This window comes from Diachasmimorpha longicaudata, chromosome 20 (assembly GCF_034640455.1).
Source record: "Diachasmimorpha longicaudata isolate KC_UGA_2023 chromosome 20, iyDiaLong2, whole genome shotgun sequence".
In the NCBI taxonomy this organism is placed as follows: Eukaryota; Metazoa; Arthropoda; class Insecta; order Hymenoptera; family Braconidae; genus Diachasmimorpha; species Diachasmimorpha longicaudata.
Genome location: NC_087244.1, coordinates 661,263 through 733,351, shown reverse-complemented (window position 1 = coordinate 733,351; position 72,089 = coordinate 661,263).

Sequence of the window (72,089 nt, the reverse complement as noted above, 5' to 3'; positions counted from 1 at the left end):
TTGGCTGGCGCCATTGGATTCGTGAGACGATTTCCGATTTTTCTAGGGGGCCGGGAATTTTCCAAAGTCGATTTTTTCGTTTTTCGCGTTTTTCTCGGCTCCTGGGCCTCCTAGGGCATAACGGGCCCGGATTTGGGATCACACCGTTTTTCGCCCATATCTTTGGAAATATCATAGCTAGGACAATTTGGCTGGCGCCATTGGATTCGTGAAACGATTTCCGATTTTTCTAGGGGGCCGGGAATTTTCTAAAGTCGATTTTTTCGTTTTTCGCGTTTTTCTCGGCTCCTGGGCCTCCTAGAGCAAAACGGGCCCGGATTTGGGATCACACCGTTTTTCGCCCATATCCTTGGAAATATCATAGCTAGGACCATTTGGCTGGCGCCATTGGATTCGTGAGACGATTTCCGATTTTTCTAGGGGTCCGGGACTTTTCTAAAGTCGATTTTTTCGTTTTTCGCGTTTTTCTCGACTCCTGGGCCTCCGAGAGCAAAACGGGCCCGGATTTGGTATCAACCATTTTTTTGCCCATATCTTTGGAAATATCATAGCTAGGACAATTTGGCCGGCGCCATTGGATTCGTGAGACGATTTCCGATTTTTCTAGGGGGCCGGGAATTTTCTAAAGTCGATTTTTTCGTTTTTCGCGTTTTTCTCGGCTCCTGGGCCTCCTAGGGCATAACGGGCCCGGATTTGGGATCACACCGTTTTTCGCCCATATCTTTGGAAATATCATAGCTAGGACAATTTGGCTGGCGCCATTGGATTCGTGAGACGATTTCCGATTTTTCTAGGGGGCCGGGAATTTTCCAAAGTCGATTTTTTCGTTTTTCGCGTTTTTCTCGGCTCCTGGGCCTCCTAGGGCATAACGGGCCCGGATTTGGGATCACACCGTTTTTCGCCCATATCTTTGGAAATATCATAGCTAGGACAATTTGGCCGGCGCCATTGGATTCGTGAGACGATTTCCGATTTTTCTAGGGGTCCGGGACTTTTCTAAAGTCGATTTTTTCGTTTTTCGCGTTTTTCTCGACTCCTGGGCCTCCGAGAGCAAAACGGGCCCGGATTTGGTATCAACCATTTTTTTGCCCATATCTTTGGAAATATCATAGCTAGGACAATTTGGCCGGCGCCATTGGATTCGTGAGACGATTTCCGATTTTTCTAGGGGGCCGGGAATTTTCTAAAGTCGATTTTTTCGTTTTTCGCGTTTTTCTCGGCTCCTGGGCCTCCTAGGGCATAACGGGCCCGGATTTGGGATCACACCGTTTTTCGCCCATATCTTTGGAAATATCATAGCTAGGACAATTTGGCTGGCGCCATTGGATTCGTGAGACGATTTCCGATTTTTCTAGGGGGCCGGGAATTTTCCAAAGTCGATTTTTTCGTTTTTCGCGTTTTTCTCGGCTCCTGGGCCTCCTAGGGCATAACGGGCCCGGATTTGGGATCACACCGTTTTTCGCCCATATCTTTGGAAATATCATAGCTAGGACAATTTGGCTGGCGCCATTGGATCCGTGAAACGATTTCCGATTTTTCTAGGGGGCCGGGAATTTTCTAAAGTCGATTTTTTCGTTTTTCGCGTTTTTCTCGGCTCCTGGGCCTCCTAGAGCAAAACGGGCCCGGATTTGGGATCACACCGTTTTTCGCCCATATCTTTGGAAATATCATAGCTAGGACAATTTGGCTGGCGCCATTGGATTCGTGAGACGATTTCCGATTTTTCTAGGGGGCCGGGAATTTTCTAAAGTCGATTTTTTCGTTTTTCGCGTTTTTCTCGGCTCCTGGGCCTCCTAGGGCATAACGGGCCCGGATTTGGGATCACACCGTTTTTCGCCCATATCTTTGGAAATATCATAGCTAGGACAATTTGGCTGGCGCCATTGGATTCGTGAGACGATTTCCGATTTTTCTAGGGGGCCGGGAATTTTCCAAAGTCGATTTTTTCGTTTTTCGCGTTTTTCTCGGCTCCTGGGCCTCCTAGGGCATAACGGGCCCGGATTTGGGATCACACCGTTTTTCGCCCATATCTTTGGAAATATCATAGCTAGGACAATTTGGCCGGCGCCATTGGATTCGTGAGACGATTTCCGATTTTTCTAGGGGTCCGGGACTTTTCTAAAGTCGATTTTTTCGTTTTTCGCGTTTTTCTCGGCTCCTGGGCCTCCTAGAGCAAAACGGGCCCGGATTTGGGATCCCACAGTCTTTTGTCCATATCTTTGGAAATATCATAGCTAGGACAATTTGGCTGGCGCCATTGGATTCGTGAGACGATTTCCGATTTTTCTAGGGGTCCGGGAGTCCGGGAATGGTCCACAGTCGATTTTTTCGTTTTTTGCGTTTTGCTCGGCTCCTGGGCCTCCTAGAGCAAAACGGGCCCGGATTTGGGATCGCACCGTTTTTCGCCCATATCTTTGGAAATATCAGAGCTAGGACAATTTGGCTGGCGCCATTGGATTCGTGAGACGATTTCCGATTTTTCTAGGGGGCCGGGAATTTTCCAAAGTCGATTTTTTCGTTTTTCGCGTTTTTCTCGGCTCCTGGGCCTCCTAGGGCATAACGGGCCCGGATTTGGGATCACACCGTTTTTCGCCCATATCTTTGGAAATATCATAGCTATGACAATTTGGCTGGCGCCATTGGATACGTGAGACGATTTCCGATTTTTCTAGGGGTCCGGGAGTCCGGGAATGGTCCACAGTCGATTTTTTCGTTTTTTGCGTTTTGCTCGGCTCCTGGGCCTCCTAGAGCAAAACGGGCCCGGATTTGGGATCGCACCGTTTTTCGCCCATATCTTTGGAAATATCAGAGCTAGGACAATTTGGCTGGCGCCATTGGATTCGTGAGACGATTTCCGATTTTTCTAGGGGGCCGGGAATTTTCCAAAGTCGATTTTTTCGTTTTTCGCGTTTTTCTCGGCTCCTGGGCCTCCTAGGGCATAACGGGCCCGGATTTGGGATCACACCGTTTTTCGCCCATATCTTTGGAAATATCATAGCTATGACAATTTGACTGGCGCCATTGGATACGTGAGACGATTTCCGATTTTTCTAGGGGGCCGGGAATTTTCTAAAGACGATTTTTTCGGTTTTCGCGTTTTTCTCGGCTCCTGGGTCTCCTAGAGCAGAACGGGCCCGGATTTGGGATCACACCGTTTTTCGCCCATATCTTTGGAAATATCATAGCTAGGACAATTTGGCTGGCGCCATTGGATTCGTGAGACGATTTCCGATTTTTCTAGGGGTCCGGGACTTTTCTAAAGTCGATTTTTTCGTTTTTCGCGTTTTTCTCGACTCCTGGGCCTCCGAGAGCAATACGGGCCCGGATTTGGTATCACACCGTTTTTCGCCCATATCTTTGGAAATATCATAGCTAGGACAATTTGGCTGGCGCCATTGGATTCGTGAAACGATTTCCGATTTTTCTAGGGGGCCGGGAATTTTCTAAAGTCGATTTTTTCGTTTTTCGCGTTTTTCTCGGCTCCTGGGCCTCCTAGAGCAAAACGGGCCCGGATTTGGGATCACACCGTTTTTCGCCCATATCCTTGGAAATATCATAGCTAGGACCATTTGGCTGGCGCCATTGGATTCGTGAGACGATTTCCGATTTTTCTAGGGGTCCGGGACTTTTCTAAAGTCGATTTTTTCGTTTTTCGCGTTTTTCTCGACTCCTGGGCCTCCGAGAGCAAAACGGGCCCGGATTTGGTATCAACCATTTTTTTGCCCATATCTTTGGAAATATCATAGCTAGGACAATTTGGCCGGCGCCATTGGATTCGTGAGACGATTTCCGATTTTTCTAGGGGGCCGGGAATTTTCTAAAGTCGATTTTTTCGTTTTTCGCGTTTTGCTCGGCTCCTGGGCCTCCTAGAGCAAAACGGGCCCGGATTTGGGATCACACCGTTTTTCGCCCATATCCTTGGAAATATCATAGCTAGGACCATTTGGCTGGCGCCATTGGATTCGTGAGACGATTTCCGATTTTTCTAGGGGTCCGGGACTTTTCTAAAGTCGATTTTTTCGTTTTTCGCGTTTTTCTCGACTCCTGGGCCTCCGAGAGCAAAACGGGCCCGGATTTGGTATCAACCATTTTTTTGCCCATATCTTTGGAAATATCATAGCTAGGACAATTTGGCCGGCGCCATTGGATTCGTGAGACGATTTCCGATTTTTCTAGGGGGCCGGGAATTTTCTAAAGTCGATTTTTTCGTTTTTCGCGTTTTTCTCGGCTCCTGGGCCTCCTAGGGCATAACGGGCCCGGATTTGGGATCACACCGTTTTTCGCCCATATCTTTGGAAATATCATAGCTAGGACAATTTGGCTGGCGCCATTGGATTCGTGAGACGATTTCCGATTTTTCTAGGGGGCCGGGAATTTTCCAAAGTCGATTTTTTCGTTTTTCGCGTTTTTCTCGGCTCCTGGGCCTCCTAGGGCATAACGGGCCCGGATTTGGGATCACACCGTTTTTCGCCCATATCTTTGGAAATATCATAGCTAGGACAATTTGGCCGGCGCCATTGGATTCGTGAGACGATTTCCGATTTTTCTAGGGGTCCGGGACTTTTCTAAAGTCGATTTTTTCGTTTTTCGCGTTTTTCTCGGCTCCTGGGCCTCCTAGAGCAAAACGGGCCCGGATTTGGGATCCCACAGTCTTTTGTCCATATCTTTGGAAATATCATAGCTAGGACAATTTGGCTGGCGCCATTGGATTCGTGAGACGATTTCCGATTTTTCTAGGGGTCCGGGAGTCCGGGAATGGTCCACAGTCGATTTTTTCGTTTTTTGCGTTTTGCTCGGCTCCTGGGCCTCCTAGAGCAAAACGGGCCCGGATTTGGGATCGCACCGTTTTTCGCCCATATCTTTGGAAATATCAGAGCTAGGACAATTTGGCTGGCGCCATTGGATTCGTGAGACGATTTCCGATTTTTCTAGGGGGCCGGGAATTTTCCAAAGTCGATTTTTTCGTTTTTCGCGTTTTTCTCGGCTCCTGGGCCTCCTAGGGCATAACGGGCCCGGATTTGGGATCACACCGTTTTTCGCCCATATCTTTGGAAATATCATAGCTATGACAATTTGGCTGGCGCCATTGGATACGTGAGACGATTTCCGATTTTTCTAGGGGTCCGGGAGTCCGGGAATGGTCCACAGTCGATTTTTTCGTTTTTTGCGTTTTGCTCGGCTCCTGGGCCTCCTAGAGCAAAACGGGCCCGGATTTGGGATCGCACCGTTTTTCGCCCATATCTTTGGAAATATCAGAGCTAGGACAATTTGGCTGGCGCCATTGGATTCGTGAGACGATTTCCGATTTTTCTAGGGGGCCGGGAATTTTCCAAAGTCGATTTTTTCGTTTTTCGCGTTTTTCTCGGCTCCTGGGCCTCCTAGGGCATAACGGGCCCGGATTTGGGATCACACCGTTTTTCGCCCATATCTTTGGAAATATCATAGCTATGACAATTTGGCTGGCGCCATTGGATACGTGAGACGATTTCCGATTTTTCTAGGGGGCCGGGAATTTTCTAAAGACGATTTTTTCGGTTTTCGCGTTTTTCTCGGCTCCTGGGTCTCCTAGAGCAGAACGGGCCCGGATTTGGGATCACACCGTTTTTCGCCCATATCTTTGGAAATATCATAGCTAGGACAATTTGGCTGGCGCCATTGGATTCGTGAGACGATTTCCGATTTTTCTAGGGGTCCGGGACTTTTCTAAAGTCGATTTTTTCGTTTTTCGCGTTTTTCTCGACTCCTGGGCCTCCGAGAGCAATACGGGCCCGGATTTGGTATCACACCGTTTTTCGCCCATATCTTTGGAAATATCATAGCTAGGACAATTTGGCTGGCGCCATTGGATTCGTGAAACGATTTCCGATTTTTCTAGGGGGCCGGGAATTTTCTAAAGTCGATTTTTTCGTTTTTCGCGTTTTTCTCGGCTCCTGGGCCTCCTAGAGCAAAACGGGCCCGGATTTGGGATCACACCGTTTTTCGCCCATATCCTTGGAAATATCATAGCTAGGACCATTTGGCTGGCGCCATTGGATTCGTGAGACGATTTCCGATTTTTCTAGGGGTCCGGGACTTTTCTAAAGTCGATTTTTTCGTTTTTCGCGTTTTTCTCGACTCCTGGGCCTCCGAGAGCAAAACGGGCCCGGATTTGGTATCAACCATTTTTTTGCCCATATCTTTGGAAATATCATAGCTAGGACAATTTGGCCGGCGCCATTGGATTCGTGAGACGATTTCCGATTTTTCTAGGGGGCCGGGAATTTTCTAAAGTCGATTTTTTCGTTTTTCGCGTTTTGCTCGGCTCCTGGGCCTCCTAGAGCAAAACGGGCCCGGATTTGGGATCACACCGTTTTTCGCCCATATCTTTGGAAATATCATAGCTAGGACAATTTGGCTGACGCCATTGGATTCGTGAGACGATTTCCGATTTTTCTAGGGGGCCGGGAATTTTCTAAAGTCGATTTTTTCGTTTTTCGCGTTTTTCTCGGCTCCTGGGCCTCCTAGGGCATAACGGGCCCGGATTTGGGATCACACCGTTTTTCGCCCATATCTTTGGAAATATCATAGCTAGGACAATTTGGCTGGCGCCATTGGATTCGTGAGACGATTTCCGATTTTTCTAGGGGGCCGGGAATTTTCCAAAGTCGATTTTTTCGTTTTTCGCGTTTTTCTCGGCTCCTGGGCCTCCTAGGGCATAACGGGCCCGGATTTGGGATCACACCGTTTTTCGCCCATATCTTTGGAAATATCATAGCTAGGACAATTTGGCTGGCGCCATTGGATTCGTGAGACGATTTCCGATTTTTCTAGGGGTCCGGGACTTTTCTAAAGTCGATTTTTTCGTTTTTCGCGTTTTTCTCGACTCCTGGGCCTCCGAGAGCAATACGGGCCCGGATTTGGTATCACACCGTTTTTCGCCCATATCTTTGGAAATATCATAGCTAGGACAATTTGGCTGGCGCCATTGGATTCGTGAAACGATTTCCGATTTTTCTAGGGGGCCGGGAATTTTCTAAAGTCGATTTTTTCGTTTTTCGCGTTTTTCTCGGCTCCTGGGCCTCCTAGAGCAAAACGGGCCCGGATTTGGGATCACACCGTTTTTCGCCCATATCCTTGGAAATATCATAGCTAGGACCATTTGGCTGGCGCCATTGGATTCGTGAGACGATTTCCGATTTTTCTAGGGGTCCGGGACTTTTCTAAAGTCGATTTTTTCGTTTTTCGCGTTTTTCTCGACTCCTGGGCCTCCGAGAGCAAAACGGGCCCGGATTTGGTATCAACCATTTTTTTGCCCATATCTTTGGAAATATCATAGCTAGGACAATTTGGCCGGCGCCATTGGATTCGTGAGACGATTTCCGATTTTTCTAGGGGGCCGGGAATTTTCTAAAGACGATTTTTTCGGTTTTCGCGTTTTTCTCGGCTCCTGGGTCTCCTAGAGCAGAACGGGCCCGGATTTGGGATCACACCGTTTTTCGCCCATATCCTTGGAAATATCATAGCTAGGACCATTTGGCTGGCGCCATTGGATTCGTGAGACGATTTCCGATTTTTCTAGGGGTCCGGGACTTTTCTAAAGTCGATTTTTTCGTTTTTCGCGTTTTTCTCGACTCCTGGGCCTCCGAGAGCAAAACGGGCCCGGATTTGGTATCAACCATTTTTTTGCCCATATCTTTGGAAATATCATAGCTAGGACAATTTGGCCGGCGCCATTGGATTCGTGAGACGATTTCCGATTTTTCTAGGGGGCCGGGAATTTTCTAAAGTCGATTTTTTCGTTTTTCGCGTTTTGCTCGGCTCCTGGGCCTCCTAGAGCAAAACGGGCCCGGATTTGGGATCACACCGTTTTTCGCCCATATCTTTGGAAATATCATAGCTAGGACAATTTGGCTGGCGCCATTGGATTCGTGAGACGATTTCCGATTTTTCTAGGGGGCCGGGAATTTTCTAAAGTCGATTTTTTCGTTTTTCGCGTTTTTCTCGGCTCCTGGGCCTCCTAGGGCATAACGGGCCCGGATTTGGGATCACACCGTTTTTCGCCCATATCTTTGGAAATATCATAGCTAGGACAATTTGGCTGGCGCCATTGGATTCGTGAGACGATTTCCGATTTTTTTAGGGGGCCGGGAATTTTCTAAAGTCGATTTTTTCGTTTTTCGCGTTTTTCTCGGCTCCTGGGCCTCCTAGAGCAAAACGGGCCCGGATTTGGGATCCCACAGTCTTTTGTCCATATCTTTGGAAATATCATAGCTAGGACAATTTGGCTGGCGCCATTGGATTCGTGAGACGATTTCCGATTTTTCTAGGGGTCCGGGAGTCCGGGAATGGTCCACAGTCGATTTTTTCGTTTTTTGCGTTTTGCTCGGCTCCTGGGCCTCCTAGAGCAGAACGGGCCCGGATTTGGGATCACACCGTTTTTCGCCCATATCTTTGGAAATATCATAGCTAGGACAATTTGGCTGGCGCCATTGGATTCGTGAGACGATTTCCGATTTTTCTAGGGGTCCGGGACTTTTCTAAAGTCGATTTTTTCGTTTTTCGCGTTTTTCTCGACTCCTGGGCCTCCGAGAGCAATACGGGCCCGGATTTGGTATCACACCGTTTTTCGCCCATATCTTTGGAAATATCATAGCTAGGACAATTTGGCTGGCGCCATTGGATTCGTGAAACGATTTCCGATTTTTCTAGGGGGCCGGGAATTTTCTAAAGTCGATTTTTTCGTTTTTCGCGTTTTTCTCGGCTCCTGGGCCTCCTAGAGCAAAACGGGCCCGGATTTGGGATCACACCGTTTTTCGCCCATATCCTTGGAAATATCATAGCTAGGACCATTTGGCTGGCGCCATTGGATTCGTGAGACGATTTCCGATTTTTCTAGGGGTCCGGGACTTTTCTAAAGTCGATTTTTTCGTTTTTCGCGTTTTTCTCGACTCCTGGGCCTCCGAGAGCAAAACGGGCCCGGATTTGGTATCAACCATTTTTTTGCCCATATCTTTGGAAATATCATAGCTAGGACAATTTGGCCGGCGCCATTGGATTCGTGAGACGATTTCCGATTTTTCTAGGGGGCCGGGAATTTTCTAAAGTCGATTTTTTCGTTTTTCGCGTTTTGCTCGGCTCCTGGGCCTCCTAGAGCAAAACGGGCCCGGATTTGGGATCACACCGTTTTTCGCCCATATCTTTGGAAATATCATAGCTAGGACAATTTGGCTGGCGCCATTGGATTCGTGAGACGATTTCCGATTTTTCTAGGGGGCCGGGAATTTTCTAAAGTCGATTTTTTCGTTTTTCGCGTTTTTCTCGGCTCCTGGGCCTCCTAGGGCATAACGGGCCCGGATTTGGGATCACACCGTTTTTCGCCCATATCTTTGGAAATATCATAGCTAGGACAATTTGGCTGGCGCCATTGGATTCGTGAGACGATTTCCGATTTTTTTAGGGGGCCGGGAATTTTCTAAAGTCGATTTTTTCGTTTTTCGCGTTTTTCTCGGCTCCTGGGCCTCCTAGAGCAAAACGGGCCCGGATTTGGGATCCCACAGTCTTTTGTCCATATCTTTGGAAATATCATAGCTAGGACAATTTGGCAGGCGCCATTGGATTCGTGAGACGATTTCCGATTTTTCTAGGGGTCCGGGAGTCCGGGAATGGTCCACAGTCGATTTTTTCGTTTTTTGCGTTTTGCTCGGCTCCTGGGCCTCCTAGAGCAAAACGGGCCCGGATTTGGGATCGCACCGTTTTTCGCCCATATCTTTGGAAATATCAGAGCTAGGACAATTTGGCTGGCGCCATTGGATTCGTGAGACGATTTCCGATTTTTCTAGGGGGCCGGGAATTTTCCAAAGTCGATTTTTTCGTTTTTCGCGTTTTTCTCGGCTCCTGGGCCTCCTAGGGCATAACGGGCCCGGATTTGGGATCACACCGTTTTTCGCCCATATCTTTGGAAATATCATAGCTATGACAATTTGGCTGGCGCCATTGGATACGTGAGACGATTTCCGATTTTTCTAGGGGGCCGGGAATTTTCTAAAGACGATTTTTTCGGTTTTCGCGTTTTTCTCGGCTCCTGGGTCTCCTAGAGCAGAACGGGCCCGGATTTGGGATCACACCGTTTTTCGCCCATATCTTTGGAAATATCATAGCTAGGACAATTTGGCTGGCGCCATTGGATTCGTGAGACGATTTCCGATTTTTCTAGGGGTCCGGGACTTTTCTAAAGTCGATTTTTTCGTTTTTCGCGTTTTTCTCGACTCCTGGGCCTCCGAGAGCAATACGGGCCCGGATTTGGTATCACACCGTTTTTCGCCCATATCTTTGGAAATATCATAGCTAGGACAATTTGGCTGGCGCCATTGGATTCGTGAAACGATTTCCGATTTTTCTAGGGGGCCGGGAATTTTCTAAAGTCGATTTTTTCGTTTTTCGCGTTTTTCTCGGCTCCTGGGCCTCCTAGAGCAAAACGGGCCCGGATTTGGGATCACACCGTTTTTCGCCCATATCCTTGGAAATATCATAGCTAGGACCATTTGGCTGGCGCCATTGGATTCGTGAGACGATTTCCGATTTTTCTAGGGGTCCGGGACTTTTCTAAAGTCGATTTTTTCGTTTTTCGCGTTTTTCTCGACTCCTGGGCCTCCGAGAGCAAAACGGGCCCGGATTTGGTATCAACCATTTTTTTGCCCATATCTTTGGAAATATCATAGCTAGGACAATTTGGCCGGCGCCATTGGATTCGTGAGACGATTTCCGATTTTTCTAGGGGGCCGGGAATTTTTCAAAGTCGATTTTTTCGTTTTTCGCGTTTTTCTCGGCTCCTGGGCCTCCTAGGGCATAACGGGCCCGGATTTGGGATCACACCGTTTTTCGCCCATATCTTTGGAAATATCATAGCTATGACAATTTGGCTGGCGCCATTGGATACGTGAGACGATTTCCGATTTTTCTAGGGGGCCGGGAATTTTCTAAAGACGATTTTTTCGGTTTTCGCGTTTTTCTCGGCTCCTGGGTCTCCTAGAGCAGAACGGGCCCGGATTTGGGATCACACCGTTTTTCGCCCATATCCTTGGAAATATCATAGCTAGGACCATTTGGCTGGCGCCATTGGATTCGTGAGACGATTTCCGATTTTTCTAGGGGTCCGGGACTTTTCTAAAGTCGATTTTTTCGTTTTTCGCGTTTTTCTCGACTCCTGGGCCTCCGAGAGCAAAACGGGCCCGGATTTGGTATCAACCATTTTTTTGCCCATATCTTTGGAAATATCATAGCTAGGACAATTTGGCCGGCGCCATTGGATTCGTGAGACGATTTCCGATTTTTCTAGGGGGCCGGGAATTTTCTAAAGTCGATTTTTTCGTTTTTCGCGTTTTGCTCGGCTCCTGGGCCTCCTAGAGCAAAACGGGCCCGGATTTGGGATCACACCGTTTTTCGCCCATATCTTTGGAAATATCATAGCTAGGACAATTTGGCTGGCGCCATTGGATTCGTGAGACGATTTCCGATTTTTCTAGGGGGCCGGGAATTTTCTAAAGTCGATTTTTTCGTTTTTCGCGTTTTTCTCGGCTCCTGGGCCTCCTAGGGCATAACGGGCCCGGATTTGGGATCACACCGTTTTTCGCCCATATCTTTGGAAATATCATAGCTAGGACAATTTGGCTGGCGCCATTGGATTCGTGAGACGATTTCCGATTTTTTTAGGGGGCCGGGAATTTTCTAAAGTCGATTTTTTCGTTTTTCGCGTTTTTCTCGGCTCCTGGGCCTCCTAGAGCAAAACGGGCCCGGATTTGGGATCCCACAGTCTTTTGTCCATATCTTTGGAAATATCATAGCTAGGACAATTTGGCTGGCGCCATTGGATTCGTGAGACGATTTCCGATTTTTCTAGGGGTCCGGGAGTCCGGGAATGGTCCACAGTCGATTTTTTCGTTTTTTGCGTTTTGCTCGTCTCCTGGGCCTCCTAGAGCAAAACGGGCCCGGATTTGGGATCGCACCGTTTTTCGCCCATATCTTTGGAAATATCAGAGCTAGGACAATTTGGCTGGCGCCATTGGATTCGTGAGACGATTTCCGATTTTTCTAGGGGGCCGGGAATTTTCTAAAGTCGATTTTTTCGTTTTTCGCGTTTTTCTCGGCTCCTGGGCCTCCTAGGGCATAACGGGCCCGGATTTCGGATCACACCGTTTTTCGCCCATATCTTTGGAAATATCATAGCTAGGACAATTTGGCTGGCGCCATTGGATTCGTGAGACGATTTCCGATTTTTCTAGGGGGCCGGGAATTTTCCAAAGTCGATTTTTTCGTTTTTCGCGTTTTTCTCGGCTCCTGGGCCTCCTAGGGCATAACGGGCCCGGATTTAGGATCACACCGTTTTTCGCCCATATCTTTGGAAATATCATAGCTATGACAATTTGGCTGGCGCCATTGGATACGTGAGACGATTTCCGATTTTTCTACGGGGCCGGGAATTTTCTAAAGACGATTTTTTCGGTTTTCGCGTTTTTCTCGGCTCCTGGGTCTCCTAGAGCAGAACGGGCCCGGATTTGGGATCACACCGTTTTTCGCCCATATCCTTGGAAATATCATAGCTAGGACCATTTGGCTGGCGCCATTGGATTCGTGAGACGATTTCCGATTTTTCTAGGGGTCCGGGACTTTTCTAAAGTCGATTTTTTCGTTTTTCGCGTTTTTCTCGACTCCTGGGCCTCCGAGAGCAAAACGGGCCCGGATTTGGTATCAACCATTTTTTTGCCCATATCTTTGGAAATATCATAGCTAGGACAATTTGGCCGGCGCCATTGGATTCGTGAGACGATTTCCGATTTTTCGAGGGGGCCGGGAATTTTCTAAAGTCGATTTTTTCGTTTTTCGCGTTTTGCTCGGCTCCTGGGCCTCCTAGAGCAAAACGGGCCCGGATTTGGGATCACACCGTTTTTCGCCCATATCTTTGGAAATATCATAGCTAGGACAATTTGGCTGGCGCCATTGGATTCGTGAGACGATTTCCGATTTTTCTAGGGGGCCGGGAATTTTCTAAAGTCGATTTTTTCGTTTTTCGCGTTTTTCTCGGCTCCTGGGCCTCCTAGGGCATAACGGGCCCGGATTTGGGATCACACCGTTTTTCGCCCATATCTTTGGAAATATCATAGCTAGGACAATTTGGCTGGCGCCATTGGATTCGTGAGACGATTTCCGATTTTTTAGGGGGCCGGGAATTTTCTAAAGTCGATTTTTTCGTTTTTCGCGTTTTTCTCGGCTCCTGGGCCTCCTAGAGCAAAACGGGCCCGGATTTGGGATCCCACAGTCTTTTGTCCATATCTTTGGAAATATCATAGCTAGGACAATTTGGCTGGCGCCATTGGATTCGTGAGACGATTTCCGATTTTTCTAGGGGTCCGGGAGTCCGGGAATGGTCCACAGTCGATTTTTTCGTTTTTTGCGTTTTGCTCGGCTCCTGGGCCTCCTAGAGCAAAACGGGCCCGGATTTGGGATCGCACCGTTTTTCGCCCATATCTTTGGAAATATCAGAGCTAGGACAATTTGGCTGGCGCCATTGGATTCGTGAGACGATTTCCGATTTTTCTAGGGGGCCGGGAATTTTCCAAAGTCGATTTTTTCGTTTTTCGCGTTTTTCTCGACTCCTGGGCGTCCGAGAGCAATACGGGCCCGGATTTGGTATCACACCGTTTTTCGCCCATATCTTTGGAAATATCATAGCTAGGACAATTTGGCTGGCGCCATTGGATTCGTGAAACGATTTCCGATTTTTCTAGGGGGCCGGGAATTTTCTAAAGTCGATTTTTTCGTTTTTCGCGTTTTTCTCGGCTCCTGGGCCTCCTAGAGCAAAACGGGCCCGGATTTGGGATCACACCGTTTTTCGCCCATATCCTTGGAAATATTATAGCTAGGACCATTTGGCTGGCGCCATTGGATTCGTGAGACGATTTCCGATTTTTCTAGGGGTCCGGGACTTTTCTAAAGTCGATTTTTTCGTTTTTCGCGTTTTGCTCGGCTCCTGGGCCTCCTAGAGCAAAACGGGCCCGGATTTGGGATCACACCGTTTTTCGCCCATATCTTTGGAAATATCATAGCTAGGACAATTTGGCTGGCGCCATTGGATTCGTGAGACGATTTCCGATTTTTCTAGGGGGCCGGGAATTTTCTAAAGTCGATTTTTTCGTTTTGCGCGTTTTTCTCGGCTCCTGGGCCTCCTAGGGCATAACGGGCCCGGATTTGGGATCACACCGTTTTTCGCCCATATCTTTGGAAATATCATAGCTAGGACAATTTGGCTGGCGCCATTGGATTCGTGAGACGATTTCCGATTTTTTTAGGGGGCCGGGAATTTTCTAAAGTCGATTTTTTCGTTTTTCGCGTTTTTCTCGGCTCCTGGGCCTCCTAGAGCAAAACGGGCCCGGATTTGGGATCCCACAGTCTTTTGTCCATATCTTTGGAATATCATAGCTAGGACAATTTGGCTGGCGCCATTGGATTCGTGAGACGATTTCCGATTTTTCTAGGGGTCCGGGAATTTTCTACAGTCGATTTTTTTCGTTTTTCGGGTTTTTCTCGGCTCCTGGGCATCCTAGAGCAAAACGGGCCCCGATTTGGGCTCATACCGTTTTTCGCCCATATCTTTGGAAATATCAGAGCTAGGACAATTTGGCTGGCGCCATTGGATTCGTGAGACGATTTCCGATTTTTCTAGGGGGCCGGGAATTTTCCAAAGTCGATTTTTTCGTTTTTCGCGTTTTTCTCGGCTCCTGGGCCTCCTAGGGCATAACGGGCCCGGATTTGGGATCACACCGTTTTTCGCCCATATCTTTGGAAATATCATAGCTAGGACAATTTGGCTGGCGCCATTGGATTCGTGAGACGATTTCCGATTTTTTTAGGGGGCCGGGAATTTTCTAAAGTCGATTTTTTCGTTTTTCGCGTTTTTCTCGGCTCCTGGGCCTCCTAGAGCAAAACGGGCCCGGATTTGGGATCCCACAGTCTTTTGTCCATATCTTTGGAAATATCATAGCTAGGACAATTTGGCTGGCGCCATTGGATTCGTGAGACGATTTCCGATTTTTCTAGGGGTCCGGGAGTCCGGGAATGGTCCACAGTCGATTTTTTCGTTTTTTGCGTTTTGCTCGGCTCCTGGGCCTCCTAGAGCAAAACGGGCCCGGATTTGGGATCGCACCGTTTTTCGCCCATATCTTTGGAAATATCAGAGCTAGGACAATTTGGCTGGCGCCATTGGATTCGTGAGACTATTTCCGATTTTTCTAGGGGGCCGGGAATTTTCCAAAGTCGATTTTTTCGTTTTTCGCGTTTTTCTCGGCTCCTGGGCCTCCTAGGGCATAACGGGCCCGGATTTGGGATCACACCGTTTTTCGCCCAAATCTTTGGAAATATCATAGCTATGACAATTTGGCTGGCGCCATTGGATACGTGAGACGATTTCCGATTTTTCTAGGGGGCCGGGAATTTTCTAAAGACGATTTTTTCGGTTTTCGCGTTTTTCTCGGCTCCTGGGTCTCCTAGAGCAGAACGGGCCCGGATTTGGGATCACACCGTTTTTCGCCCATATCCTTGGAAATATCATAGCTAGGACCATTTGGCTGGCGCCATTGGATTCGTGAGACGATTTCCGATTTTTCTAGGGGTCCGGGACTTTTCTAAAGTCGATTTTTTCGTTTTTCGCGTTTTTCTCGACTCCTGGGCCTCCGAGAGCAAAACGGGCCCGGATTTGGTATCAACCATTTTTTTGCCCATATCTTTGGAAATATCATAGCTAGGACAATTTGGCCGGCGCCATTGGATTCGTGAGACGATTTCCGATTTTTCTAGGGGGCCGGGAATTTTCTAATGTCGATTTTTTCGTTTTTCGCGTTTTGCTCGGCTCCTGGGCCTCCTAGAGCAAAACGGGCCCGGATTTGGGATCACACCGTTTTTCGCCCATATCTTTGGAAATATCATAGCTAGGACAATTTGGCTGGCGCCATTGGATTCGTGAGACGATTTCCGATTTTTCTAGGGGGCCGGGAATTTTCTAAAGTCGATTTTTTCGTTTTTCGCGTTTTTCTCGGCTCCTGGGCCTCCTAGGGCATAACGGGCCCGGATTTGGGATCACACCGTTTTTCGCCCATATCTTTGGAAATATCATAGCTAGGACAATTTGGCTGGCGCCATTGGATTCGTGAGACGATTTCCGATTTTTTTAGGGGGCCGGGAATTTTCTAAAGTCGATTTTTTCGTTTTTCGCGTTTTTCTCGGCTCCTGGGCCTCCTAGAGCAAAACGGGCCCGGATTTGGGATCCCACAGTCTTTTGTCCATATCTTTGGAAATATCATAGCTAGGACAATTTGGCTGGCGCCATTGGATTCGTGAGACGATTTCCGATTTTTCTAGGGGTCCGGGAGTCCGGGAATGGTCCACAGTCGATTTTTTCGTTTTTTGCGTTTTGCTCGGCTCCTGGGCCTCCTAGGGCATAACGGGCCCGGATTTGGGATCACACCGTTTTTCGCCCATATCTTTGGAAATATCATAGCTATGACAATTTGGCTGGCGCCATTGGATAGGTGAGACGATTTCCGATTTTTCTAGGGGGCCGGGAATTTTCTAAAGACGATTTTTTCGGTTTTCGCGTTTTTCTCGGCTCCTGGGTCTCCTAGAGCAGAACGGGCCCGGATTTGGGATCACACCGTTTTTCGCCCATATCTTTGGAAATATCATAGCTAGGACAATTTGGCTGGCGCCATTGGATTCGTGAGACGATTTCCGATTTTTCTAGGGGGCCGGGAATTTTCTAAAGTCGATTTTTTCGTTTTTCGCGTTTTTCTCGGCTCCTGGGCCTCCTAGAGCAAAACGGGCCCGGATTTGGGATCACACCGTTTTTCGCCCATATCTTTGGAAATATCATAGCTAGGACAATTTGGCTGGCGCCATTGGATTCGTGGCACGATTTCCGATTTTTCTATGGGGCCGGGAATTTTCTAAAGACGATATTTTCGTTTTTCGCGTTTTTCTCGGCTCCTGGGTCTCCTAGAGCAGAACGGGCCCGGATTTGGGATCACACCGTTTTTCGCCCATATCCTTGGAAATATCATAGCTAGGACAATTTGGCTGGCGCCATTGGATTCGTGAGACGATTTCCGATTTTTCTAGGGGGCCGGGAATTTTCCAAAGTCGATTTTTTCGTTTTTCGCGTTTTGCTCGGCTCCTGGGCCTCCTAGAGCAAAACGGGCCCGGATTTGGGATCACACCGTTTTTCGCCCATATCTTTGGAAATATCATAGCTATGACAATTTGGCTGGCGCCATTGGATAGGTGAGACGATTTCCGATTTTTCTAGGGGGCCGGGAATTTTCTAAAGACGATTTTTTCGGTTTTCGCGTTTTTCTCGGCTCCTGGGTCTCCTAGAGCAGAACGGGCCCGGATTTGGGATCACACCGTTTTTCGCCCATATCCTTGGAAATATCATAGCTAGGACCATTTGGCTGGCGCCATTGGATTCGTGAGACGATTTCCGATTTTTCTAGGGGGCCGGGAATTTTCTAAAGTCGATTTTTTCGTTTTTCGCGTTTTTCTCGGCTCCTGGGCCTCCTAGAGCAAAACGGGCCCGGATTTGGGATCACACCGTTTTTCGCCCATATCTTTGGAAATATCATAGCTAGGACAATTTGGCTGGCGCCATTGGATTCGTGGCACGATTTCCGATTTTTCTATGGGGCCGGGAATTTTCTAAAGACGATATTTTCGTTTTTCGCGTTTTTCTCGGCTCCTGGGTCTCCTAGAGCAGAACGGGCCCGGATTTGGGATCACACCGTTTTTCGCCCATATCCTTGGAAATATCATAGCTAGGACAATTTGGCTGGCGCCATTGGATTCGTGAGACGATTTCCGATTTTTCTAGGGGGCCGGGAATTTTCCAAAGTCGATTTTTTCGTTTTTCGCGTTTTGCTCGGCTCCTGGGCCTCCTAGAGCAAAACGGGCCCGGATTTGGGATCACACCGTTTTTCGCCCATATCTTTGGAAATATCATAGCTAGGACAATTTGGCTGGCGCCATTGGATTCGTGAGACGATTTCCGATTTTTCTAGGGGGCCGGGAATTTTCTAAAGACGATTTTTTCGGTTTTCGCGTTTTTCTCGGCTCCTGGGTCTCCTAGAGCAGAACGGGCCCGGATTTGGGATCACACCGTTTTTCGCCCATATCCTTGGAAATATCATAGCTAGGACCATTTGGCTGGCGCCATTGGATTCGTGAGACGATTTCCGATTTTTCTAGGGGTCCGGGACTTTTCTAAAGTCGATTTTTTCGTTTTTCGCGTTTTTCTCGACTCCTGGGCCTCCGAGAGCAAAACGGGCCCGGATTTGGTATCAACCATTTTTTTGCCCATATCTTTGGAAATATCATAGCTAGGACAATTTGGCCGGCGCCATTGGATTCGTGAGACGATTTCCGATTTTTCTAGGGGGCCGGGAATTTTCTAATGTCGATTTTTTCGTTTTTCGCGTTTTGCTCGGCTCCTGGGCCTCCTAGAGCAAAACGGGCCCGGATTTGGGATCACACCGTTTTTCGCCCATATCTTTGGAAATATCATAGCTAGGACAATTTGGCTGGCGCCATTGGATTCGTGAGACGATTTCCGATTTTTCTAGGGGGCCGGGAATTTTCTAAAGTCGATTTTTTCGTTTTTCGCGTTTTTCTCAGCTCCTGGGCCTCCTAGGGCATAACGGGCCCGGATTTGGGATCACACCGTTTTTCGCCCATATCTTTGGAAATATCATAGCTAGGACAATTTGGCTGGCGCCATTGGATTCGTGAGACGATTTCCGATTTTTTTAGGGGGCCGGGAATTTTCTAAAGTCGATTTTTTCGTTTTTCGCGTTTTTCTCGGCTCCTGGGCCTCCTAGAGCAAAACGGGCCCGGATTTGGGATCCCACAGTCTTTTGTCCATATCTTTGGAAATATCATAGCTAGGACAATTTGGCTGGCGCCATTGGATTCGTGAGACGATTTCCGATTTTTCTAGGGGTCCGGGAGTCCGGGAATGGTCCACAGTCGATTTTTTCGTTTTTTGCGTTTTGCTCGGCTCCTGGGCCTCCTAGGGCATAACGGGCCCGGATTTGGGATCACACCGTTTTTCGCCCATATCTTTGGAAATATCATAGCTATGACAATTTGGCTGGCGCCATTGGATAGGTGAGACGATTTCCGATTTTTCTAGGGGGCCGGGAATTTTCTAAAGACGATTTTTTCGGTTTTCGCGTTTTTCTCGGCTCCTGGGTCTCCTAGAGCAGAACGGGCCCGGATTTGGGATCACACCGTTTTTCGCCCATATCTTTGGAAATATCATAGCTAGGACAATTTGGCTGGCGCCATTGGATTCGTGAGACGATTTCCGATTTTTCTAGGGGGCCGGGAATTTTCTAAAGTCGATTTTTTCGTTTTTCGCGTTTTTCTCGGCTCCTGGGCCTCCTAGAGCAAAACGGGCCCGGATTTGGGATCACACCGTTTTTCGCCCATATCTTTGGAAATATCATAGCTAGGACAATTTGGCTGGCGCCATTGGATTCGTGGCACGATTTCCGATTTTTCTATGGGGCCGGGAATTTTCTAAAGACGATATTTTCGTTTTTCGCGTTTTTCTCGGCTCCTGGGTCTCCTAGAGCAGAACGGGCCCGGATTTGGGATCACACCGTTTTTCGCCCATATCCTTGGAAATATCATAGCTAGGACAATTTGGCTGGCGCCATTGGATTCGTGAGACGATTTCCGATTTTTCTAGGGGGCCGGGAATTTTCCAAAGTCGATTTTTTCGTTTTTCGCGTTTTGCTCGGCTCCTGGGCCTCCTAGAGCAAAACGGGCCCGGATTTGGGATCACACCGTTTTTCGCCCATATCTTTGGAAATATCATAGCTAGGACAATTTGGCTGGCGCCATTGGATTCGTGAGACGATTTCCGATTTTTCTAGGGGGCCGGGAATTTTCTAAAGACGATTTTTTCGGTTTTCGCGTTTTTCTCGGCTCCTGGGTCTCCTAGAGCAGAACGGGCCCGGATTTGGGATCACACCGTTTTTCGCCCATATCCTTGGAAATATCATAGCTAGGACCATTTGGCTGGCGCCATTGGATTCGTGAGACGATTTCCGATTTTTCTAGGGGTCCGGGACTTTTCTAAAGTCGATTTTTTCGTTTTTCGCGTTTTTCTCGACTCCTGGGCCTCCGAGAGCAAAACGGGCCCGGATTTGGTATCAACCATTTTTTTGCCCATATCTTTGGAAATATCATAGCTAGGACAATTTGGCCGGCGCCATTGGATTCGTGAGACGATTTCCGATTTTTCTAGGGGGCCGGGAATTTTCTAATGTCGATTTTTTCGTTTTTCGCGTTTTTCTCAGCTCCTGGGCCTCCTAGGGCATAACGGGCCCGGATTTGGGATCACACCGTTTTTCGCCCATATCTTTGGAAATATCATAGCTAGGACAATTTGGCTGGCGCCATTGGATTCGTGAGACGATTTCCGATTTTTTTAGGGGGCCGGGAATTTTCTAAAGTCGATTTTTTCGTTTTTCGCGTTTTTCTCGGCTCCTGGGCCTCCTAGAGCAAAACGGGCCCGGATTTGGGATCCCACAGTCTTTTGTCCATATCTTTGGAAATATCATAGCTAGGACAATTTGGCTGGCGCCATTGGATTCGTGAGACGATTTCCGATTTTTCTAGGGGTCCGGGAGTCCGGGAATGGTCCACAGTCGATTTTTTCGTTTTTTGCGTTTTGCTCGGCTCCTGGGCCTCCTAGGGCATAACGGGCCCGGATTTGGGATCACACCGTTTTTCGCCCATATCTTTGGAAATATCATAGCTATGACAATTTGGCTGGCGCCATTGGATAGGTGAGACGATTTCCGATTTTTCTAGGGGGCCGGGAATTTTCTAAAGACGATTTTTTCGGTTTTCGCGTTTTTCTCGGCTCCTGGGTCTCCTAGAGCAGAACGGGCCCGGATTTGGGATCACACCGTTTTTCGCCCATATCTTTGGAAATATCATAGCTAGGACAATTTGGCTGGCGCCATTGGATTCGTGAGACGATTTCCGATTTTTCTAGGGGGCCGGGAATTTTCTAAAGTCGATTTTTTCGTTTTTCGCGTTTTTCTCGGCTCCTGGGCCTCCTAGAGCAAAACGGGCCCGGATTTGGGATCACACCGTTTTTCGCCCATATCTTTGGAAATATCATAGCTAGGACAATTTGGCTGGCGCCATTGGATTCGTGGCACGATTTCCGATTTTTCTATGGGGCCGGGAATTTTCTAAAGACGATATTTTCGTTTTTCGCGTTTTTCTCGGCTCCTGGGTCTCCTAGAGCAGAACGGGCCCGGATTTGGGATCACACCGTTTTTCGCCCATATCCTTGGAAATATCATAGCTAGGACAATTTGGCTGGCGCCATTGGATTCGTGAGACGATTTCCGATTTTTCTAGGGGGCCGGGAATTTTCCAAAGTCGATTTTTTCGTTTTTCGCGTTTTGCTCGGCTCCTGGGCCTCCTAGAGCAAAACGGGCCCGGATTTGGGATCACACCGTTTTTCGCCCATATCTTTGGAAATATCATAGCTAGGACAATTTGGCTGGCGCCATTGGATTCGTGAGACGATTTCCGATTTTTCTAGGGGGCCGGGAATTTTCTAAAGACGATTTTTTCGGTTTTCGCGTTTTTCTCGGCTCCTGGGTCTCCTAGAGCAGAACGGGCCCGGATTTGGGATCACACCGTTTTTCGCCCATATCCTTGGAAATATCATAGCTAGGACCATTTGGCTGGCGCCATTGGATTCGTGAGACGATTTCCGATTTTTCTAGGGGTCCGGGACTTTTCTAAAGTCGATTTTTTCGTTTTTCGCGTTTTTCTCGACTCCTGGGCCTCCGAGAGCAAAACGGGCCCGGATTTGGTATCAACCATTTTTTTGCCCATATCTTTGGAAATATCATAGCTAGGACAATTTGGCCGGCGCCATTGGATTCGTGAGACGATTTCCGATTTTTCTAGGGGGCCGGGAATTTTCTAATGTCGATTTTTTCGTTTTTCGCGTTTTTCTCAGCTCCTGGGCCTCCTAGGGCATAACGGGCCCGGATTTGGGATCACACCGTTTTTCGCCCATATCTTTGGAAATATCATAGCTAGGACAATTTGGCTGGCGCCATTGGATTCGTGAGACGATTTCCGATTTTTTTAGGGGGCCGGGAATTTTCTAAAGTCGATTTTTTCGTTTTTCGCGTTTTTCTCGGCTCCTGGGCCTCCTAGAGCAAAACGGGCCCGGATTTGGGATCCCACAGTCTTTTGTCCATATCTTTGGAAATATCATAGCTAGGACAATTTGGCTGGCGCCATTGGATTCGTGAGACGATTTCCGATTTTTCTAGGGGTCCGGGAGTCCGGGAATGGTCCACAGTCGATTTTTTCGTTTTTTGCGTTTTGCTCGGCTCCTGGGCCTCCTAGGGCATAACGGGCCCGGATTTGGGATCACACCGTTTTTCGCCCATATCTTTGGAAATATCATAGCTATGACAATTTGGCTGGCGCCATTGGATAGGTGAGACGATTTCCGATTTTTCTAGGGGGCCGGGAATTTTCTAAAGACGATTTTTTCGGTTTTCGCGTTTTTCTCGGCTCCTGGGTCTCCTAGAGCAGAACGGGCCCGGATTTGGGATCACACCGTTTTTCGCCCATATCTTTGGAAATATCATAGCTAGGACAATTTGGCTGGCGCCATTGGATTCGTGAGACGATTTCCGATTTTTCTAGGGGGCCGGGAATTTTCTAAAGTCGATTTTTTCGTTTTTCGCGTTTTTCTCGGCTCCTGGGCCTCCTAGAGCAAAACGGGCCCGGATTTGGGATCACACCGTTTTTCGCCCATATCTTTGGAAATATCATAGCTAGGACAATTTGGCTGGCGCCATTGGATTCGTGGCACGATTTCCGATTTTTCTATGGGGCCGGGAATTTTCTAAAGACGATATTTTCGTTTTTCGCGTTTTTCTCGGCTCCTGGGTCTCCTAGAGCAGGGACGGGCCCGGATTTGGGATCACACCGTTTTTCGCCCATATCCTTGGAAATATCATAGCTAGGACAATTTGGCTGGCGCCATTGGATTCGTGAGACGATTTCCGATTTTTCTAGGGGGCCGGGAATTTTCCAAAGTCGATTTTTTCGTTTTTCGCGTTTTGCTCGGCTCCTGGGCCTCCTAGAGCAAAACGGGCCCGGATTTGGGATCACACCGTTTTTCGCCCATATCTTTGGAAATATCATAGCTAGGACAATTTGGCTGGCGCCATTGGATTCGTGAGACGATTTCCGATTTTTCTAGGGGGCCGGGAATTTTCTAAAGACGATTTTTTCGGTTTTCGCGTTTTTCTCGGCTCCTGGGTCTCCTAGAGCAGAACGGGCCCGGATTTGGGATCACACCGTTTTTCGCCCATATCCTTGGAAATATCATAGCTAGGACCATTTGGCTGGCGCCATTGGATTCGTGAGACGATTTCCGATTTTTCTAGGGGTCCGGGACTTTTCTAAAGTCGATTTTTTCGTTTTTCGCGTTTTTCTCGACTCCTGGGCCTCCGAGAGCAAAACGGGCCCGGATTTGGTATCAACCATTTTTTTGCCCATATCTTTGGAAATATCATAGCTAGGACAATTTGGCCGGCGCCATTGGATTCGTGAGACGATTTCCGATTTTTCTAGGGGGCCGGGAATTTTCTAATGTCGATTTTTTCGTTTTTCGCGTTTTGCTCGGCTCCTGGGCCTCCTAGAGCAAAACGGGCCCGGATTTGGGATCACACCGTTTTTCGCCCATATCTTTGGAAATATCATAGCTAGGACAATTTGGCTGGCGCCATTGGATTCGTGAGACGATTTCCGATTTTTCTAGGGGGCCGGGAATTTTCTAAAGTCGATTTTTTCGTTTTTCGCGTTTTTCTCAGCTCCTGGGCCTCCTAGGGCATAACGGGCCCGGATTTGGGATCACACCGTTTTTCGCCCATATCTTTGGAAATATCATAGCTAGGACAATTTGGCTGGCGCCATTGGATTCGTGAGACGATTTCCGATTTTTTTAGGGGGCCGGGAATTTTCTAAAGTCGATTTTTTCGTTTTTCGCGTTTTTCTCGGCTCCTGGGCCTCCTAGAGCAAAACGGGCCCGGATTTGGGATCCCACAGTCTTTTGTCCATATCTTTGGAAATATCATAGCTAGGACAATTTGGCTGGCGCCATTGGATTCGTGAGACGATTTCCGATTTTTCTAGGGGTCCGGGAGTCCGGGAATGGTCCACAGTCGATTTTTTCGTTTTTTGCGTTTTGCTCGGCTCCTGGGCCTCCTAGGGCATAACGGGCCCGGATTTGGGATCACACCGTTTTTCGCCCATATCTTTGGAAATATCATAGCTATGACAATTTGGCTGGCGCCATTGGATAGGTGAGACGATTTCCGATTTTTCTAGGGGGCCGGGAATTTTCTAAAGACGATTTTTTCGGTTTTCGCGTTTTTCTCGGCTCCTGGGTCTCCTAGAGCAGAACGGGCCCGGATTTGGGATCACACCGTTTTTCGCCCATATCTTTGGAAATATCATAGCTAGGACAATTTGGCTGGCGCCATTGGATTCGTGAGACGATTTCCGATTTTTCTAGGGGGCCGGGAATTTTCTAAAGTCGATTTTTTCGTTTTTCGCGTTTTTCTCGGCTCCTGGGCCTCCTAGAGCAAAACGGGCCCGGATTTGGGATCACACCGTTTTTCGCCCATATCTTTGGAAATATCATAGCTAGGACAATTTGGCTGGCGCCATTGGATTCGTGGCACGATTTCCGATTTTTCTATGGGGCCGGGAATTTTCTAAAGACGATATTTTCGTTTTTCGCGTTTTTCTCGGCTCCTGGGTCTCCTAGAGCAGAACGGGCCCGGATTTGGGATCACACCGTTTTTCGCCCATATCCTTGGAAATATCATAGCTAGGACAATTTGGCTGGCGCCATTGGATTCGTGAGACGATTTCCGATTTTTCTAGGGGGCCGGGAATTTTCCAAAGTCGATTTTTTCGTTTTTCGCGTTTTGCTCGGCTCCTGGGCCTCCTAGAGCAAAACGGGCCCGGATTTGGGATCACACCGTTTTTCGCCCATATCTTTGGAAATATCATAGCTAGGACAATTTGGCTGGCGCCATTGGATTCGTGAGACGATTTCCGATTTTTCTAGGGGGCCGGGAATTTTCTAAAGTCGATTTTTTCGTTTTTCGCGTTTTTCTCGGCTCCTGGGCCTCCTAGGGCATAACGGGCCCGGATTTGGGATCACACCGTTTTTCGCCCATATCTTTGGAAATATCATAGCTAGGACAATTTGGCTGGCGCCATTGGATTCGTGAGACGATTTCCGATTTTTTTAGGGGGCCGGGAATTTTCTAAAGTCGATTTTTTCGTTTTTCGCGTTTTTCTCGGCTCCTGGGCCTCCTAGAGCAAAACGGGCCCGGATTTGGGATCCCACAGTCTTTTGTCCATATCTTTGGAAATATCATAGCTAGGACAATTTGGCTGGCGCCATTGGATTCGTGAGACGATTTCCGATTTTTCTAGGGGGCCGGGAATTTTCCAAAGTCGATTTTTTCGTTTTTCCCGTTTTTCTCGGCTCCTGGGCCTCCTAGGGCATAACGGGCCCAGATTTGGGATCACACCGTTTTTCGCCCATATCTTTGGAAATATCATAGCTATGACAATTTGGCTGGCGCCATTGGATACGTGAGACGATTTCCGATTTTTCTAGGGGGCCGGGAATTTTCTAAAGACGATTTTTTCGGTTTTCGCGTTTTTCTCGGCTCCTGGGTCTCCTAGAGCAGAACGGGCCCGGATTTGGGATCACACCGTTTTTCGCCCATATCTTTGGAAATATCATAGCTAGGAGAATTTGGCTGGCGCCATTGGATTCGTGAGACGTTTTCCGATTTTTCTAGGGGTCCGGGACTTTTCTAAAGTCGATTTTTTCGTTTTTCGCGTTTTTCTCGACTCCTGGGCCTCCGAGAGCAATACGGGCCCGGATTTGGTATCACACCGTTTTTCGCCCATATCTTTGGAAATATCATAGCTAGGACAATTTGGCTGGCGCCATTGGATTCGTGAAACGATTTCCGATTTTTCTAGGGGGCCGGGAATTTTCTAAAGTCGATTTTTTCGTTTTTCGCGTTTTTCTCGGCTCCTGGGCCTCCTAGAGCAAAACGGGCCCGGATTTGGGATCACACCGTTTTTCGCCCATATCCTTGGAAATATCATAGCTAGGACCATTTGGCTGGCGCCATTGGATTCGTGAGACGATTTCCGATTTTTCTAGGGGTCCGGGACTTTTCTAAAGTCGATTTTTTCGTTTTTCGCGTTTTTCTCGACTCCTGGGCCTCCGAGAGCAAAACGGGCCCGGATTTGGTATCAACCATTTTTTTGCCCATATCTTTGGAAATATCATAGCTAGGACAATTTGGCCGGCGCCATTGGATTCGTGAGACGATTTCCGATTTTTCTAGGGGGCCGGGAATTTTCTAAAGTCGATTTTTTCGTTTTTCGCGTTTTGCTCGGCTCCTGGGCCTCCTAGAGCAAAACGGGCCCGGATTTGGGATCACACCGTTTTTCGCCCATATCTTTGGAAATATCATAGCTAGGACAATTTGGCTGGCGCCATTGGATTCGTGAGACGATTTCCGATTTTTCTAGGGGGCCGGGAATTTTCTAAAGTCGATTTTTTCGTTTTTCGCGTTTTTCTCGGCTCCTGGGCCTCCTAGGGCATAACGGGCCCGGATTTGGGATCACACCGTTTTTCGCCCATATCTTTGGAAATATCATAGCTAGGACAATTTGGCTGGCGCCATTGGATTCGTGAGACGATTTCCGATTTTTCTAGGGGGCCGGGAATTTTCCAAAGTCGATTTTTTCGTTTTTCGCGTTTTTCTCGGCTCCTGGGCCTCCTAGGGCATAACGGGCCCGGATTTGGGATCACACCGTTTTTCGCCCATATCTTTGGAAATATCATAGCTATGACAATTTGGCTGGCGCCATTGGATACGTGAGACGATTTCCGATTTTTCTAGGGGGCCGGGAATTTTCTAAAGACGATTTTTTCGGTTTTCGCGTTTTTCTCGGCTCCTGGGTCTCCTAGAGCAGAACGGGCCCGGATTTGGGATCACACCGTTTTTCGCCCATATCCTTGGAAATATCATAGCTAGGACCATTTGGCTGGCGCCATTGGATTCGTGAGACGATTTCCGATTTTTCTAGGGGTCCGGGACTTTTCTAAAGTCGATTTTTTCGTTTTTCGCGTTTTTCTCGACTCCTGGGCCTCCGAGAGCAAAACGGGCCCGGATTTGGTATCAACCATTTTTTTGCCCATATCTTTGGAAATATCATAGCTAGGACAATTTGGCCGGCGCCATTGGATTCGTGAGACGATTTCCGATTTTTCTAGGGGGCCGGGAATTTTCTAAAGTCGATTTTTTCGTTTTTCGCGTTTTGCTCGGCTCCTGGGCCTCCTAGAGCAAAACGGGCCCGGATTTGGGATCACACCGTTTTTCGCCCATATCTTTGGAAATATCATAGCTAGGACAATTTGGCCGGCGCCATTGGATTCGTGAGACGATTTCCGATTTTTCTAGGGGGCCGGGAATTTTCTAAAGCCGATTTTTTCGTTTTTCGCGTTTTGCTCGGCTCCTGGGCCTCCTAGAGCAAAACGGGCCCGGATTTGGGATCACACCGTTTTTCGCCCATATCTTTGGAAATATCATAGCTAGGACAATTTGGCTGGCGCCATTGGATTCGTGAGACGATTTCCGATTTTTCTAGGGGGCCGGGAATTTTCTAAAGTCGATTTTTTCGTTTTTCGCGTTTTTCTCGGCTCCTGGGCCTCCTAGGGCATAACGGGCCCGGATTTGGGATCACACCGTTTTTCGCCCATATCTTTGGAAATATCATAGCTAGGACAATTTGGCTGGCGCCATTGGATTCGTGAGACGATTTCCGATTTTTCTAGGGGGCCGGGAATTTTCCAAAGTCGATTTTTTCGTTTTTCGCGTTTTTCTCGGCTCCTGGGCCTCCTAGGGCATAACGGGCCCGGATTTGGGATCACACCGTTTTTCGCCCATATCTTTGGAAATATCATAGCTATGACAATTTGGCTGGCGCCATTGGATACGTGAGACGATTTCCGATTTTTCTAGGGGGCCGGGAATTTTCTAAAGACGATTTTTTCGGTTTTCGCGTTTTTCTCGGCTCCTGGGTCTCCTAGAGCAGAACGGGCCCGGATTTGGGATCACACCGTTTTTCGCCCATATCCTTGGAAATATCATAGCTAGGACCATTTGGCTGGCGCCATTGGATTCGTGAGACGATTTCCGATTTTTCTAGGGGTCCGGGACTTTTCTAAAGTCGATTTTTTCGTTTTTCGCGTTTTTCTCGACTCCTGGGCCTCCGAGAGCAAAACGGGCCCGGATTTGGTATCAACCATTTTTTTGCCCATATCTTTGGAAATATCATAGCTAGGACAATTTGGCCGGCGCCATTGGATTCGTGAGACGATTTCCGATTTTTCTAGGGGGCCGGGAATTTTCTAAAGTCGATTTTTTCGTTTTTCGCGTTTTGCTCGGCTCCTGGGCCTCCTAGAGCAAAACGGGCCCGGATTTGGGATCACACCGTTTTTCGCCCATATCTTTGGAAATATCATAGCTAGGACAATTTGGCTGGCGCCATTGGATTCGTGAGACGATTTCCGATTTTTTTAGGGGGCCGGGAATTTTCTAAAGTCGATTTTTTCGTTTTTCGCGTTTTTCTCGGCTCCTGGGCCTCCTAGAGCAAAACGGGCCCGGATTTGGGATCCCACAGTCTTTTGTCCATATCTTTGGAAATATCATAGCTAGGACAATTTGGCTGGCGCCATTGGATTCGTGAGACGATTTCCGATTTTTCTAGGGGTCCGGGAGTCCGGGAATGGTCCACAGTCGATTTTTTCGTTTTTTGCGTTTTGCTCGGCTCCTGGGCCTCCTAGAGCAAAACGGGCCCGGATTTGGGATCGCACCGTTTTTCGCCCATATCTTTGGAAATATCAGAGCTAGGACAATTTGGCTGGTGCCATTGGATTCGTGAGACGATTTCCGATTTTTCTAGGGGGCCGGGAATTTTCCAAAGTCGATTTTTTCGTTTTTCGCGTTGTTCTCGACTCCTGGGCCTCCGAGAGCAATACGGGCCCGGATTTGGTATCACACCGTTTTTCGCCCATATCTTTGGAAATATCATAGCTAGGACAATTTGGCTGGCGCCATTGGATTCGTGAAACGATTTCCGATTTTTCTAGGGGGCCGGGAATTTTCTAAAGTCGATTTTTTCGTTTTTCGCGTTTTTCTCGGCTCCTGGGCCTCCTAGAGCAAAACGGGCCCGGATTTGGGATCACACCGTTTTTCGCCCATATCCTTGGAAATATCATAGCTAGGACCATTTGGCTGGCGCCATTGGATTCGTGAGACGATTTCCGATTTTTCTAGGGGCCCGGGACTTTTCTAAAGTCGATTTTTTCGTTTTTCGCGTTTTTCTCGACTCCTGGGCCTCCGAGAGCAAAACGGGCCCGGATTTGGTATCAACCATTTTTTTGCCCATATCTTTGGAAATATCATAGCTAGGACAATTTGGCTGGCGCCATTGGATTCGTGAGACGATTTCCGATTTTTTTAGGGGGCCGGGAATTTTCTAAAGTCGATTTTTTCGTTTTTCGCGTTTTTCTCGGCTCCTGGGCCTCCTAGAGCAAAACGGGCCCGGATTTGGGATCCCACAGTCTTTTGTCAATATCTTTGGAAATATCATAGCTAGGACAATTTGGCTGGCGCCATTGGATTCGTGAGACGATTTCCGATTTTTCTAGGGGTCCGGGAGTCCGGGAATGGTCCACAGTCAATTTTTTCGTTTTTTGCGTTTTGCTCGGCTCCTGGGCCTCCTAGAGCAAAACGGGCCCGGATTTGGGATCGCACCGTTTTTCGCCCATATCTTTGGGAATATCAGAGCTAGGACAATTTGGCTGGCGCCATTGGATTCGTGAGACGATTTCCGATTTTTCTAGGGGGCCGGGAATTTTCCAAAGTCGATTTTTTCGTTTTTCGCGTTTTTCTCGACTCCTGGGCCTCCGAGAGCAATACGGGCCCGGATTTGGTATCACACCGTTTTTCGCCCATATCTTTGGAAATATCATAGCTAGGACAATTTGGCTGGCGCCATTGGATTCGTGAAACGATTTCCGATTTTTCTAGGGGGCCGGGAATTTTCTAAAGTCGATTTTTTCGTTTTTCGCGTTTTTCTCGGCTCCTGGGCCTCCTAGAGCAAAACGGGCCCGGATTTGGGATCACACCGTTTTTCGCCCATATCCTTGGAAATATCATAGCTAGGACCATTTGGCTGGCGCCATTGGATTCGTGAGACGATTTCCGATTTTTCTAGGGGTCCGGGACTTTTTTAAAGTCGATTTTTTCGTTTTTCGCGTTTTTCTCGACTCCTGGGCCTCCGAGAGCAAAACGGGCCCGGATTTGGTATCAACCATTTTTTTGCCCATATCTTTGGAAATATCATACCTAGGACAATTTGGCCGGCGCCATTGGATTCGTGAGACGATTTCCGATTTTTCTAGGGGGCCGGGAATTTTCTAAAGTCGATTTTTTCGTTTTTCGCGTTTTGCTCGGCTCCTGGGCCTCCTAGAGCAAAACGGGCCCGGATTTGGGATCACACCGTTTTTCGCCCATATCTTTGGAAATATCATAGCTAGGACAATTTGGCTGGCGCCATTGGATTCGTGAGACGATTTCCGATTTTTCTAGGGGGCCGGGAATTTTCTAAAGTCGATTTTTTCGTTTTTCGCGTTTTTCTCGGCTCCTGGGCCTCCTAGGGCATAACGGGCCCGGATTTGGGATCACACCGTTTTTCGCCCATATCTTTGGAAATATCATAGCTAGGACAATTTGGCTGGCGCCATTGGATTCGTGAGACGATTTCCGATTTTTTTAGGGGGCCGGGAATTTTCTAAAGTCGATTTTTTCGTTTTTCGCGTTTTTCTCGGCTCCTGGGCCTCCTAGAGCAAAACGGGCCCGGATTTGGGATCCCACAGTCTTTTGTCCATATCTTTGGAAATATCATAGCTAGGACAATTTGGCTGGCGCCATTGGATTCGTGAGACGATTTCCGATTTTTCTAGGGGTCCGGGAGTCCGGGAATGGTCCACAGTCGATTTTTTCGTTTTTTGCGTTTTGCTCGGCTCCTGGGCCTCCTAGAGCAAAACGGGCCCGGATTTGGGATCGCACCGTTTTTCGCCCATATCTTTGGAAATATCAGAGCTAGGACAATTTGGCTGGCGCCATTGGATTCGTGAGACGATTTCCGATTTTTCTAGGGGGCCGGGAATTTTCCAAAGTCGATTTTTTCGTTTTTCGCGTTTTTCTCGACTCCTGGGCCTCCGAGAGCAATACGGGCCCGGATTTGGTATCACACCGTTTTTCGCCCATATCTTTGGAAATATCATAGCTAGGACAATTTGGCTGGCGCCATTGGATTCGTGAAACGATTTCCGATTGTTCTAGGGGGCCGGGAATTTTCTAAAGTCGATTTTTTCGTTTTTCGCGTTTTTCTCGGCTCCTGGGCCTCCTAGAGCAAAACGGGCCCGGATTTGGGATCACACCGTTTTTCGCCCATATCCTTGGAAATATCATAGCTAGGACAATTTGGCTGGCGCCATTGGATTCGTGAGACGATTTCCGATTTTTCTAGGGGTCCGGGAGTCCGGGAATGGTCCACAGTCAATTTTTTCGTTTTTTGCGTTTTGCTCGGCTCCTGGGCCTCCTAGAGCAAAACGGGCCCGGATTTGGGATCGCACCGTTTTTCGCCCATATCTTTGGAAATATCAGAGCTAGGACAATTTGGCTGGCGCCATTGGATTCGTGAGACGATTTCCGATTTTTCTAGGGGGCCGGGAATTTTCCAAAGTCGATTTTTTCGTTTTTCGCGTTTTTCTCGACTCCTGGGCCTCCGAGAGCAATACGGGCCCGGATTTGGTATCACACCGTTTTTCGCCCATATCTTTGGAAATATCATAGCTAGGACAATTTGGCTGGCGCCATTGGATTCGTGAAACGATTTCCGATTTTTCTAGGGGGCCGGGAATTTTCTAAAGTCGATTTTTTCGTTTTTCGCGTTTTTCTCGGCTCCTGGGCCTCCTAGAGCAAAACGGGCCCGGATTTGGGATCACACCGTTTTTCGCCCATATCCTTGGAAATATCATAGCTAGGACCATTTGGCTGGCGCCATTGGATTCGTGAGACGATTTCCGATTTTTCTAGGGGTCCGGGACTTTTTTAAAGTCGATTTTTTCGTTTTTCGCGTTTTTCTCGACTCCTGGGCCTCCGAGAGCAAAACGGGCCCGGATTTGGTATCAACCATTTTTTTGCCCATATCTTTGGAAATATCATACCTAGGACAATTTGGCCGGCGCCATTGGATTCGTGAGACGATTTCCGATTTTTCTAGGGGGCCGGGAATTTTCTAAAGTCGATTTTTTCGTTTTTCGCGTTTTGCTCGGCTCCTGGGCCTCCTAGAGCAAAACGGGCCCGGATTTGGGATCACACCGTTTTTCGCCCATATCTTTGGAAATATCATAGCTAGGACAATTTGGCTGGCGCCATTGGATTCGTGAGACGATTTCCGATTTTTCTAGGGGGCCGGGAATTTTCTAAAGTCGATTTTTTCGTTTTTCGCGTTTTTCTCGGCTCCTGGGCCTCCTAGGGCATAACGGGCCCGGATTTGGGATCACACCGTTTTTCGCCCATATCTTTGGAAATATCATAGCTAGGACAATTTGGCTGGCGCCATTGGATTCGTGAGACGATTTCCGATTTTTTTAGGGGGCCGGGAATTTTCTAAAGTCGATTTTTTCGTTTTTCGCGTTTTTCTCGGCTCCTGGGCCTCCTAGAGCAAAACGGGCCCGGATTTGGGATCCCACAGTCTTTTGTCCATATCTTTGGAAATATCATAGCTAGGACAATTTGGCTGGCGCCATTGGATTCGTGAGACGATTTCCGATTTTTCTAGGGGTCCGGGAGTCCGGGAATGGTCCACAGTCGATTTTTTCGTTTTTTGCGTTTTGCTCGGCTCCTGGGCCTCCTAGAGCAAAACGGGCCCGGATTTGGGATCGCACCGTTTTTCGCCCATATCTTTGGAAATATCAGAGCTAGGACAATTTGGCTGGCGCCATTGGATTCGTGAGACGATTTCCGATTTTTCTAGGGGGCCGGGAATTTTCCAAAGTCGATTTTTTCGTTTTTCGCGTTTTTCTCGGCTCCTGGGCCTCCGAGAGCAATACGGGCCCGGATTTGGGATCACACCGTTTTTCGCCCATATCTTTGGAAATATCATAGCTAGGACAATTTGGCTGGCGCCATTGGATTCGTGAGACGATTTCCGATTTTTTTAGGGGGCCGGGAATTTTCTAAAGTCGATTTTTTCGTTTTTCGCGTTTTTCTCGGCTCCTGGGCCTCCTAGAGCAAAACGGGCCCGGATTTGGGATCCCACAGTCTTTTGTCCATATCTTTGGAAATATCATAGCTAGGACAATTTGGCTGGCGCCATTGGATTCGTGAGACGATTTCCGATTTTTCTAGGGGGCCGGGAATTTTCCAAAGTCGATTTTTTCGTTTTTCGCGTTTTTCTCGGCTCCTGGGCCTCCTAGGGCATAACGGGCCCAGATTTGGGATCACACCGTTTTTCGCCCATATCTTTGGAAATATCATAGCTATGACAATTTGGCTGGCGCCATTGGATACGTGAGACGATTTCCGATTTTTCTAGGGGGCCGGGAATTTTCTAAAGACGATTTTTTCGGTTTTCGCGTTTTTCTCGGCTCCTGGGTCTCCTAGAGCAGAACGGGCCCGGATTTGGGATCACACCGTTTTTCGCCCATATCTTTGGAAATATCATAGCTAGGAGAATTTGGCTGGCGCCATTGGATTCGTGAGACGTTTTCCGATTTTTCTAGGGGTCCGGGACTTTTCTAAAGTCGATTTTTTCGTTTTTCGCGTTTTTCTCGACTCCTGGGCCTCCGAGAGCAATACGGGCCCGGATTTGGTATCACACCGTTTTTCGCCCATATCTTTGGAAATATCATAGCTAGGACAATTTGGCTGGCGCCATTGGATTCGTGAAACGATTTCCGATTTTTCTAGGGGGCCGGGAATTTTCTAAAGTCGATTTTTTCGTTTTTCGCGTTTTTCTCGGCTCCTGGGCCTCCTAGAGCAAAACGGGCCCGGATTTGGGATCACACCGTTTTTCGCCCATATCCTTGGAAATATCATAGCTAGGACCATTTGGCTGGCGCCATTGGATTCGTGAGACGATTTCCGATTTTTCTAGGGGTCCGGGACTTTTCTAAAGTCGATTTTTTCGTTTTTCGCGTTTTTCTCGACTCCTGGGCCTCCGAGAGCAAAACGGGCCCGGATTTGGTATCAACCATTTTTTTGCCCATATCTTTGGAAATATCATAGCTAGGACAATTTGGCCGGCGCCATTGGATTCGTGAGACGATTTCCGATTTTTCTAGGGGGCCGGGAATTTTCTAAAGTCGATTTTTTCGTTTTTCGCGTTTTGCTCGGCTCCTGGGCCTCCTAGAGCAAAACGGGCCCGGATTTGGGATCACACCGTTTTTCGCCCATATCTTTGGAAATATCATAGCTAGGACAATTTGGCTGGCGCCATTGGATTCGTGAGACGATTTCCGATTTTTCTAGGGGGCCGGGAATTTTCTAAAGTCGATTTTTTCGTTTTTCGCGTTTTTCTCGGCTCCTGGGCCTCCTAGGGCATAACGGGCCCGGATTTGGGATCACACCGTTTTTCGCCCATATCTTTGGAAATATCATAGCTAGGACAATTTGGCTGGCGCCATTGGATTCGTGAGACGATTTCCGATTTTTCTAGGGGGCCGGGAATTTTCCAAAGTCGATTTTTTCGTTTTTCGCGTTTTTCTCGGCTCCTGGGCCTCCTAGGGCATAACGGGCCCGGATTTGGGATCACACCGTTTTTCGCCCATATCTTTGGAAATATCATAGCTATGACAATTTGGCTGGCGCCATTGGATACGTGAGACGATTTCCGATTTTTCTAGGGGGCCGGGAATTTTCTAAAGACGATTTTTTCGGTTTTCGCGTTTTTCTCGGCTCCTGGGTCTCCTAGAGCAGAACGGGCCCGGATTTGGGATCACACCGTTTTTCGCCCATATCCTTGGAAATATCATAGCTAGGACCATTTGGCTGGCGCCATTGGATTCGTGAGACGATTTCCGATTTTTCTAGGGGTCCGGGACTTTTCTAAAGTCGATTTTTTCGTTTTTCGCGTTTTTCTCGACTCCTGGGCCTCCGAGAGCAAAACGGGCCCGGATTTGGTATCAACCATTTTTTTGCCCATATCTTTGGAAATATCATAGCTAGGACAATTTGGCCGGCGCCATTGGATTCGTGAGACGATTTCCGATTTTTCTAGGGGGCCGGGAATTTTCTAAAGTCGATTTTTTCGTTTTTCGCGTTTTGCTCGGCTCCTGGGCCTCCTAGAGCAAAACGGGCCCGGATTTGGGATCACACCGTTTTTCGCCCATATCTTTGGAAATATCATAGCTAGGACAATTTGGCCGGCGCCATTGGATTCGTGAGACGATTTCCGATTTTTCTAGGGGGCCGGGAATTTTCTAAAGCCGATTTTTTCGTTTTTCGCGTTTTGCTCGGCTCCTGGGCCTCCTAGAGCAAAACGGGCCCGGATTTGGGATCACACCGTTTTTCGCCCATATCTTTGGAAATATCATAGCTAGGACAATTTGGCTGGCGCCATTGGATTCGTGAGACGATTTCCGATTTTTCTAGGGGGCCGGGAATTTTCTAAAGTCGATTTTTTCGTTTTTCGCGTTTTTCTCGGCTCCTGGGCCTCCTAGGGCATAACGGGCCCGGATTTGGGATCACACCGTTTTTCGCCCATATCTTTGGAAATATCATAGCTAGGACAATTTGGCTGGCGCCATTGGATTCGTGAGACGATTTCCGATTTTTCTAGGGGGCCGGGAATTTTCCAAAGTCGATTTTTTCGTTTTTCGCGTTTTTCTCGGCTCCTGGGCCTCCTAGGGCATAACGGGCCCGGATTTGGGATCACACCGTTTTTCGCCCATATCTTTGGAAATATCATAGCTATGACAATTTGGCTGGCGCCATTGGATACGTGAGACGATTTCCGATTTTTCTAGGGGGCCGGGAATTTTCTAAAGACGATTTTTTCGGTTTTCGCGTTTTTCTCGGCTCCTGGGTCTCCTAGAGCAGAACGGGCCCGGATTTGGGATCACACCGTTTTTCGCCCATATCCTTGGAAATATCATAGCTAGGACCATTTGGCTGGCGCCATTGGATTCGTGAGACGATTTCCGATTTTTCTAGGGGTCCGGGACTTTTCTAAAGTCGATTTTTTCGTTTTTCGCGTTTTTCTCGACTCCTGGGCCTCCGAGAGCAAAACGGGCCCGGATTTGGTATCAACCATTTTTTTGCCCATATCTTTGGAAATATCATAGCTAGGACAATTTGGCCGGCGCCATTGGATTCGTGAGACGATTTCCGATTTTTCTAGGGGGCCGGGAATTTTCTAAAGTCGATTTTTTCGTTTTTCGCGTTTTGCTCGGCTCCTGGGCCTCCTAGAGCAAAACGGGCCCGGATTTGGGATCACACCGTTTTTCGCCCATATCTTTGGAAATATCATAGCTAGGACAATTTGGCTGGCGCCATTGGATTCGTGAGACGATTTCCGATTTTTTTAGGGGGCCGGGAATTTTCTAAAGTCGATTTTTTCGTTTTTCGCGTTTTTCTCGGCTCCTGGGCCTCCTAGAGCAAAACGGGCCCGGATTTGGGATCCCACAGTCTTTTGTCCATATCTTTGGAAATATCATAGCTAGGACAATTTGGCTGGCGCCATTGGATTCGTGAGACGATTTCCGATTTTTCTAGGGGTCCGGGAGTCCGGGAATGGTCCACAGTCGATTTTTTCGTTTTTTGCGTTTTGCTCGGCTCCTGGGCCTCCTAGAGCAAAACGGGCCCGGATTTGGGATCGCACCGTTTTTCGCCCATATCTTTGGAAATATCAGAGCTAGGACAATTTGGCTGGTGCCATTGGATTCGTGAGACGATTTCCGATTTTTCTAGGGGGCCGGGAATTTTCCAAAGTCGATTTTTTCGTTTTTCGCGTTGTTCTCGACTCCTGGGCCTCCGAGAGCAATACGGGCCCGGATTTGGTATCACACCGTTTTTCGCCCATATCTTTGGAAATATCATAGCTAGGACAATTTGGCTGGCGCCATTGGATTCGTGAAACGATTTCCGATTTTTCTAGGGGGCCGGGAATTTTCTAAAGTCGATTTTTTCGTTTTTCGCGTTTTTCTCGGCTCCTGGGCCTCCTAGAGCAAAACGGGCCCGGATTTGGGATCACACCGTTTTTCGCCCATATCCTTGGAAATATCATAGCTAGGACCATTTGGCTGGCGCCATTGGATTCGTGAGACGATTTCCGATTTTTCTAGGGGCCCGGGACTTTTCTAAAGTCGATTTTTTCGTTTTTCGCGTTTTTCTCGACTCCTGGGCCTCCGAGAGCAAAACGGGCCCGGATTTGGTATCAACCATTTTTTTGCCCATATCTTTGGAAATATCATAGCTAGGACAATTTGGCTGGCGCCATTGGATTCGTGAGACGATTTCCGATTTTTTTAGGGGGCCGGGAATTTTCTAAAGTCGATTTTTTCGTTTTTCGCGTTTTTCTCGGCTCCTGGGCCTCCTAGAGCAAAACGGGCCCGGATTTGGGATCCCACAGTCTTTTGTCAATATCTTTGGAAATATCATAGCTAGGACAATTTGGCTGGCGCCATTGGATTCGTGAGACGATTTCCGATTTTTCTAGGGGTCCGGGAGTCCGGGAATGGTCCACAGTCAATTTTTTCGTTTTTTGCGTTTTGCTCGGCTCCTGGGCCTCCTAGAGCAAAACGGGCCCGGATTTGGGATCGCACCGTTTTTCGCCCATATCTTTGGGAATATCAGAGCTAGGACAATTTGGCTGGCGCCATTGGATTCGTGAGACGATTTCCGATTTTTCTAGGGGGCCGGGAATTTTCCAAAGTCGATTTTTTCGTTTTTCGCGTTTTTCTCGACTCCTGGGCCTCCGAGAGCAATACGGGCCCGGATTTGGTATCACACCGTTTTTCGCCCATATCTTTGGAAATATCATAGCTAGGACAATTTGGCTGGCGCCATTGGATTCGTGAAACGATTTCCGATTTTTCTAGGGGGCCGGGAATTTTCTAAAGTCGATTTTTTCGTTTTTCGCGTTTTTCTCGGCTCCTGGGCCTCCTAGAGCAAAACGGGCCCGGATTTGGGATCACACCGTTTTTCGCCCATATCCTTGGAAATATCATAGCTAGGACCATTTGGCTGGCGCCATTGGATTCGTGAGACGATTTCCGATTTTTCTAGGGGTCCGGGACTTTTTTAAAGTCGATTTTTTCGTTTTTCGCGTTTTTCTCGACTCCTGGGCCTCCGAGAGCAAAACGGGCCCGGATTTGGTATCAACCATTTTTTTGCCCATATCTTTGGAAATATCATACCTAGGACAATTTGGCCGGCGCCATTGGATTCGTGAGACGATTTCCGATTTTTCTAGGGGGCCGGGAATTTTCTAAAGTCGATTTTTTCGTTTTTCGCGTTTTGCTCGGCTCCTGGGCCTCCTAGAGCAAAACGGGCCCGGATTTGGGATCACACCGTTTTTCGCCCATATCTTTGGAAATATCATAGCTAGGACAATTTGGCTGGCGCCATTGGATTCGTGAGACGATTTCCGATTTTTCTAGGGGGCCGGGAATTTTCTAAAGTCGATTTTTTCGTTTTTCGCGTTTTTCTCGGCTCCTGGGCCTCCTAGGGCATAACGGGCCCGGATTTGGGATCACACCGTTTTTCGCCCATATCTTTGGAAATATCATAGCTAGGACAATTTGGCTGGCGCCATTGGATTCGTGAGACGATTTCCGATTTTTTTAGGGGGCCGGGAATTTTCTAAAGTCGATTTTTTCGTTTTTCGCGTTTTTCTCGGCTCCTGGGCCTCCTAGAGCAAAACGGGCCCGGATTTGGGATCCCACAGTCTTTTGTCCATATCTTTGGAAATATCATAGCTAGGACAATTTGGCTGGCGCCATTGGATTCGTGAGACGATTTCCGATTTTTCTAGGGGTCCGGGAGTCCGGGAATGGTCCACAGTCGATTTTTTCGTTTTTTGCGTTTTGCTCGGCTCCTGGGCCTCCTAGAGCAAAACGGGCCCGGATTTGGGATCGCACCGTTTTTCGCCCATATCTTTGGAAATATCAGAGCTAGGACAATTTGGCTGGCGCCATTGGATTCGTGAGACGATTTCCGATTTTTCTAGGGGGCCGGGAATTTTCCAAAGTCGATTTTTTCGTTTTTCGCGTTTTTCTCGACTCCTGGGCCTCCGAGAGCAATACGGGCCCGGATTTGGTATCACACCGTTTTTCGCCCATATCTTTGGAAATATCATAGCTAGGACAATTTGGCTGGCGCCATTGGATTCGTGAAACGATTTCCGATTGTTCTAGGGGGCCGGGAATTTTCTAAAGTCGATTTTTTCGTTTTTCGCGTTTTTCTCGGCTCCTGGGCCTCCTAGAGCAAAACGGGCCCGGATTTGGGATCACACCGTTTTTCGCCCATATCCTTGGAAATATCATAGCTAGGACAATTTGGCTGGCGCCATTGGATTCGTGAGACGATTTCCGATTTTTCTAGGGGTCCGGGAGTCCGGGAATGGTCCACAGTCAATTTTTTCGTTTTTTGCGTTTTGCTCGGCTCCTGGGCCTCCTAGAGCAAAACGGGCCCGGATTTGGGATCGCACCGTTTTTCGCCCATATCTTTGGAAATATCAGAGCTAGGACAATTTGGCTGGCGCCATTGGATTCGTGAGACGATTTCCGATTTTTCTAGGGGGCCGGGAATTTTCCAAAGTCGATTTTTTCGTTTTTCGCGTTTTTCTCGACTCCTGGGCCTCCGAGAGCAATACGGGCCCGGATTTGGTATCACACCGTTTTTCGCCCATATCTTTGGAAATATCATAGCTAGGACAATTTGGCTGGCGCCATTGGATTCGTGAAACGATTTCCGATTTTTCTAGGGGGCCGGGAATTTTCTAAAGTCGATTTTTTCGTTTTTCGCGTTTTTCTCGGCTCCTGGGCCTCCTAGAGCAAAACGGGCCCGGATTTGGGATCACACCGTTTTTCGCCCATATCCTTGGAAATATCATAGCTAGGACCATTTGGCTGGCGCCATTGGATTCGTGAGACGATTTCCGATTTTTCTAGGGGTCCGGGACTTTTTTAAAGTCGATTTTTTCGTTTTTCGCGTTTTTCTCGACTCCTGGGCCTCCGAGAGCAAAACGGGCCCGGATTTGGTATCAACCATTTTTTTGCCCATATCTTTGGAAATATCATACCTAGGACAATTTGGCCGGCGCCATTGGATTCGTGAGACGATTTCCGATTTTTCTAGGGGGCCGGGAATTTTCTAAAGTCGATTTTTTCGTTTTTCGCGTTTTGCTCGGCTCCTGGGCCTCCTAGAGCAAAACGGGCCCGGATTTGGGATCACACCGTTTTTCGCCCATATCTTTGGAAATATCATAGCTAGGACAATTTGGCTGGCGCCATTGGATTCGTGAGACGATTTCCGATTTTTCTAGGGGGCCGGGAATTTTCTAAAGTCGATTTTTTCGTTTTTCGCGTTTTTCTCGGCTCCTGGGCCTCCTAGGGCATAACGGGCCCGGATTTGGGATCACACCGTTTTTCGCCCATATCTTTGGAAATATCATAGCTAGGACAATTTGGCTGGCGCCATTGGATTCGTGAGACGATTTCCGATTTTTTTAGGGGGCCGGGAATTTTCTAAAGTCGATTTTTTCGTTTTTCGCGTTTTTCTCGGCTCCTGGGCCTCCTAGAGCAAAACGGGCCCGGATTTGGGATCCCACAGTCTTTTGTCCATATCTTTGGAAATATCATAGCTAGGACAATTTGGCTGGCGCCATTGGATTCGTGAGACGATTTCCGATTTTTCTAGGGGTCCGGGAGTCCGGGAATGGTCCACAGTCGATTTTTTCGTTTTTTGCGTTTTGCTCGGCTCCTGGGCCTCCTAGAGCAAAACGGGCCCGGATTTGGGATCGCACCGTTTTTCGCCCATATCTTTGGAAATATCAGAGCTAGGACAATTTGGCTGGCGCCATTGGATTCGTGAGACGATTTCCGATTTTTCTAGGGGGCCGGGAATTTTCCAAAGTCGATTTTTTCGTTTTTCGCGTTTTTCTCGACTCCTGGGCCTCCGAGAGCAATACGGGCCCGGATTTGGTATCACACCGTTTTTCGCCCATATCTTTGGAAATATCATAGCTAGGACAATTTGGCTGGCGCCATTGGATTCGTGAAACGATTTCCGATTTTTCTAGGGGGCCGGGAATTTTCTAAAGTCGATTTTTTCGTTTTTCGCGTTTTTCTCGGCTCCTGGGCCTCCTAGAGCAAAACGGGCCCGGATTTGGGATCACACCGTTTTTCGCCCATATCCTTGGAAATATCATAGCTAGGACCATTTGGCTGGCGCCATTGGATTCGTGAGACGATTTCCGATTTTTCTAGGGGCCCGGGACTTTTCTAAAGTCGATTTTTTCGTTTTTCGCGTTTTGCTCGACTCCTGGGCCTCCGAGAGCAAAACGGGCCCGGATTTGGTATCAACCATTTTTTTGCCCATATCTTTGGAAATATCATAGCTAGGACAATTTGGCTGGCGCCATTGGATTCGTGAGACGATTTCCGATTTTTTTAGGGGGCCGGGAATTTTCTAAAGTCGATTTTTTCGTTTTTCGCGTTTTTCTCGGCTCCTGGGCCTCCTAGAGCAAAACGGGCCCGGATTTGGGATCCCACAGTCTTTTGTCAATATCTTTGGAAATATCATAGCTAGGACAATTTGGCTGGCGCCATTGGATTCGTGAGACGATTTCCGATTTTTCTAGGGGTCCGGGAGTCCGGGAATGGTCCACAGTCGATTTTTTCGTTTTTTGCGTTTTGCTCGGCTCCTGGGCCTCCTAGAGCAAAACGGGCCCGGATTTGGGATCGCACCGTTTTTCGCCCATATCTTTGGAAATATCAGAGCTAGGACAATTTGGCTGGCGCCATTGGATTCGTGAGACGATTTCTGATTTTTCTAGGGGGCCGGGAATTTTCCAAAGTCGATTTTTTCGTTTTTCGCGTTTTTCTCGACTCCTGGGCCTCCGAGAGCAATACGGGCCCGGATTTGGTATCACACCGTTTTTCGCCCATATCTTTGGAAATATCATAGCTAGGACAATTTGGCTGGCGCCATTGGATTCGTGAAACGATTTCCGATTTTTCTAGGGGGCCGGGAATTTTCTAAAGTCGATTTTTTCGTTTTTCGCGTTTTTCTCGGCTCCTGGGCCTCCTAGAGCAAAACGGGCCCGGATTTGGGATCACACCGTTTTTCGCCCATATCCTTGGAAATATCATAGCTAGGACCATTTGGCTGGCGCCATTGGATTCGTGAGACGATTTCCGATTTTTCTAGGGGTCCGGGACTTTTCTAAAGTCGATTTTTTCGTTTTTCGCGTTTTTCTCGACTCCTGGGCCTCCGAGAGCAAAACGGGCCCGGATTTGGTATCAACCATTTTTTTGCCCATATCTTTGGAAATATCATACCTAGGACAATTTGGCCGGCGCCATTGGATTCGTGAGACGATTTCCGATTTTTCTAGGGGGCCGGGAATTTTCTAAAGTCGATTTTTTCGTTTTTCGCGTTTTGCTCGGCTCCTGGGCCTCCTAGAGCAAAACGGGCCCGGATTTGGGATCACACCGTTTTTCGCCCATATCTTTGGAAATATCATAGCTAGGACAATTTGGCTGGCGCCATTGGATTCGTGAGACGATTTCCGATTTTTCTAGGGGGCCGGGAATTTTCTAAAGTCGATTTTTTCGTTTTTCGCGTTTTTCTCGGCTCCTGGGCCTCCTAGGGCATAACGGGCCAGGATTTGGGATCACACCGTTTTTCGCCCATATCTTTGGAAATATCATAGCTAGGACAATTTGGCTGGCGCCATTGGATTCGTGAGACGATTTCCGATTTTTTTAGGGGGCCGGGAATTTTCTAAAGTCGATTTTTTCGTTTTTCGCGTTTTTCTCGACTCCTGGGCCTCCGAGAGCAAAACGGGCCCGGATTTGGTATCAACCATTTTTTTGCCCATATCTTTGGAAATATCATAGCTAGGACAATTTGGCTGGCGCCATTGGATTCGTGAGAAAACTTCCGATTTTTCTAGGGGGCCGGGAATTTTCTAAAGACGATTTTTTCGGTTTTCGCGTTTTTGTCGGCTCCTGGGTCTCCTAGAGCAGAACGGGCCCGGATTTGGGATCACACCGTTTTTCGCCCACATCTTTGGAAATATCATAGCTAGGACAATTTGGCTGGCGCCATTGGATTCGTGAGACGATTTCCGATTTTTCTAGGGGTCCGGGAATTTTCTACAGTCGATTTTTTTCGTTTTTCGGGTTTTTCTCGGCTCCTGGGCATCCTAGAGCAAAACGGGCCCCGATTTGGGCTCATACCGTTTTTCGCCCATATCTTTGGAAATATCATAGCTAGGACAATTTGGCTGGCGCCATTGGATTCGTGAGACGATTTCCGATTTTTTTAGGGGGCCGGGAATTTTCTAAAGTCGATTTTTTCGTTTTTCGCGTTTTTCTCGACTCCTGGGCCTCCGAGAGCAAAACGGGCCCGGATTTGGTATCAACCATTTTTTTGCCCATATCTTTGGAAATATCATAGCTAGGACAATTTGGCTGGCGCCATTGGATTCGTGAGAAAACTTCCGATTTTTCTAGGGGGCCGGGAATTTTCTAAAGACGATTTTTTCGGTTTTCGCGTTTTTGTCGGCTTCTGGGTCTCCTAGAGCAGAACGGGCCCGGATTTGGGATCACACCGTTTTTCGCCCACATCTTTGGAAATATCATAGCTAGGACAATTTGGCTGGCGCCATTGGATTCGTGAGACGATTTCCGATTTTTCTAGGGGTCCGGGAATTTTCTACAGTCGATTTTTTTCGTTTTTCGGGTTTTTCTCGGCTCCTGGGCATCCTAGAGCAAAACGGGCCCCGATTTGGGCTCATACCGTTTTTCGCCCATATCTTTGGAAATATCAGAGCTAGGACAATTTGGCTGGCGCCATTGGATTCGTGAGACGATTTCCGATTTTTCTAGGGGGCCGGGAATTTTCCAAAGTCGATTTTTTCGTTTTTCGCGTTTTTCTCGACTCCTGGGCCTCCTAGGGCATAACGGGCCCGGATTTGGGATCACACCGTTTTTCGCCCATATCTTTGGAAATATCATAGCTATGACAATTTGGCTGGCGCCATTGGATACGTGAGACGATTTCCGATTTTTCTAGGGGGCCGGGAATTTTCTAAAGTCGATTTTTTCGTTTTTCGCGTTTTGCTCGGCTCCTGGGCCTCCTAGAGCAAAACGGGCCCGGATTTGGGATCACACCGTTTTTCGCCCATATCTTTGGAAATATCATAGCTAGGACAATTTTGCTGGCGCCATTGGATTCGTGAGACGATTTCCGATTTTTCTAGGGGGCCGGGAATTTTCTAAAGTCGATTTTTTCGTTTTTCGCGTTTTTCTCGGCTCCTGGGCCTCCTAGAGCAAAACGGGCCCGGATTTGGGATCCCACAGTCTTTTGTCCATATCTTTGGAAATATCATAGCTAGGACAATTTGGCTGGCGCCATTGGATTCGTGAGACGATTTCCGATTTTTCTAGGGGTCCGGGAGTCCGGGAATGGTCCACAGTCGATTTTTTCGTTTTTTGCGTTTTGCTCGGCTCCTGGGCCTCCTAGAGCAAAACGGGCCCGGATTTGGGATCGCACCGTTTTTCGCCCATATCTTTGGAAATATCAGAGGTAGGACCATTTGGCTGGCGCCATTGGATTCGTGAGACGATTTCCGATTTTTCTAGGGGTCCGGGACTTTTCTAAAGTCGATTTTTTCGTTTTTCGCGTTTTTCTCGACTCCTGGGCCTCCGAGAGCAAAACGGGCCCGGATTTGGTATCAACCATTTTTTTGCCCATATCTTTGGAAATATCATAGCTAGGACAATTTGGCCGGCGCCATTGGATTCGTGAGACGATTTCCGATTTTTCTAGGGGGCCGGGAATTTTCTAAAGTCGATTTTTTCGTTTTTCGCGTTTTGCTCGGCTCCTGGGCCTCCTAGAGCAAAACGGGCCCGGATTTGGGATCACACCGTTTTTCGCCCATATCTTTGGAAATATCATAGCTAGGACAATTTGGCTGGCGCCATTGGATTCGTGAGACGATTTCCGATTTTTCTAGGGGGCCGGGAATTTTCTAAAGTCGATTTTTTCGTTTTTCGCGTTTTTCTCGGCTCCTGGGCCTCCTAGGGCATAACGGGCCCGGATTTGGGATCACACCGTTTTTCGCCCATATCTTTGGAAATATCATAGCTAGGACAATTTGGCTGGCGCCATTGGATTCGTGAGACGATTTCCGATTTTTTTAGGGGGCCGGGAATTTTCTAAAGTCGATTTTTTCGTTTTTCGCGTTTTTCTCGGCTCCTGGGCCTCCTAGAGCAAAACGGGCCCGGATTTGGGATCCCACAGTCTTTTGTCCATATCTTTGGAAATATCATAGCTAGGACAATTTGGCTGGCGCCATTGGATTCGTGAGACGATTTCCGATTTTTCTAGGGGTCCGGGAATTTTCTACAGTCGATTTTTTTCGTTTTTCGGGTTTTTCTCGGCTCCTGGGCATCCTAGAGCAAAACGGGCCCCGATTTGGGCTCATACCGTTTTTCGCCCATATCTTTGGAAATATCAGAGCTAGGACAATTTGGCTGGCGCCATTGGATTCGTGAGACGATTTCCGATTTTTCTAGGAGGCCGGGAATTTTCCAAAGTCGATTTTTTCGTTTTTCGCGTTTTTCTCGGCTCCTGGGCCTCCTAGGGCATAACGGGCCCGGATTTGGGATCACACCGTTTTTCGCCCATATCTTTGGAAATATCATAGCTATGACAATTTGGCTGGCGCCATTGGATACGTGAGACGATTTCCGATTTTTCTAGGGGTCCGGGACTTTTCTAAAGTCGATTTTTTCGTTTTTCGCGTTTTTCTCGACTCCTGGGCCTCCGAGAGCAAAACGGGCCCGGATTTGGTATCAACCATTTTTTTGCCCATATCTTTGGAAATATCATAGCTAGGACAATTTGGCCGCGCGCCATTGGATTCGTGAGACGATTTCCGATTTTTCTAGGGGGCCGGGAATTTTCTAAAGTCGATTTTTTCGTTTTTCGCGTTTTGCTCGGCTCCTGGGCCTCCTAGAGCAAAACGGGCCCGGATTTGGGATCACACCGTTTTTCGCCCATATCTTTGGAAATATCATAGCTAGGACAATTTGGCTGGCGCCATTGGATTCGTGAGACGATTTCCGATTTTTCTAGGGGGCCGGGAATTTTCTAAAGTCGATTTTTTCGTTTTTCGCGTTTTTCTCGGCTGCTGGGCCTCCTAGGGCATAACGGGCCCGGATTTGGGATCACACTGTTTTTCGCCCATATCTTTGGAAATATCATAGCTAGGACAATTTGGCTGGCGCCATTGGATTCGTGAGACGATTTCCGATTTTTTTAGGGGGCCGGGAATTTTCTAAAGTCGATTTTTTCGTTTTTCGCGTTTTTTTCGGCTCCTGGGCCTCCTAGAGCAAAACGGGCCCGGATTTGGGATCCCACAGTCTTTTGTCTATATCTTTGGAAATATCATAGCTAGGACAATTTGGCTGGCGCCATTGGATTCGTGAGACGATTTCCGATTTTTCTAGGGGTCCGGGAGTCCGGGAATGGTCCACAGTCGATTTTTTCGTTTTTTGCGTTTTGCTCGGCTCCTGGGCCTCCTAGAGCAAAACGGGCCCGGATTTGGGATCGCACCGTTTTTCGCCCATATCTTTGGAAATATCAGAGCTAGGACAATTTGGCTGGCGCCATTGGATTCGTGAGACGATTTCCGATTTTTCTAGGGGGCCGGGAATTTTCCAAAGTCGATTTTTTCGTTTTTCGCGTTTTTCTCGGCTCCTGGGCCTCCTAGGGCATAACGGGCCCGGATTTGGGATCACACCGTTTTTCGCCCATATCTTTGGAAATATCATAGCTATGACAATTTGGCTGGCGCCATTGGATAGGTGAGACGATTTCCGATTTTTCTAGGGGGCCGGGAATTTTCTAAAGACGATTTTTTCGGTTTTCGCGTTTTTCTCGGCTCCTGGGTCTCCTAGAGCAGAACGGGCCCGGATTTGGGATCACACCGTTTTTCGCCCACATCTTTGGAAATATCATAGCTAGGACAATTTGGCTGGCGCCATTGGATTCGTGAGACGATTTCCGATTTTTCTAGGGGTCCGGGAATTTTCTACAGTCGATTTTTTTCGTTTTTCGGGTTTTTCTCGGCTCCTGGGCATCCTAGAGCAAAACGGGCCCCGATTTGGGCTCATACCGTTTTTCGCCCATATCTTTGGAAATATCAGAGCTAGGACAATTTGGCTGGCGCCATTGGATTCGTGAGACGATTTCCGATTTTTCTAGGGGGCCGGGAATTTTCCAAAGTCGATTTTTTCGTTTTTCGCGTTTTTCTCGACTCCTGGGCCTCCTAGGGCATAACGGGCCCGGATTTGGGATCACACCGTTTTTCGCCCATATCTTTGGAAATATCATAGCTATGACAATTTGGCTGGCGCCATCGGATACGTGAGACGATTTCCGATTTTTCTAGGGGGCCGGGAATTTTCTAAAGTCGATTTTTTCGTTTTTCGCGTTTTGCTCGGCTCCTGGGCCTCCTAGAGCAAAACGGGCCCGGATTTGGGATCACACCGTTTTTCGCCCATATCTTTGGAAATATCATAGCTAGGACAATTTTGCTGGCGCCATTGGATTCGTGAGACGATTTCCGATTTTTCTAGGGGGCCGGGAATTTTCTAAAGTCGATTTTTTCGTTTTTCGCGTTTTTCTCGGCTCCTGGGCCTCCTAGAGCAAAACGGGCCCGGATTTGGGATCCCACAGTCTTTTGTCCATATCTTTGGAAATATCATAGCTAGGACAATTTGGCTGGCGCCATTGGATTCGTGAGACGATTTCCGATTTTTCTAGGGGTCCGGGAGTCCGGGAATGGTCCACAGTCGATTTTTTCGTTTTTTGCGTTTTGCTCGGCTCCTGGGCCTCCTAGAGCAAAACGGGCCCGGATTTGGGATCGCACCGTTTTTCGCCCATATCTTTGGAAATATCAGAGGTAGGACCATTTGGCTGGCGCCATTGGATTCGTGAGACGATTTCCGATTTTTCTAGGGGTCCGGGACTTTTCTAAAGTCGATTTTTTCGTTTTTCGCGTTTTTCTCGACTCCTGGGCCTCCGAGAGCAAAACGGGCCCGGATTTGGTATCAACCATTTTTTTGCCCATATCTTTGGAAATATCATAGCTAGGACAATTTGGCCGGCGCCATTGGATTCGTGAGACGATTTCCGATTTTTCTAGGGGGCCGGGAATTTTCTAAAGTCGATTTTTTCGTTTTTCGCGTTTTGCTCGGCTCCTGGGCCTCCTAGAGCAAAACGGGCCCGGATTTGGGATCACACCGTTTTTCGCCCATATCTTTGGAAATATCATAGCTAGGACAATTTGGCTGGCGCCATTGGATTCGTGAGACGATTTCCGATTTTTCTAGGGGGCCGGGAATTTTCTAAAGTCGATTTTTTCGTTTTTCGCGTTTTTCTCGGCTCCTGGGCCTCCTAGGGCATAACGGGCCCGGATTTGGGATCACACCGTTTTTCGCCCATATCTTTGGAAATATCATAGCTAGGACAATTTGGCTGGCGCCATTGGATTCGTGAGACGATTTCCGATTTTTTTAGGGGGCCGGGAATTTTCTAAAGTCGATTTTTTCGTTTTTCGCGTTTTTCTCGGCTCCTGGGCCTCCTAGAGCAAAACGGGCCCGGATTTGGGATCCCACAGTCTTTTGTCCATATCTTTGGAAATATCATAGCTAGGACAATTTGGCTGGCGCCATTGGATTCGTGAGACGATTTCCGATTTTTCTAGGGGTCCGGGAATTTTCTACAGTCGATTTTTTTCGTTTTTCGGGTTTTTCTCGGCTCCTGGGCATCCTAGAGCAAAACGGGCCCCGATTTGGGCTCATACCGTTTTTCGCCCATATCTTTGGAAATATCAGAGCTAGGACAATTTGGCTGGCGCCATTGGATTCGTGAGACGATTTCCGATTTTTCTAGGAGGCCGGGAATTTTCCAAAGTCGATTTTTTCGTTTTTCGCGTTTTTCTCGGCTCCTGGGCCTCCTAGGGCATAACGGGCCCGGATTTGGGATCACACCGTTTTTCGCCCATATCTTTGGAAATATCATAGCTATGACAATTTGGCTGGCGCCATTGGATACGTGAGACGATTTCCGATTTTTCTAGGGGTCCGGGACTTTTCTAAAGTCGATTTTTTCGTTTTTCGCGTTTTTCTCGACTCCAGGGCCTCCGAGAGCAAAACGGGCCCGGATTTGGTATCAACCATTTTTTTGCCCATATCTTTGGAAATATCATAGCTAGGACAATTTGGCCGCGCGCCATTGGATTCGTGAGACGATTTCCGATTTTTCTAGGGGGCCGGGAATTTTCTAAAGTCGATTTTTTCGTTTTTCGCGTTTTGCTCGGCTCCTGGGCCTCCTAGAGCAAAACGGGCCCGGATTTGGGATCACACCGTTTTTCGCCCATATCTTTGGAAATATCATAGCTAGGACAATTTGGCTGGCGCCATTGGATTCGTGAGACGATTTCCGATTTTTCTAGGGGGCCGGGAATTTTCTAAAGTCGATTTTTTCGTTTTTCGCGTTTTTCTCGGCTGCTGGGCCTCCTAGGGCATAACGGGCCCGGATTTGGGATCACACCGTTTTTCGCCCATATCTTTGGAAATATCATAGCTAGGACAATTTGGCTGGCGCCATTGGATTCGTGAGACGATTTCCGATTTTTTTAGGGGGCCGGGAATTTTCTAAAGTCGATTTTTTCGTTTTTCGCGTTTTTTTCGGCTCCTGGGCCTCCTAGAGCAAAACGGGCCCGGATTTGGGATCCCACAGTCTTTTGTCTATATCTTTGGAAATATCATAGCTAGGACAATTTGGCTGGCGCCATTGGATTCGTGAGACGATTTCCGATTTTTCTAGGGGTCCGGGAGTCCGGGAATGGTCCACAGTCGATTTTTTCGTTTTTTGCGTTTTGCTCGGCTCCTGGGCCTCCTAGAGCAAAACGGGCCCGGATTTGGGATCGCACCGTTTTTCGCCCATATCTTTGGAAATATCAGAGCTAGGACAATTTGGCTGGCGCCATTGGATTCGTGAGACGATTTCCGATTTTTCTAGGGGGCCGGGAATTTTCCAAAGTCGATTTTTTCGTTTTTCGCGTTTTTCTCGGCTCCTGGGCCTCCTAGGGCATAACGGGCCCGGATTTGGGATCACACCGTTTTTCGCCCATATCTTTGGAAATATCATAGCTATGACAATTTGGCTGGCGCCATTGGATAGGTGAGACGATTTCCGATTTTTCTAGGGGGCCGGGAATTTTCTAAAGACGATTTTTTCGGTTTTCGCGTTTTTCTCGGCTCCTGGGTCTCCTAGAGCAGAACGGGCCCGGATTTGGGATCACACCGTTTTTCGCCCATATCTTTGGAAATATCATAGCTAGGACAATTTGGCTGGCGCCATTGGATTCGTGAAACGATTTCCGATTTTTCTAGGGGGCCGGGAATTTTCTAAAGTCGATTTTTTCGTTTTTCGCGTTTTTCTCGGCTCCTGGGCCTCCTAGAGCAAAACGGGCCCGGATTTGGGATCACACCGTTTTTCGCCCATATCCTTGGAAATATCATAGTTAGGACCATTTGGCTGGCGCCATTGGATTCGTGAGACGATTTCCCATTTTTCTAGGGGTCCGGGACTTTTCTAAAGTCGATTTTTTCGTTTTTCGCGTTTTTCTCGACTCCTGGGCCTCCGAGAGCAAAACGGGCCCGGATTTGGTATCAACCATTTTTTTGCCCATATCTTTGGAAATATCATAGCTAGGACAATTTGGCCGGCGCCATTGGATTCGTGAGACGATTTCCGATTTTTCTAGGGGGCCGGGAATTTTCTAAAGTCGATTTTTTCGTTTTTCGCGTTTTGCTCGGCTCCTGGGCCTCCTAGAGCAAAACGGGCCCGGATTTGGGATCACACCGTTTTTCGCCCATATCTTTGGAAATATCATAGCTAGGACAATTTGGCTGGCGCCATTGGATTCGTGAGACGATTTCCGATTTTTCTAGGGGGCCGGGAATTTTCTAAAGTCGATTTTTTCGTTTTTCGCGTTTTTCTCGGCTCCTGGGCCTCCTAGGGCATAACGGGCCCGGATTTGGGATCACACCGTTTTTCGCCCATATCTTTGGAAATATCATAGCTAGGACAATTTGGCTGGCGCCATTGGATTCGTGAGACGATTTCCGATTTTTCTAGGGGGCCGGGAATTTTCCAAAGTCGATTTTTTCGTTTTTCGCGTTTTGCTCGGCTCCTGGGCCTCCTAGAGCAAAACGGGCCCGGATTTGGGATCACACCGTTTTTCGCCCATATCTTTCGAAATATCATAGCTAGGACAATTTGGCTGGCGCCATTGGATTCGTGAGACGATTTCCGATTTTTCTAGGGGGCCGGGAATTTTCTAAAGTCGATTTTTTCGTTTTTCGCGTTTTTCTCGGCTCCTGGGCCTCCTAGGGCATAACGGGCCCGGATTTGGGATCACACCGTTTTTCGCCCATATCTTTGGAAATATCATAGCTAGGACAATTTGGCTGGCGCCATTGGATTCGTGAGACGATTTCCGATTTTTTTAGGGGGCCGGGAATTTTCTAAAGTCGATTTTTTCGTTTTTCGCGTTTTTCTCGGCTCCTGGGCCTCCTAGAGCAAAACGGGCCCGGATTTGGGATCCCACAGTCTTTTGTCCATATCTTTGGAAATATCATAGCTAGGACAATTTGGCTGGCGCCATTGGATTCGTGAGACGATTTCCGATTTTTCTAGGGGTCCGGGAGTCCGGGAATGGTCCACAGTCGATTTTTTCGTTTTTTGCGTTTTGCTCGGCTCCTGGGCCTCCTAGAGCAAAACGGGCCCGGATTTGGGATCGCACCGTTTTTCGCCCATATCTTTGGAAATATCAGAGCTAGGACAATTTGGCTGGCGCCATTGGATTCGTGAGACGATTTCCGATTTTTCTAGGGGGCCGGGAATTTTCCAAAGTCGATTTTTTCGTTTTTCGCGTTTTTCTCGACTCCTGGGCCTCCTAGAGCAAAACGGGCCCGGATTTGGGATCACACCGTTTTTCGCCCATATCTTTGGAAATATCATAGCTAGGACAATTTGGCTGGCGCCATTGGATTCGTGAGACGATTTCCGATTTTTCTAGGGGGCCGGGAATTTTCTAAAGTCGATTTTTTCGTTTTTCGCGTTTTTCTCGGCTCCTGGGCCTCCTAGGGCATAACGGGCCCGGATTTGGGATCACACCGTTTTTCGCCCATATCTTTGGAAATATCATAGCTAGGACAATTTGGCTGGCGCCATTGGATTCGTGAGACGATTTCCGATTTTTTTAGGGGGCCGGGAATTTTCTAAAGTCGATTTTTTCGTTTTTCGCGTTTTTCTCGACTCCTGGGCCTCCGAGAGCAAAACGGGCCCGGATTTGGTATCAACCATTTTTTTGCCCATATCTTTGGAAATATCATAGCTAGGACAATTTGGCTGGCGCCATTGGATTCGTGAGAAAACTTCCGATTTTTCTAGGGGGCCGGGAATTTTCTAAAGACGATTTTTTCGGTTTTCGCGTTTTTCTCGGCTCCTGGGTCTCCTAGAGCAGAACGGGCCCGGATTTGGGATCACACCGTTTTTCGCCCATATCTTTGGAAATATCATAGCTAGGACAATTTGGCTGGCGCCATTGGATTCGTGAAACGATTTCCGATTTTTCTAGGGGGCCGGGACTTTTCTAAAGTCGATTTTTTCGTTTTTCGCGTTTTTCTCGACTCCTGGGCCTCCGAGAGCAAAACGGGCCCGGATTTGGTATCAACCATTTTTTTTCCCATATCTTTGGAAATATCATAGCTAGGACAATTTGGCCGGCGCCATTGGATTCGTGAGACGATTTCCGATTTTTCTAGGGGGCCGGGAATTTTCTAAAGTCGATTTTTTCGTTTTTCGCGTTTTGCTCGGCTCCTGGGCCTCCTAGAGCAAAACGGGCCCGGATTTGGGATCACACCGTTTTTCGCCCATATCTTTGGAAATATCATAGCTAGGACAATTTGGCTGGCGCCATTGGATTCGTGAGACGATTTCCGATTTTTCTAGGGGGCCGCGAATTTTCTAAAGTCGATTTTTTCGTTTTTCGCGTTTTTCTCGGCTCCTGGGCCTCCTAGGGCATAACGGGCCCGGATTTGGGATCACACCGTTTTTCGCCCATATCTTTGGAAATATCATAGCTAGGACAATTTGGCTGGCGCCATTGGATTCGTGAGACGATTTCCGATTTTTTTAGGGGGCCGGGAATTTTCTAAAGTCGATTTTTTCGTTTTTCGCGTTTTTCTCGGCTCCTGGGCCTCCTAGAGCAAAACGGGCCCGGATTTGGGATCCCACAGTCTTTTGTCCATATCTTTGGAAATATCAGAGCTAGGACAATTTGGCTGGCGCCATTGGATTCGTGAGACGATTTCCGATTTTTCTAGGGGGCCGGGAATTTTCCAAAGTCGATTTTTTCGTTTTTCGCGTTTTTCTCGACTCCGGGGCCTCCTAGAGCAAAACGGGCCCGGATTTGGGATCACACCGTTTTTCGCCCATATCTTTGGAAATATCATAGCTAGGACAATTTGGCTGGCGCCATTGGATTCGTGAGACGATTTCCGATTTTTCTAGGGGGCCGGGAATTTTCTAAAGTCGATTTTTTCGTTTTTCGCGTTTTTCTCGGCTCCTGGGCCTCCTAGGGCATAACGGGCCCGGATTTGGTATCACACCGTTTTTCGCCCATATCTTTGGAAATATCATAGCTAGGACAATTTGGCTGGCGCCATTGGATTCGTGAAACGATTTCCGATTTTTCTAGGGGGCCGGGACTTTTCTAAAGTCGATTTTTTCGTTTTTCGCGTTTTTCTCGACTCCTGGGCCTCCGAGAGCAAAACGGGCCCGGATTTGGTATCAACCATTTTTTTTCCCATATCTTTGGAAATATCATAGCTAGGACAATTTGGCCGGCGCCATTGGATTCGTGAGACGATTTCCGATTTTTCTAGGGGGCCGGGAATTTTCTAAAGTCGATTTTTTCGTTTTTCGCGTTTTGCTCGGCTCCTGGGCCTCCTAGAGCAAAACGGGCCCGGATTTGGGATCACACCGTTTTTCGCCCATATCTTTGGAAATATCATAGCTAGGACAATTTGGCTGGCGCCATTGGATTCGTGAGACGATTTCCGATTTTTCTAGGGGGCCGCGAATTTTCTAAAGTCGATTTTTTCGTTTTTCGCGTTTTTCTCGGCTCCTGGGCCTCCTAGGGCATAACGGGCCCGGATTTGGGATCACACCGTTTTTCGCCCATATCTTTGGAAATATCATAGCTAGGACAATTTGGCTGGCGCCATTGGATTCGTGAGACGATTTCCGATTTTTTTAGGGGGCCGGGAATTTTATAAAGTCGATTTTTTCGTTTTTCGCGTTTTTCTCGGCTCCTGGGCCTCCTAGAGCAAAACGGGCCCGGATTTGGGATCCCACAGTCTTTTGTCCATATCTTTGGAAATATCATAGCTAGGACAATTTGGCTGGCGCCATTGGATTCGTGAGACGATTTCCGATTTTTCTAGGGGTCCGGGAGTCCGGGAATGGTCCACAGTCGATTTTTTCGTTTTTTGCGTTTTGCTCGGCTCCTGGGCCTCCTAGAGCAAAACGGGCCCGGATTTGGGATCGCACCGTTTTTCGCCCATATCTTTGGAAATATCAGAGCTAGGACAATTTGGCTGGCGCCATTGGATTCGTGAGACGATTTCCGATTTTTCTAGGGGGCCGGGAATTTTCCAAAGTCGATTTTTTCGTTTTTCGCGTTTTTCTCGACTCCTGGGCCTCCGAGAGCAATACGGGCCCGGATTTGGTATCACACCGTTTTTCGCCCATATCTTTGGAAATATCATAGCTAGGACAATTTGGCTGGCGCCATTGGATTCGTGAAACGATTTCCGATTTTTCTAGGGGGCCGGGAATTTTCTAAAGTCGATTTTTTCGTTTTTCGCGTTTTTCTCGGCTCCTGGGCCTCCTAGAGCAAAACGGGCCCGGATTTGGGATCACACCGTTTTTCGCCCATATCCTTGGAAATATCATAGCTAGGACCATTTGGCTGGCGCCATTGGATTCGTGAGACGATTTCCGATTTTTCTAGGGGCCCGGGACTTTTCTAAAGTCGATTTTTTCGTTTTTCGCGTTTTTCTCGGCTCCTGGGCCTCCTAGGGCATAACGGGCCCGGATTTGGGATCACACCGTTTTTCGCCCATATCTTTGGAAATATCATAGCTAGGACAATTTGGCTGGCGCCATTGGATTCGTGAGACGATTTCCGATTTTTTTAGGGGGCCGGGAATTTTCTAAAGTCGATTTTTTCGTTTTTCGCGTTTTTCTCGACTCCTGGGCCTCCGAGAGCAAAACGGGCCCGGATTTGGTATCAACCATTTTTTTGCCCATATCTTTGGAAATATCATAGCTAGGACAATTTGGCTGGCGCCATTGGATTCGTGAGAAAACTTCCGATTTTTCTAGGGGGCCGGGAATTTTCTAAAGTCGATTTTTTCGTTTTTCGCGTTTTGCTCGGCTCCTGGGCCTCCTAGAGCAAAACGGGCCCGGATTTGGGATCACACCGTTTTTCGCCCATATCTTTGGAAATATCATAGCTAGGACAATTTGGCTGGCGCCATTGGATTCGTGAGACGATTTCCGATTTTTCTAGGGGGCCGCGAATTTTCTAAAGTCGATTTTTTCGTTTTTCGCGTTTTTCTCGGCTCCTGGGCCTCCTAGGGCATAACGGGCCCGGATTTGGGATCACACCGTTTTTCGCCCATATCTTTGGAAATATCATAGCTAGGACAATTTGGCTGGCGCCATTGGATTCGTGAGACGATTTCCGATTTTTTTAGGGGGCCGGGAATTTTCTAAAGTCGATTTTTTCGTTTTTCGCGTTTTTCTCGGCTCCTGGGCCTCCTAGAGCAAAACGGGCCCGGATTTGGGATCCCACAGTCTTTTGTCCATATCTTTGGAAATATCATAGCTAGGACAATTTGGCTGGCGCCATTGGATTCGTGAGACGATTTCCGATTTTTCTAGGGGTCCGGGAGTCCGGGAATGGTCCACAGTCGATTTTTTCGTTTTTTGCGTTTTGCTCGGCTCCTGGGCCTCCTAGAGCAAAACGGGCCCGGATTTGGGATCGCACCGTTTTTCGCCCATATCTTTGGAAATATCAGAGCTAGGACAATTTGGCTGGCGCCATTGGATTCGTGAGACGATTTCCGATTTTTCTAGGGGGCCGGGAATTTTCCAAAGTCGATTTTTTCGTTTTTCGCGTTTTTCTCGACTCCTGGGCCTCCGAGAGCAATACGGGCCCGGATTTGGTATCACACCGTTTTTCGCCCATATCTTTGGAAATATCATAGCTAGGACAATTTGGCTGGCGCCATTGGATTCGTGAAACGATTTCCGATTTTTCTAGGGGGCCGGGAATTTTCTAAAGTCGATTTTTTCGTTTTTCGCGTTTTTCTCGGCTCCTGGGCCTCCTAGAGCAAAACGGGCCCGGATTTGGGATCACACCGTTTTTCGCCCATATCCTTGGAAATATCATAGCTAGGACCATTTGGCTGGCGCCATTGGATTCGTGAGACGATTTCCGATTTTTCTAGGGGCCCGGGACTTTTCTAAAGTCGATTTTTTCGTTTTTCGCGTTTTTCTCGGCTCCTGGGCCTCCTAGGGCATAACGGGCCCGGATTTGGGATCACACCGTTTTTCGCCCATATCTTTGGAAATATCATAGCTAGGACAATTTGGCTGGCGCCATTGGATACGTGAGACGATTTCCGATTTTTCTAGGGGGCCGGGAATTTTCTAAAGTCGATTTTTTCGTTTTTCGCGTTTTGCTCGGCTCCTGGGCCTCCTAGAGCAAAACGGGCCCGGATTTGGGATCCCACAGTCTTTTGTCCATATCTTTGGAAATATCATAGCTAGGACAATTTGGCTGGCGCCATTGGATTCGTGAGACGATTTCCGATTTTTCTAGGGGTCCGGGAGTCCGGGAATGGTCCACAGTCGATTTTTTCGTTTTTTGCGTTTTGCTCGGCTCCTGGGCCTCCTAGAGCAAAACGGGCCCGGATTTGGGATCGCACCGTTTTTCGCCCATATCTTTGGAAATATCAGAGCTAGGACAATTTGGCTGGCGCCATTGGATTCGTGAGACGATTTCCGATTTTTCTAGGGGGCCGGGAATTTTCCAAAGTCGATTTTTTCGTTTTTCGCGTTTTTCTCGACTCCTGGGCCTCCTAGAGCAAAACGGGCCCGGATTTGGGATCACACCGTTTTTCGCCCATATCTTTGGAAATATCATAGCTAGGACAATTTGGCTGGCGCCATTGGATTCGTGAGACGATTTCCGATTTTTCTAGGGGGCCGGGAATTTTCTAAAGTCGATTTTTTCGTTTTTCGCGTTTTTCTCGGCTCCTGGGCCTCCTAGGGCATAACGGGCCCGGATTTGGGATCACACCGTTTTTCGCCCATATCTTTGGAAATATCATAGCTAGGACAATTTGGCTGGCGCCATTGGATTCGTGAGACGATTTCCGATTTTTTTAGGGGGCCGGGAATTTTCTAAAGTCGATTTTTTCGTTTTTCGCGTTTTTCTCGACTCCTGGGCCTCCGAGAGCAAAACGGGCCCGGATTTGGTATCAACCATTTTTTTGCCCATATCTTTGGAAATATCATAGCTAGGACAATTTGGCTGGCGCCATTGGATTCGTGAGAAAACTTCCGATTTTTCTAGGGGGCCGGGAATTTTCTAAAGACGATTTTTTCGGTTTTCGCGTTTTTCTCGGCTCCTGGGTCTCCTAGAGCAGAACGGGCCCGGATTTGGGATCACACCGTTTTTCGCCCATATCTTTGGAAATATCATAGCTAGGACAATTTGGCTGGCGCCATTGGATTCGTGAAACGATTTCCGATTTTTCTAGGGGGCCGGGACTTTTCTAAAGTCGATTTTTTCGTTTTTCGCGTTTTTCTCGACTCCTGGGCCTCCGAGAGCAAAACGGGCCCGGATTTGGTATCAACCATTTTTTTTCCCATATCTTTGGAAATATCATAGCTAGGACAATTTGGCCGGCGCCATTGGATTCGTGAGACGATTTCCGATTTTTCTAGGGGGCCGGGAATTTTCTAAAGTCGATTTTTTCGTTTTTCGCGTTTTGCTCGGCTCCTGGGCCTCCTAGAGCAAAACGGGCCCGGATTTGGGATCACACCGTTTTTCGCCCATATCTTTGGAAATATCATAGCTAGGACAATTTGGCTGGCGCCATTGGATTCGTGAGACGATTTCCGATTTTTCTAGGGGGCCGCGAATTTTCTAAAGTCGATTTTTTCGTTTTTCGCGTTTTTCTCGGCTCCTGGGCCTCCTAGGGCATAACGGGCCCGGATTTGGGATCACACCGTTTTTCGCCCATATCTTTGGAAATATCATAGCTAGGACAATTTGGCTGGCGCCATTGGATTCGTGAGACGATTTCCGATTTTTTTAGGGGGCCGGGAATTTTCTAAAGTCGATTTTTTCGTTTTTCGCGTTTTTCTCGGCTCCTGGGCCTCCTAGAGCAAAACGGGCCCGGATTTGGGATCCCACAGTCTTTTGTCCATATCTTTGGAAATATCATAGCTAGGACAATTTGGCTGGCGCCATTGGATTCGTGAGACGATTTCCGATTTTTCTAGGGGTCCGGGAGTCCGGGAATGGTCCACAGTCGATTTTTTCGTTTTTTGCGTTTTGCTCGGCTCCTGGGCCTCCTAGAGCAAAACGGGCCCGGATTTGGGATCGCACCGTTTTTCGCCCATATCTTTGGAAATATCAGAGCTAGGACAATTTGGCTGGCGCCATTGGATTCGTGAGACGATTTCCGATTTTTCTAGGGGGCCGGGAATTTTCCAAAGTCGATTTTTTCGTTTTTCGCGTTTTTCTCGACTCCTGGGCCTCCGAGAGCAATACGGGCCCGGATTTGGTATCACACCGTTTTTCGCCCATATCTTTGGAAATATCATAGCTAGGACAATTTGGCTGGCGCCATTGGATTCGTGAAACGATTTCCGATTTTTCTAGGGGGCCGGGAATTTTCTAAAGTCGATTTTTTCGTTTTTCGCGTTTTTCTCGGCTCCTGGGCCTCCTAGAGCAAAACGGGCCCGGATTTGGGATCACACCGTTTTTCGCCCATATCCTTGGAAATATCATAGCTAGGACCATTTGGCTGGCGCCATTGGATTCGTGAGACGATTTCCGATTTTTCTAGGGGCCCGGGACTTTTCTAAAGTCGATTTTTTCGTTTTTCGCGTTTTTCTCGGCTCCTGGGCCTCCTAGGGCATAACGGGCCCGGATTTGGGATCACACCGTTTTTCGCCCATATCTTTGGAAATATCATAGCTAGGACAATTTCGCTGGCGCCATTGGATACGTGAGACGATTTCCGATTTTTCTAGGGGGCCGGGAATTTTCTAAAGTCGATTTTTTCGTTTTTCGCGTTTTGCTCGGCTCCTGGGCCTCCTAGAGCAAAACGGGCCCGGATTTGGGATCCCACAGTCTTTTGTCCATATCTTTGGAAATATCATAGCTAGGACAATTTGGCTGGCGCCATTGGATTCGTGAGACGATTTCCGATTTTTCTAGGGGTCCGGGAGTCCGGGAATGGTCCACAGTCGATTTTTTCGTTTTTTGCGTTTTGCTCGGCTCCTGGGCCTCCTAGAGCAAAACGGGCCCGGATTTGGGATCGCACCGTTTTTCGCCCATATCTTTGGAAATATCAGAGCTAGGACAATTTGGCTGGCGCCATTGGATTCGTGAGACGATTTCCGATTTTTCTAGGGGGCCGGGAATTTTCCAAAGTCGATTTTTTCGTTTTTCGCGTTTTTCTCGACTCCTGGGCCTCCTAGAGCAAAACGGGCCCGGATTTGGGATCACACCGTTTTTCGCCCATATCTTTGGAAATATCATAGCTAGGACAATTTGGCTGGCGCCATTGGATTCGTGAGACGATTTCCGATTTTTCTAGGGGGCCGGGAATTTTCTAAAGTCGATTTTTTCGTTTTTCGCGTTTTTCTCGGCTCCTGGGCCTCCTAGGGCATAACGGGCCCGGATTTGGGATCACACCGTTTTTCGCCCATATCTTTGGAAATATCATAGCTAGGACAATTTGGCTGGCGCCATTGGATTCGTGAGACGATTTCCGATTTTTTTAGGGGGCCGGGAATTTTCTAAAGTCGATTTTTTCGTTTTTCGCGTTTTTCTCGACTCCTGGGCCTCCGAGAGCAAAACGGGCCCGGATTTGGTATCAACCATTTTTTTGCCCATATCTTTGGAAATATCATAGCTAGGACAATTTGGCTGGCGCCATTGGATTCGTGAGAAAACTTCCGATTTTTCTAGGGGGCCGGGAATTTTCTAAAGACGATTTTTTCGGTTTTCGCGTTTTTCTCGGCTCCTGGGTCTCCTAGAGCAGAACGGGCCCGGATTTGGGATCACACCGTTTTTCGCCCATATCTTTGGAAATATCATAGCTAGGACAATTTGGCTGGCGCCATTGGATTCGTGAAACGATTTCCGATTTTTCTAGGGGGCCGGGACTTTTCTAAAGTCGATTTTTTCGTTTTTCGCGTTTTTCTCGACTCCTGGGCCTCCGATAGCAAAACGGGCCCGGATTTGGTATCAACCATTTTTTTTCCCATATCTTTGGAAATATCATAGCTAGGACAATTTGGCCGGCGCCATTGGATTCGTGAGACGATTTCCGATTTTTCTAGGGGGCCGGGAATTTTCTAAAGTCGATTTTTTCGTTTTTCGCGTTTTGCTCGGCTCCTGGGCCTCCTAGAGCAAAACGGGCCCGGATTTGGGATCACACCGTTTTTCGCCCATATCTTTGGAAATATCATAGCTAGGACAATTTGGCTGGCGCCATTGGATTCGTGAGACGATTTCCGATTTTTCTAGGGGGCCGCGAATTTTCTAAAGTCGATTTTTTCGTTTTTCGCGTTTTTCTCGGCTCCTGGGCCTCCTAGGGCATAACGGGCCCGGATTTGGGATCACACCGTTTTTCGCCCATATCTTTGGAAATATCATAGCTAGGACAATTTGGCTGGCGCCATTGGATTCGTGAGACGATTTCCGATTTTTTTAGGGGGCCGGGAATTTTCTAAAGTCGATTTTTTCGTTTTTCGCGTTTTTCTCGGCTCCTGGGCCTCCTAGAGCAAAACGGGCCCGGATTTGGGATCCCACAGTCTTTTGTCCATATCTTTGGAAATATCATAGCTAGGACAATTTGGCTGGCGCCATTGGATTCGTGAGACGATTTCCGATTTTTCTAGGGGTCCGGGAGTCCGGGAATGGTCCACAGTCGATTTTTTCGTTTTTTGCGTTTTGCTCGGCTCCTGGGCCTCCTAGAGCAAAACGGGCCCGGATTTGGGATCGCACCGTTTTTCGCCCATATCTTTGGAAATATCAGAGCTAGGACAATTTGGCTGGCGCCATTGGATTCGTGAGACGATTTCCGATTTTTCTAGGGGGCCGGGAATTTTCCAAAGTCGATTTTTTCGTTTTTCGCGTTTTTCTCGACTCCTGAGCCTCCGAGAGCAATACGGGCCCGGATTTGGTATCACACCGTTTTTCGCCCATATCTTTGGAAATATCATAGCTAGGACAATTTGGCTGGCGCCATTGGATTCGTGAAACGATTTCCGATTTTTCTAGGGGGCCGGGAATTTTCTAAAGTCGATTTTTTCGTTTTTCGCGTTTTTCTCGGCTCCTGGGCCTCCTAGAGCAAAACGGGCCCGGATTTGGGATCACACCGTTTTTCGCCCATATCCTTGGAAATATCATAGCTAGGACCATTTGGCTGGCGCCATTGGATTCGTGAGACGATTTCCGATTTTTCTAGGGGCCCGGGACTTTTCTAAAGTCGATTTTTTCGTTTTTCGCGTTTTTCTCGACTCCTGGGCCTCCGAGAGCAAAACGGGCCCGGATTTGGGATCCCACAGTCTTTTGTCAATATCTTTGGAAATATCATAGCTAGGACAATTTGGCTGGCGCCATTGGATTCGTGAGACGATTTCCGATTTTTCTAGGGGTCCGGGAGTCCGGGAATGGTCCACAGTCGATTTTTTCGTTTTTTGCGTTTTGCTCGGCTCCTGGGCCTCCTAGAGCAAAACGGGCCCGGATTTGGGATCGCACCGTTTTTCGCCCATATCTTTGGAAATATCAGAGCTAGGACAATTTGGCTGGCGCCATTGGATTCGTGAGACGATTTCCGATTTTTCTAGGGGGCCGGGAATTTTCCAAAGTCGATTTTTTCGTTTTTCGCGTTTTTCTCGACTCCTGGGCCTCCGAGAGCAATACGGGCCCGGATTTGGTATCACACCGTTTTTCGCCCATATCTTTGGAAATATCATAGCTAGGACAATTTGGCTGGCGCCATTGGATTCGTGAAACGATTTCCGATTTTTCTAGGGGGCCGGGAATTTTCTAAAGTCGATTTTTTCGTTTTTCGCGTTTTTCTCGGCTCCTGGGCCTCCTAGAGCAAAACGGGCCCGGATTTGGGATCACACCGTTTTTCGCCCATATCCTTGGAAATATCATAGCTAGGACCATTTGGCTGGCGCCATTGGATTCGTGAGACGATTTCCGATTTTTCTAGGGGTCCGGGACTTTTCTAAAGTCGATTTTTTCGTTTTTCGCGTTTTTCTCGGCTCCTGGGCCTCCTAGGGCATAACGGGCCCGGATTTGGGATCACACCGTTTTTCGCCCATATCTTTGGAAATATCATAGCTAGGACAATTTGGCTGGCGCCATTGGATTCGTGAGACGATTTCCGATTTTTTTAGGGGGCCGGGAATTTTCTAAAGTCGATTTTTTCGTTTTTCGCGTTTTTCTCGACTCCTGGGCCTCCGAGAGCAAAACGGGCCCGGATTTGGTATCACACCGTTTTTCGCCCATATCTTTGGAAATATCATAGCTAGGACAATTTGGCTGGCGCCATTGGATTCGTGAAACGATTTCCGATTTTTCTAGGGGGCCGGGAATTTTCTAAAGTCGATTTTTTCGTTTTTCGCGTTTTTCTCGGCTCCTGGGCCTCCTAGAGCAAAACGGGCCCGGATTTGGGATCACACCGTTTTTCGCCCATATCCTTGGAAATATCATAGCTAGGACCATTTGGCTGGCGCCATTGGATTCGTGAGACGATTTCCGATTTTTCTAGGGGCCCGGGACTTTTCTAAAGTCGATTTTTTCGTTTTTCGCGTTTTTCTCGACTCCTGGGCCTCCGAGAGCAAAACGGGCCCGGATTTGGTATCAACCATTTTTTTGCCCATATCTTTGGAAATATCATAGCTAGGACAATTTGGCTGGCGCCATTGGATTCGTGAGACGATTTCCGATTTTTTTAGGGGGCCGGGAATTTTCTAAAGTCGATTTTTTCGTTTTTCGCGTTTTTCTCGGCTCCTGGGCCTCCTAGAGCAAAACGGGCCCGGATTTGGGATCCCACAGTCTTTTGTCAATATCTTTGGAAATATCATAGCTAGGACAATTTGGCTGGCGCCATTGGATTCGTGAGACGATTTCCGATTTTTCTAGGGGTCCGGGAGTGCGGGAATGGTCCACAGTCGATTTTTTCGTTTTTTGCGTTTTGCTCGGCTCCTGGGCCTCCTAGAGCAAAACGGGCCCGGATTTGGGATCGCACCGTTTTTCGCCCATATCTTTGGAAATATCAGAGCTAGGACAATTTGGCTGGCGCCATTGGATTCGTGAGACGATTTCCGATTTTTCTAGGGGGCCGGGAATTTTCCAAAGTCGATTTTTTCGTTTTTCGCGTTTTTCTCGACTCCTGGGCCTCCGAGAGCAATACGGGCCCGGATTTGGTATCACACCGTTTTTCGCCCATATCTTTGGAAATATCATAGCTAGGACAATTTGGCTGGCGCCATTGGATTCGTGAAACGATTTCCGATTTTTCTAGGGGGCCGGGAATTTTCTAAAGTCGATTTTTTCGTTTTTCGCGTTTTTCTCGGCTCCTGGGCCTCCTAGAGCAAAACGGGCCCGGATTTGGGATCACACCGTTTTTCGCCCATATCCTTGGAAATATCATAGCTAGGACCATTTGGCTGGCGCCATTGGATTCGTGAGACGATTTCCGATTTTTCTAGGGGTCCGGGACTTTTCTAAAGTCGATTTTTTCGTTTTTCGCGTTTTTCTCGGCTCCTGGGCCTCCTAGGGCATAACGGGCCCGGATTTGGGATCACACCGTTTTTCGCCCATATCTTTGGAAATATCATAGCTAGGACAATTTGGCTGGCGCCATTGGATTCGTGAGACGATTTCCGATTTTTTTAGGGGGCCGGGAATTTTCTAAAGTCGATTTTTTCGTTTTTCGCGTTTTTCTCGACTCCTGGGCCTCCGAGAGCAAAACGGGCCCGGATTTGGTATCAACCATTTTTTTGCCCATATCTTTGGAAATATCATAGCTAGGACAATTTGGCTGGCGCCATTGGATTCGTGAGAAAACTTCCGATTTTTCTAGGAGGCCGGGAATTTTCTAAAGACGATTTTTTCGGTTTTCGCGTTTTTCTCGGCTCCTGGGTCTCCTAGAGCAGAACGGGCCCGGATTTGGGATCACACCGTTTTTCGCCCATATCTTTGGAAATATCATAGCTAGGACAATTTGGCTGGCGCCATTGGATTCGTGAAACGATTTCCGATTTTTCTAGGGGGCCGGGAATTTTCTAAAGTCGATTTTTTCGTTTTTCGCGTTTTTCTCGGCTCCTGGGCCTCCTAGAGCAAAACGGGCCCGGATTTGGGATCACACCGTTTTTCGCCCATATCTTTGGAAATATCATAGCTAGGACAATTTGGCTGGCGCCATTGGATTCGTGGCACGATTTCCGATTTTTCTATGGGGCCGGGAATTTTCTAAAGTCGATATTTTCGTTTTTCGCGTTTTTCTCGGCTCCTGGGCCTCCTAGAGCAAAACGGGCCCGGATTTGGGATCACACCGTTTTTCGCCCACATCTTTGGAAATATCATAGCTAGGACAATTTGGCTGGCGCCATTGGATTCGTGAGACGATTTCCGATTTTTCTAGGGGTCCGGGAATTTTCTACAGTCGATTTTTTTCGTTTTTCGGGTTTTTCTCGGCTCCTGGGCATCCTAGAGCAAAACGGGCCCCGATTTGGGCTCATACCGTTTTTCGCCCATATCTTTGGAAATATCAGAGCTAGGACAATTTGGCTGGCGCCATTGGATTCGTGAGACGATTTCCGATTTTTCTAGGGGGCCGGGAATTTTCCAAAGTCGATTTTTTCGTTTTTCGCGTTTTTCTCGGCTCCTGGGCCTCCTAGGGCATAACGGGCCCGGATTTGGGATCACACCGTTTTTCGCCCATATCTTTGGAAATATCATAGCTATGACAATTTGGCTGGCGCCATTGGATACGTGAGACGATTTCCGATTTTTCTAGGGGGCCGGGAATTTTCTAAAGTCGATTTTTTCGTTTTTCGCGTTTTGCTCGGCTCCTGGGCCTCCTAGAGCAAAACGGGCCCGGATTTGGGATCACACCGTTTTTCGCCCATATCTTTGGAAATATCATAGCTAGGACAATTTGGCTGGCGCCATTGGATTCGTGAGACGATTTCCGATTTTTCTAGGGGGCCGGGAATTTTCTAAAGTCGATTTTTTCGTTTTTCGCGTTTTTCTCGGCTCCTGGGCCTCCTAGGGCATAACGGGCCCGGATTTGGGATCGCACCGTTTTTCGCCCATATCTTTGGACATATCATAGCTAGGACAATTTGGCTGGCGCCATTGGATTCGTGAGACGATTTCCGATTTTTTTAGGGGGCCGGGAATTTTCTAAAGTCGATTTTTTCGTTTTTCGCGTTTTTCTCGGCTCCTGGGCCTCCTAGAGCAAAACGGGCCCGGATTTGGGATCCCACAGTCTTTTGTCCATATCTTTGGAAATATCATAGCTAGGACAATTTGGCTGGCGCCATTGGATTCGTGAGACGATTTCCGATTTTTCTAGGGGTCCGGGAGTCCGGGAATGGTCCACAGTCGATTTTTTCGTTTTTTGCGTTTTGCTCGGCTCCTGGGCCTCCTAGAGCAAAACGGGCCCGGATTTGGGATCGCACCGTTTTTCGCCCATATCTTTGGAAATATCAGAGCTAGGACCATTTGGCTGGCGCCATTGGATTCGTGAGACGATTTCCGATTTTTCTAGGGGTCCGGGACTTTTCTAAAGTCGATTTTTTCGTTTTTCGCGTTTTTCTCGACTCCTGGGCCTCCGAGAGCAAAACGGGCCCGGATTTGGTATCAACCATTTTTTTGCCCATATCTTTGGAAATATCATAGCTAGGACAATTTGGCCGGCGCCATTGGATTCGTGAGACGATTTCCGATTTTTCTAGGGGGCCGGGAATTTTCTAAAGTCGATTTTTTCGTTTTTCGCGTTTTGCTCGGCTCCTGGGCCTCCTAGAGCAAAACGGGCCCGGATTTGGGATCACACCGTTTTTCGCCCATATCTTTGGAAATATCATAGCTAGGACAATTTGGCTGGCGCCATTGGATTCGTGAGACGATTTCCGATTTTTCTAGGGGGCCGGGAATTTTCTAAAGTCGATTTTTTCGTTTTTCGCGTTTTTCTCGGCTCCTGGGCCTCCTAGGGCATAACGGGCCCGGATTTGGGATCGCACCGTTTTTCGCCCATATCTTTGGACATATCATAGCTAGGACAATTTGGCTGGCGCCATTGGATTCGTGAGACGATTTCCGATTTTTTTAGGGGGCCGGGAATTTTCTAAAGTCGATTTTTTCGTTTTTCGCGTTTTTCTCGGCTCCTGGGCCTCCTAGAGCAAAACGGGCCCGGATTTGGGATCCCACAGTCTTTTGTCCATATCTTTGGAAATATCATAGCTAGGACAATTTGGCTGGCGCCATTGGATTCGTGAGACGATTTCCGATTTTTCTAGGGGTCCGGGAGTCCGGGAATGGTCCACAGTCGATTTTTTCGTTTTTTGCGTTTTGCTCGGCTCCTGGGCCTCCTAGAGCAAAACGGGCCCGGATTTGGGATCGCACCGTTTTTCGCCCATATCTTTGGAAATATCAGAGCTAGGACCATTTGGCTGGCGCCATTGGATTCGTGAGACGATTTCCGATTTTTCTAGGGGTCCGGGACTTTTCTAAAGTCGATTTTTTCGTTTTTCGCGTTTTTCTCGACTCCTGGGCCTCCGAGAGCAAAACGGGCCCGGATTTGGTATCAACCATTTTTTTGCCCATATCTTTGGAAATATCATAGCTAGGACAATTTGGCCGGCGCCATTGGATTCGTGAGACGATTTCCGATTTTTCTAGGGGGCCGGGAATTTTCTAAAGTCGATTTTTTCGTTTTTCGCGTTTTGCTCGGCTCCTGGGCCTCCTAGAGCAAAACGGGCCCGGATTTGGGATCACACCGTTTTTCGCCCATATCTTTGGAAATATCATAGCTAGGACAATTTGGCTGGCGCCATTGGATTCGTGAGACGATTTCCGATTTTTCTAGGGGGCCGGGAATTTTCTAAAGTCGATTTTTTCGTTTTTCGCGTTTTTCTCGGCTCCTGGGCCTCCTAGGGCATAACGGGCCCGGATTTGGGATCACACCGTTTTTCGCCCATATCTTTGGAAATATCATAGCTAGGACAATTTGGCTGGCGCCATTGGATTCGTGAGACGATTTCCGATTTTTTTAGGGGGCCGGGAATTTTCTAAAGTCGATTTTTTCGTTTTTCGCGTTTTTCTCGGCTCCTGGGCCTCCTAGAGCAAAACGGGCCCGGATTTGGGATCCCACAGTCTTTTGTCCATATCTTTGGAAATATCATAGCTAGGACAATTTGACTGGCGCCATTGGATTCGTGAGACGATTTCCGATTTTTCTAGGGGTCCGGGAGTCCGGGAATGGTCCACAGTCGATTTTTTCGTTTTTTGCGTTTTTCTCGGCTCCTGGGCCTCCTAGGGCATAACGGGCCCGGATTTGGGATCACACCGTTTTTCGCCCATATCTTTGGAAATATCATAGCTATGACAATTTGGCTGGCGCCATTGGATACGTGAGACGATTTCCGATTTTTCTAGGGGGCCGGGAATTTTCTAAAGACGATTTTTTCGGTTTTCGCGTTTTTCTCGGCTCCTGGGTCTCCTAGAGCAGAACGGGCCCGGATTTGGGATCACACCGTTTTTCGCCCATATCTTTGGAAATATCATAGCTAGGACAATTTGGCTGGCGCCATTGGATTCGTGAGACGATTTCCGATTTTTCTAGGGGTCCGGGACTTTTCTAAAGTCGATTTTTTCGTTTTTCGCGTTTTTCTCGACTCCTGGGCCTCCGAGAGCAAAACGGGCCCGGATTTGGTATCAACCATTTTTTTGCCCATATCTTTGGAAATATCATAGCTAGGACAATTTGGCTGGCGCCATTGGATTCGTGAGAAAACTTCCGATTTTTCTAGGGGGCCGGGAATTTTCTAAAGACGATTTTTTCGGTTTTCGCGTTTTTCTCGGCTCCTGGGTCTCCTAGAGCAGAACGGGCCCGGATTTGGGATCACACCGTTTTTCGCCCATATCTTTGGAAATATCATAGCTAGGACAATTTGGCTGGCGCCATTGGATTCGTGAAACGATTTCCGATTTTTCTAGGGGGCCGGGAATTTTCTAAAGTCGATTTTTTCGTTTTTCGCGTTTTTCTCGGCTCCTGGGCCTCCTAGAGCAAAACGGGCCCGGATTTGGGATCACACCGTTTTTCGCCCATATCTTTGGAAATATCATAGCTAGGACAATTTGGCTGGCGCCATTGGATTCGTGGCACGATTTCCGATTTTTCTATGGGGCCGGGAATTTTCTAAAGTCGATATTTTCGTTTTTCGGGTTTTTCTCGGCTCCTGGGCCTCCTATAGCAAAACGGGCCCGGATTTGGGATCACACCGTTTTTCGCCCATATCTTTGGAAATATCATAGCTAGGACAATTTGGCTGGCGCCATTGGATTCGTGAGACGATTTCCGATTTTTCTAGGGGGCCGGGAATTTTCTAAAGTCGATTTTTTCGTTTTTCGCGTTTTTCTCGGCTCCTGGGCCTCCTAGGGCATAACGGGCCCGGATTTGGGATCACACCGTTTTTCGCCCATATCTTTGGAAATATCATAGCTAGGACAATTTGGCTGGCGCCATTGGATTCGTGAGACGATTTCCGATTTTTTTAGGGGGCCGGGAATTTTCTAAAGTCGATTTTTTCGTTTTTCGCGTTTTTCTCGGCTCCTGGGCCTCCTAGAGCAAAACGGGCCCGGATTTGGGATCCCACAGTCTTTTGTCCATATCTTTGGAAATATCATAGCTAGGACAATTTGGCTGGCGCCATTGGATTCGTGAGACGATTTCCGATTTTTCTAGGGGTCCGGGAGTCCGGGAATGGTCCACAGTCGATTTTTTCGTTTTTTGCGTTTTTCTCGGCTCCTGGGCCTCCTAGGGCATAACGGGCCCGGATTTGGGATCACACCGTTTTTCGCCCATATCTTTGGAAATATCATAGCTATGACAATTTGGCTGGCGCCATTGGATACGTGAGACGATTTCCGATTTTTCTAGGGGGCCGGGAATTTTCTAAAGACGATTTTTTCGGTTTTCGCGTTTTTCTCGGCTCCTGGGTCTCCTAGAGCAGAACGGGCCCGGATTTGGGATCACACCGTTTTTCGCCCATATCTTTGGAAATATCATAGCTAGGACAATTTGGCTGGCGCCATTGGATTCGTGAGACGATTTCCGATTTTTCTAGGGGTCCGGGACTTTTCTAAAGTCGATTTTTTCGTTTTTCGCGTTTTTCTCGACTCCTGGGCCTCCGAGAGCAAAACGGGCCCGGATTTGGTATCAACCATTTTTTTGCCCATATCTTTGGAAATATCATAGCTAGGACAATTTGGCTGGCGCCATTGGATTCGTGAGAAAACTTCCGATTTTTCTAGGGGGCCGGGAATTTTCTAAAGACGATTTTTTCGGTTTTCGCGTTTTTCTCGGCTCCTGGGTCTCCTAGAGCAGAACGGGCCCGGATTTGGGATCACACCGTTTTTCGCCCATATCTTTGGAAATATCATAGCTAGGACAATTTGGCTGGCGCCATTGGATTCGTGAAACGATTTCCGATTTTTCTAGGGGGCCGGGAATTTTCTAAAGTCGATTTTTTCGTTTTTCGCGTTTTTCTCGGCTCCTGGGCCTCCTAGAGCAAAACGGGCCCGGATTTGGGATCACACCGTTTTTCGCCCATATCTTTGGAAATATCATAGCTAGGACAATTTGGCTGGCGCCATTGGATTCGTGGCACGATTTCCGATTTTTCTATGGGGCCGGGAATTTTCTAAAGTCGATATTTTCGTTTTTCGCGTTTTTCTCGGCTCCTGGGCCTCCTAGAGCAAAACGGGCCCGGATTTGGGATCACACCGTTTTTCGCCCACATCTTTGGAAATTGCATAGCTAGGACAATTTGGCTGGCGCCATTGGATTCGTGAGACGATTTCCGATTTTTCTAGGGGTCCGGGAATTTTCTACAGTCGATTTTTTTCGTTTTTCGGGTTTTTCTCGGCTCCTGGGCATCCTAGAGCAAAACGGGCCCCGATTTGGGCTCATACCGTTTTTCGCCCATATCTTTGGAAATATCAGAGCTAGGACAATTTGGCTGGCGCCATTGGATTCGTGAGACGATTTCCGATTTTTCTAGGGGGCCGGGAATTTTCTAAAGTCGATTTTTTCGTTTTTCGCGTTTTTCTCGGCTCCTGGGCCTCCTAGAGCAAAACGGGCCCGGATTTGGGATCACACCGTTTTTCGCCCATATCTTTGGAAATATCATAGCTAGGACAATTTGGCTGGCGCCATTGGATTCGTGGCACGATTTCCGATTTTTCTATGGGGCCGGGAATTTTCTAAAGTCGATATTTTCGTTTTTCGCGTTTTTCTCGGCTCCTGGGCCTCCTAGAGCAAAACGGGCCCGGATTTGGGATCACACCGTTTTTCGCCCACATCTTTGGAAATATCATAGCTAGGACAATTTGGCTGGCGCCATTGGATTCGTGAGACGATTTCCGATTTTTCTAGGGGTCCGGGAATTTTCTACAGTCGATTTTTTTCGTTTTTCGGGTTTTTCTCGGCTCCTGGGCATCCTAGAGCAAAACGGGCCCCGATTTGGGCTCATACCGTTTTTCGCCCATATCTTTGGAAATATCAGAGCTAGGACAATTTGGCTGGCGCCATTGGATTCGTGAGACGATTTCCGATTTTTCTAGGGGGCCGGGAATTTTCCAAAGTCGATTTTTTCGTTTTTCGCGTTTTTCTCGGCTCCTGGGCCTCCTAGGGCATAACGGGCCCGGATTTGGGATCACACCGTTTTTCCCCCATATCTTTGGAAATATCATAGCTATGACAATTTGGCTGGCGCCATTGGATACGTGAGACGATTTCCGATTTTTCTAGGGGGCCGGGAATTTTCTAAAGTCGATTTTTTCGTTTTTCGCGTTTTGCTCGGCTCCTGGGCCTCCTAGAGCAAAAC